The sequence below is a fragment of the Glycine soja genome, chromosome 2 (genome assembly GCF_004193775.1).
Source record: "Glycine soja cultivar W05 chromosome 2, ASM419377v2, whole genome shotgun sequence".
NCBI lineage: Eukaryota > Viridiplantae > Streptophyta > Magnoliopsida > Fabales > Fabaceae > Glycine > Glycine soja.
Genome location: NC_041003.1, coordinates 39,663,709 through 39,735,797, shown reverse-complemented (window position 1 = coordinate 39,735,797; position 72,089 = coordinate 39,663,709). Strand labels below are relative to the sequence as shown.

At 33.8% G+C, this 72,089-nt stretch overlaps 2 protein-coding genes and 1 long non-coding RNA gene across 3 annotated transcripts; 2 read left to right on the top strand and 1 right to left on the bottom strand.

Moving 5' to 3' along the window:
- Window positions 1-34,490: 34,490 nt before the first annotated feature.
- Window positions 34,491-39,299, top strand: LOC114393850 (ubiquitin carboxyl-terminal hydrolase 18-like). Its single transcript, XM_028355315.1, has 10 exons — window positions 34,491-34,982; window positions 35,094-35,279; window positions 35,592-35,771; window positions 35,947-36,063; window positions 36,156-36,227; window positions 36,985-37,047; window positions 37,302-37,447; window positions 37,524-37,733; window positions 38,725-38,778; window positions 39,071-39,299. The coding sequence occupies exons 7-10, from the start codon at window positions 37,394-37,396 to the stop codon at window positions 39,218-39,220; spliced, it is 468 nt and encodes a 155-aa protein (XP_028211116.1). The 5' UTR covers window positions 34,491-34,982; window positions 35,094-35,279; window positions 35,592-35,771; window positions 35,947-36,063; window positions 36,156-36,227; window positions 36,985-37,047; window positions 37,302-37,393; the 3' UTR covers window positions 39,221-39,299.
- Window positions 39,300-40,092: 793 nt separating this feature from the next.
- LOC114393843 lies at window positions 40,093-45,735 on the top strand. Its single transcript, XR_003662614.1, has 3 exons — window positions 40,093-42,919; window positions 43,111-43,260; window positions 45,389-45,735. It is a non-coding gene; the product is annotated as an uncharacterized LOC114393843 (long non-coding RNA).
- A 13,855-nt stretch (window positions 45,736-59,590) lies between these two features.
- Window positions 59,591-61,123, bottom strand: LOC114393834. The gene is made up of 2 exons (XM_028355296.1): window positions 60,188-61,123; window positions 59,591-59,800 (listed from the first exon to the last, which is right to left on the bottom strand). The coding sequence occupies exon 1, from the start codon at window positions 61,010-61,012 to the stop codon at window positions 60,320-60,322; it is 693 nt and encodes a 230-aa protein (XP_028211097.1). The 5' UTR covers window positions 61,013-61,123; the 3' UTR covers window positions 59,591-59,800; window positions 60,188-60,319.
- Window positions 61,124-72,089: the final 10,966 nt, after the last annotated feature.

The window sequence follows — 72,089 nt, the reverse complement described above, 5'->3', positions numbered from 1 at the left end:
TAACAGCATTGGTGAAATCAACATACAGTAGGTGTCGAAAGTACTTTGTTGAGCGTGGCCGCCAAGCCCAAAGACAGTTAAATGAAGGCCAAGTATATTGTTCAAAGCTTGTTAAAGAACTGAAGAAAAATCAAGAACAAGCTTGTACGCACATCGTTCGCGTGTATGATATCCACTCCACAAGGTTTGAAGTAGAGGAGAGCTTCAACCCTATAACGCAACGTGGCGAACAAAAGTGGGCAGTAAACTTGAATGATCGTCATTGTCAATGAGGAAGGTATTCTGCACTTCACTATCCATGTTCACACATTATTGCAGCTTGTGCTTACGTGAGCATGAACTACTACCAATATATAGATGTTGTTTATACAAACGAGCACATCTTAAAAGCTTACTCCGCACAATGGTGGCCTCTTGGGAATGAAGCAGCTATTCCTCCTTCTGATGACGCATGGACACTTATCCCTAACCCAACTACAATTCGTGCGAAAGGTCGGCCAAAATCAACAAGGATAAGAAATGAGATGGATTGGGTCAAACCATCTGAGCACCGAACAAAATGTAGTAGATGTGGAGCCGAAGGGCATAACAGGCGTCGCTGTCCAATGCAATCTGAGCGTGGGAGTTGTTCAAATCGTTGATTTATGTATGTTAGTTGAGTGACTTGTATTTGTTTACGTTTTGTTCAATGTATTGAATTTCTGGGGTTCAATGAATTCGGTAGTTAAAAACATTTTGCCTTTTGTACATGACTTATTTGTGGGGTTCAATCAATTCGTTAGTTACAACCATAAACATAAACCGTAAACCTAAACCACTAACCCTCAACCACTAATCCTAAACCATAACCACTAACCCTAAACCCTAACCAAAAAGCCTTCACCTCAACCACTAAACCTAAACCCTAACCCCTCCCATATACCCTAACCACTAGCCCTTAACCCTCAACCACTACCCCTTAACCCTAACCCATCCCACTAAACCCTAATCTCTAACCCTAAACCCAAACCCAAACCCCTACCCATAACCCCTAACCTCTAACCCTAAACCCTAATTTTTGATTACCGCCATTACTTATTTTGATTTATCTACTTCAATTTTTCTTTATGACTTTATTTATTATTCTAGTTTGATGCGCGACATAAAAATAGTCATTATGATTACTAACCCATAACCCCTAACCCAAACTCATAACCCTAACCATAACTCATAAAACTAACCCATAACCCCTAAACCTAACTAGTAAACCCTAAGTAGTAAACCTAACTCATAAACCCTAAACATAACACATAAACCCTAACCCAAACTCATAACCCTAACCATAACTCATAAAACTAACCCATAACCCCTAAACCTAACTAGTAAACCCTAAGTAGTAAACCTAACTCATAAACCCTAAACATAACACATAAACCCTAACCCAAACTCATAACCCTAACCATAACTCATAAAACTAACCCATAACCCCTAAACCTAACTAGTAAACCCTAACCTCACTCATAACCCTAAACCTGACTAATAAACCCAACGTCCTAAATAGAGACCCTAATAAATTAAGTATGAAATTCAAATTACAAAGATAAAACACAAATTTAAATAGAGACCCTAAACCTTAACCACTAACCCTTAAAATAAACCACTAACCCTAAAACTAAACAACTAACCCTAAACCCTAACCACTAACCCTAAAAATAAACAACTAACCCTAAACCCTAACCACTAACCCTTAAAATAAACCACTAACCCTAAAACTAAACAACTAACCCTAAACCCTAACCACTAACCCTAAAAATAAACAACTAACCCTAAACCCTAACCACTAACCCTAAAAATAAACAACTAACCCTAAACCCTAACCACTAACCCTAAAAATAAACCACTAACCCTAAACCCTAACCACTAACCACTAACCCTAAAAATAAACAACTAACCCTAAACCCTAACCACTAACCCTAAAAAACAACTAACCATAAACCCTAACCACTAACCCTAAAAATAAACAACTAACCCTAAACCCTAACCACTAACCCTAAAAATAAACAACTAACCCTAAACCCTAACCACTAACCCTAAAAATAAACCACTAACCCTAAAAATAAACAACTAACCCTAAACCCTAACCACTAACCCTAAAAATAAACCACTAACCCTAAATCCTAACCACTAACCCTTAAAATAAACCACTAACCCTAAACCCTAACCACTAACCCTAAACCCTATCCATTAACCCTAAACCTAAACCATATACTTAGTTTGATGCGCGACATAAAAATAGTCATTATGATTACTACCGTTACTTATTTGATTTGTGTACTTTACTTTTTCTTTATGACTTTATTTATTATTCTAGTTTGATGCGCGACATAAAAATAGTCATTATGATTACTAACCCATAACGCTAACCGTAACACATAAACCTAACCCTAACTCATAACCTGAACCCTAACTAATAACACTACCCCATAACCCCTAATCCTAACTCATAAACCCTACGTCCTAAAATTAACTCATAAACTCTAACCCTAACTAATAAACCCTAAAATTAACTCATAAACCTAATCGTAACTCATAAACCTAAGTAATAAACCCTAGACTTAACTCATAAATCTAACCCTAACCCATAACCATAACCCTAACTCATAAGACAACCCCATAACCCTAAAACCTAACTCATAAACACTAAGTCATAAACATAACTCATCCTATAACTAACTTATAAACCCTAGCCCAAACTGATAACCCTAACCCTAACTCAAAACCTTAAACCTAACCCTAAACCATAGCCCCAACTAATAACCCTGGCCCTACCTCATAACCCTAACACTACCTCATAAACCCTAAGTCCTAAAACTAACTCATAAACCCTAACCCTAACTCTATATTTGTCAACTTTAATTTTGCTATATGACTCATATTTATTATTGTAGTTTGATGCGCGACATAAAAATAGTCATTATGGTGTCCGCGATGGTGATTCAATAACAAATGGTGATAAAAAACGCAATTCCATAACAAATTCCATAACAAGTACAATGACATACCATAAATTAAGTATGAAATTCAAATTACAAAGATACAAAACAAATTTGAAATAGAGACATCAAAATCAGTCATCATGGTGTCCGTGATGGTGCGAGGATGTGCCACATGGTCGATCCCACCTTCGGGCTTGACGATCCGGATTTCTTCTTGCGCGCTATCTCCGCCCTTGTTCCTCAGCCTCTGCAGAAAACTCGTGACGCAAATCAACACCTAATAAGTCACCCATAGCAGGGATTGCTCCGGGTACATCCCATTGCTGACCTAATGGGGCATTAGGTGTTGCCATTGGGGCATCATGTTGCTGCGAAGGGGTCATGGTCGGCCATGAAAAATGAGGTTGTGTTTCCGCAACACCACCAAACGAATGTTCGCTTGCAGACATATCAGTGTCATGGCCTTCGAAAGGATACCGATACATCTGCGAAGGATACTAAGCAAATGTTGGTGGCGTGTAATATATTCCATGGCCACGCTGCTCCATATGTTGGGAAAAATCTTCCGCTTGAACAATCTCCCTTCGTCTGTCAAAACCTCGAGTTTCAACACTTGACTGAAGCATGTGAAACTGTTGTGGGGGAAATCGACGCTCTGATGCTGGACCATGTGCCACAGGCTCAGTGATCCTCTCTTGCTCTTGGGATAAAATCGCTAACTTTTCCACGTATGGCACAAGATCATCAACTGTCCATGTGTTTCGCCCTTGTGGTGACACCATATACTGCAATGTCTCGGTAACTTCACCCTGCAATTATTAGGGTAAGGAAATTAATGTCGATGCTTTAAAAAGTAAATTGAAGTTAAATAGTTAAAGAGAAATAAATAACAATGTAGCCGTGTTTGCATTGTTTGGGTCGATAAACATTTTTGTTTTGCGCCTATACCACACCATGTAATCCGAGTTAAAACTCAATAGGCCCTCTTGTCGAGCATAAACGTCGACCTTAAACTCAGCTCGATTATTCCACTGACTGATAAATGGGGCCAATAGCTGGAACCAATTTTCATCCATTTTGCCTTTCAGTGTTAGCCCATGGACATTCCATGGTTGCGAAGGAGACTCCGGAATAGGTTGTTGCATTCCAAATTGTCGCAACACTCTATCCGGTTGGTGCCACTCTACAACATGGAAACAAATGAGTGGCACCACTGCGCACCACGACATACTGCCAACCAAACAAATGGGAGGCAACATCGACATAACAGTTGCTGTGTAAGGCTCCCACAGAAACTGCATACAATAACACAATTGTTAATTTATCTTAAACCATGACATTTTATTTATTATTTAACGAATACATGATGATCTTGTTACCTCATGTCGTTTCATGATATCCAATTTGCGATGGAAAACTATTAGATCATCATTGCCAATATGTTGGTTTCCACGTCGCAGCCACCTACAAAAAAAATATGAAATAATTAGTGCCGACGCGTTACATTATTGATTATTTTCAAATGAATTTTTTTTCAAAACAACTAACCTGTGTCCGAGTGGTTTGTTTTCTATTATAGGAGGAGTTCTCTTTGGAGCCAAAGTCGTGCAGCGTTCCCATGCCCACAATTGGATTAAGATGCACATACCTCCGATTGATTTTATTTTGTAATCGGTGGCGCTGCACATCTCTGTGTGTAAATAAGCAAGCACGGCAGGTCCCCATGCATACTTGCTGCACTATTCAAAGTCCCGTAAAAATTGGAGGTACCTTAGGAAAACTTTACTGCTGCTTTTGTCAACAAATAGAACTCCTCCTATAAATTTGAGGATCCATGCACGGGTAAACCTTTGTAATTGTTCTACGTTAGCGTCATGGATATTTATTTCTAAAAAATGGTGAGCCAACCAACTTAATTTGACCACACTACCTTGAAGTTCACCTTCCTGTGGTCTGACTCCCAATAATTCTTCACACAATTCAGCCCAATCAAGATTAGTCTGACCAATTAATGGTGCCCCCTCAGTATGAAGACCTCACAAGACTGACACATCTTGAAGAGTAATCGTAGCCTCTCCGCATCTCAAGTGAAACGTGTATGTCTCGGGCCTCCATCTTTCAATCAAGGCTGTAATTAATGAAGAATTAATTTTCAGGTACCCCATTTTCATTATCCAATAGAATCCTGATTGGCGAAGCAGAGGAATAATTTCCTCTGGTATTTCTTCTTGTCCTTGATAGATGGGTACGGCTCGTCTGATATGTAGTTTTCTGTCTGCTTCTCCATTCCAAACATGTTCGGAAACATGTTTAGGTTGCAGCCATAAGACGTCTCCTTCTATTGGACCCGACTTAATGTGTATACTAGATGAAGATGATGACGAAGATGCCATTGATGTTGTAAAGTTAAATATAATTCAAAAAATTGACAACAAAAATTTTACATTAAAAAAATTAACAAATTTAATAGCTACACAAATTTAAATAAATGTTCTAAAATACTCTACATATAACAAAATTACAAATTTAATAGCTACACAAATTAAAATAAATGACCAAATTAAAATACATAGATTTGTTACACGTACAAAAATTTAACACAAAAAAACATATAATACTATCTAAAATAGTCTACAAATAAAAAAATTAAAAATTACATACCTACACAAATTTAAATAAATTACCAAATTCAAATACATAGCAAAATTAAAAATTTAAACACGTACATAAATTGTACACAAATAAACTTAAAATACTACCTAAAATAGTCTACAAATAACAAAATTAAAAATTAAATAGCTACAAAAATTTAAATAAATGACCAAATTAAAATACATAATAAAATTAAAAATTGTTACACGTATATAAATTTTACACAAAAAAACTTAATTTACTAAGTAAAATACTCTATACATAACAAAATTAAATATTAAAATACGTACATAAATTTAATTAAATGACCATATTTTTTTTCTAATCATTAAAATTTAAATTAAATAATAAATATTATACACAAAAAAATGATATTAAATAAAAAAAATTTCATGGAATAAATAATTTAAAGAACGTGTGTGTGTATATATATGTGTATATATATATATATATATATATATATATATATATATATATGTATGTATGTATATATAAAATTAATAAAATATCATATATTTCAATAAAAATTATAAGTAAGTCAATTAAATAATATTCACATTCTAACTAAACCTTAAATATCATATATAAAATACAAATAATATCATACAAACCTAATAAATCTAAACCAAATAACAATAACATAACAACTAAAATTAACCTAAAAATTATTTTATCACAAATAATAACATACAAATTTTAAAAATGTTAACAAAATCATATTAATAAATCCAATACAACTAATCTACAAATCATAATATACCAACTCAAATTTGTAACATAACTAACCTAACATATATCTATATATATAACGTGCAAATCATAAGAACCTAACTTAAATCATAATATACCACTACAATTAAAGAAAATAATATATATCAATTTAACTATAACTAACTTAACATATATCTATATCTATATATATATATATATATATATATATATATATATATATATATATAACACAACTAATAATATATTATTTTTAAAACCTAACTTAAATAATATTGACCTATCAACTAGAGTTATCAAGTTAAGAATCACTTACCAAGTACAGAGAAGTCACGTAATATGAAGACGAGAAGACGAGACAAACCACGTATAAGGAGTGAAACAAATCCCAGCCCTACAATCATTAACAAAAAATTTACTATTCATATATATATATATATATATATATCCATAATAAATATTTATCATTCAAAAATACTTACCAAAAACAAAAGACAACAACAAAATAACAAGAACGCACTGAGAAACTTATGAAGAACAATAGCAAAGCAATGGAAGCAAAGGAACGAAGGAAGCGTAGCTGTGCACTCTCGGAGCTCAGCTTTTATAATGGAAGAACTAATATTTTGAAGCAACCCGCCAGCCATGTTGGCGATCCGTGGGCAAGGCAAATCGCCAATGGTAATGACGATTTGGCCTTGACTGACGCGCTCCTGCATGCTGCACTGCACTGCCATGGCAGACTAGACCTGCTGCACCCTCGTCTATTGGAACTCGCCAGTTTGACTGGCGGTTCCCTATGGCTTCTACATATCGCCATTAGAACTGGCGATTTAGGGTCTGCATGGACATATCGCCACTGGTTGTGGCGAGTTGCTCACTGATACCAAACTCGCCATTGACAATGGCGGTTTGGGTCTTGCATGCAATCATTCCCACGTAAAAAAGTACCCCATGTTGCAAATATTTTAGAAACGACCCCATCTGGGAAAATAGTTTCTAAAACTATCCCAGATGGAAAAATTTGCCTTAGGACTTGACCTATTTTACTACCTATTGCGAAGAGTGAACGGGAAGCAAAGAAAGATTAAGTGGGAGATGGAGTAGAGTGAAGGAAAATTTAAAAAGGAACAAAACAACCTCTAAAAACTTAAAATTATAATTAGAATTTTTTTTTTCGGTTTCCAAATTAAAGATATTAAATGGTTTTCAAAATCATTTAAAAAACATTTGAATCCCATTTATCAAAACAAGGTATATTTTCTTTTTCAAATTTATGAAAATTACTTTGGCAGTAACTTTGCATAACAAAACTTTTCGTGAATTTTTTTTTCTTCATATTTGACTATACTTAATCTCGAAAGTAAATGTCAAAGATCTTTCATGTAGAAAGCTCAACTAGTCTTACTGCTAATTTTTTGTTTAGTTATGTTTTTAATTCTTAAAATTCTGAGTGAATCCGATTTTGGTCTCCAATTGTTTTTCTAGAAAAAAGTAGTCCATCAAATTTGAAAAAAAAAAATACAATTTTAGTCTCTTAAATTTACAGTTTAGGGACTAAAAATGATTTTGAAAAATCATTTTAATATCTCAAATTTTGTGCTTAGGTACTAAAATCCTTTTTTTTAAAAAAAATTGAGGAACTAAAATATTTTTTTTTCTTCCAATTTCATTGGATTAAAACAGAATTCACCCCAAATTTTATGGACTAGTTAAAAACATAATTAAGCCTTCTTTCAATGAAAACAATCTTCTAATTCAATCATTTTAATAACAATATGAGTTTTCTAAAGTTGACATCAAGTGCTTGACAATATTTTCTTGAACATATGGGGTTATAATTAGTTTAGATACAAGTATTAATTATTTTTCTAAAATTTAATGTTAGTGTTTCAATGGAAAAAAAAATATTTATATTGGTCTTACCTATGTGAAACTCTAGTGTCTTGGTCAGGTATACCATGATCATTTAGAAAAGGACCTTGGTGACTTGTCAACAGGAAATCAGGAAATCATGCTTAGTGGAAGAAGCTTGATTTTCAGCTATGTACCAATTGCTATGGCAATATGTGAAGATAAACATATTATATCAACTACGTTGTTTTTTTCCAGGAAATATCAATCAATAATCAAGAAAAATAGTTTAGCATCAAAATCACTGGCCAAACATGGTGATACCAAATCATTTATTGACATAACTGCATTGTGAGGTACTTTCTTCAAAGATTTATAAGAATCATGGGATAGTTGGAAATGGTTGATGCTGAACACTTCCATTTCCCTCAGGTGATACAGTTGTTAAACTTTCATTTCCTTCTTAAGCTTTAATTGAGTCCTTCCATCACGGGAGATTTAGCATTTTTCTTCTCATTTTGAGTGCTGATGATATGGATTAAGTCTATATATCCCTGTTTGTGCCTGCAAAACCAACTGCATGATACTGACAAATTCAAGGAAACCCCAAAACCCTTGTCATTTAGCATCTCATAACATTCTAGAGAAATTGAGAGAAAAAGAAATCATGACAGCTCATCATCAACCATTTCCAAACAAGTCCAAAGTTCACTTCAAAATCTATTAAAATAAAAATCCCCTCATTGCAGTTACAAAGATAATTAATGGCTTGAAGAGATTGTAAGCCTTTGAAAGTCACTTATGATTTATGAATGTAATGATGTCGTATCTCCACTATTAACTGGCAATGATTTTGATGCTAAACTCATGGTTGTGTTTCTTATTCAATATTCCACAAAAAAAAAAAAAAAACAGTTATAAAACATTTGCTAAGATGTGACTATCCAAGAGCACATGTTGGTACTTGAGCCTAAGTCTAATCAATGTTTGATTTTGGACCGTGGTGCAAATGACCCGTGCTCGGTATGAAGGGAGTGTTACATATTTATCGACAAATAGAGTTAGCTTTTTGAGATTGAGCTGCATTTAATCCATTTCCAATAGTCTAATAGTCTAGATGCCTGTGAGAAGGGAGAAACTATTAGAGACAATTGCAACAACATATATATGCATATTGGGCATAAATTATAAAAAAAAATAGAAATCTAAAATAAAAAACTGTTCTAAACTTCAAGTCCTACTTGAAGCATTCAAAAGCTTAGGAAGGTAAAGGAGAAAAAAGAACCAAAAGGTGAGCATCTTCAATTTGTGCATTTCCTAGTTGTATTTAGAAGAGAAATTGTTAGCTACACATGTAGAAGAAAAATAAAGTTGCACCTTGTCATCACCAACAACTTTCACCATAGAAGTGATTGATCCAACGGCATTACACGGTCATATGATAAAAATCCTCCAAACTAATGTTCATATAAATTAGTAAAAATTAACAAGGGAGGGTTATATGATTACGCTTCATTGTTCACCCCTTGTTTTAGACCACTCCATTACAAGGATGATGAGGTTAAATTAAACCTTCCTCTCCCAAATGCTTTCCCTGCATTCTCTTCCATCCAAGCATATTTTAGGCTACATTTGGAGAAGAATGAATTGTATTGACATTAGTTGTACTTTTAAAATTGGGTGTAATGGATGAGGATGTTTAGAATCTATTCCATTTCATACTGCTACTTTTCTATTCCATCAATTTTGGACGTATTTAACCGAATGGAACCAACTTATTTTTCTAATAAAATTATCAAATTAGATATTTACCAACTTGGAATATAATAGCTTATGATTTTAATTTCAATTTTCCAAGTCTTAAATTGAAAAGTCATATAGGCTTAAATTGATAAATGAAAAGGAATTGCAAAAGCAATTATGAACCTTTTTTATTTTATTATTTCACTATTTTATCTTCACTCACTCATTCAATACATGCACTATATTTGGCTATTTCATTGCTTCATTTTCCATTCTTTTAAAATAGAGGCTTCACAAACTCTAATATAATTAATAATTATGTTTTACGAGGCTAATGGTAAAGTTTTTTTTTTTTTCATTTATTCTAGTTTAAAATTATCACACTGAACATTATATACAATCTCTCTCTATATACAATTGAATACTTTTTATTGTTTTTTATTCTTACAATTTGACAAAAATTAGGATTCAAAAAAATTAGTTTGACAATTCATAATTTGAATATAAATTTGGTAACCTAAGGAAAGGCATCTTAATTACCTCCACTGATACTTAATTTTTGAAGTGTTAAGAATATTCTTTAATAAATATAATCATCATAAAATAAATGAAAATAATGATTTTTTAACTGATAATAATAAAGTATAATGTGTCTAAGGCAATATGGGAAAAATTAATTTTTATCATTCCATTCCCTTCCACTAGAATTCCCAAACAAGGGATAGGAAACTTCATTCTATCATTAAATATTCACGCAATGGTATGAAATTTTTTTTCCATTCCATATCATTCTATTTTACTCCACCATTACATTCCATTCCAGCCAACATTAAATATCCAAACAAAGAATAATTTTTATTTATTAATCCCACATTTGGTCAAAACCAATGTAATGTTTCGCCAGGTGACGAATCTATGTAAAACCTAACAAAGCAAAAAATTATGCTCATCCATTGAATGGAGAATGTTGTGTTCATGCATCATTTCCTTTTCTTTATTCTTTTGTAAATAAAAATTCATTCTTTTCATAAATTGTGTGTGATGCGCATCTTAAAGTGTTTTCAAATTATATGGTATCTACATTAATAGCCAAAAGAAAAGGGGGAAAGGAAAAAAGAACCTTAAGCATGTTACTTGAAATTGTTTTAAAAAAAATTCCAACAAATCCAACAGTTTAATAGTAGCATTATTTTAAGCAACTGCTCATCATCTCAAAAGACATGCTTTTTTGGCATGTATATTGAGCAACAAAAACATTTAAAACAGGCTGAAAAGAGAAGATGAACATATTAAATGCATAAAGCTCTAATGTTAAATTGTTAATTAATTCACTAAACTACATACTCCTAATCCTATCTTACTATTCTAACCTTCATACTTACTCAAGGACCACAAAACTAATCAATATGCAAACTTCCCAAGATTGGCCAGTCTTCATCACACCTGACTCATGATATTGCATCTCATTTTTTCATTTTTCTAAGCACATATGTTGGGAAGAAACCACTCACACTCACATAGTAAGGAAGAAAATAGATGAGAGAAGAAGAAATAGTAATTTTGTATTGATTACTCCAGTGCACATACATTTACTCTCTGTCTCATATAACACACGTACACAAGCACGCTTTTATACATCACACATATAAACACACATATCTAACTAACTAAATAACTGATTGTACACTAAACACTAATTGACTAGACGACACTCACTGTATAGGTCCAAGCCTTCAACTAGATGACCCAAGTCTTAGATTGGACAACACTCTTCTTGCGCCCATCAAATTAACTAACAACACTCCTCCTTAATTTGAATGACTCAAAGAGATAACTTCTAGCATATCTCTTAGCTCCATGAACTTTTCTTCCTTCAAGGCCTTTGTAAAAAATGTATGCAACTTGTAGTTCTATCTTGTAGTACTCCAAGATCAGTTTCCCTTTATTCACTTGATCTCTCAAAAAGTGAAACCCTGTTTCAATGTGTTTGCTCTTTCCATGTGTAGCAGGATCTTTAGATAAGTCTATTTTTGATTTGTTATCCACAAACAACTGGACTTCTCTTGAGTTCTTTACCTTAATTTCTTGCATGAATGTATCAAGTCATACAACTTAACAAACATTCATTAAAGCTACAATATACTTCACTTCACATGAGGATAGAGTCACTACATATTCCTTCTTTGAACACTAAGAGATTGGTGCTCTTCCATGCATAAAACATAACCTGCAGTACTTTTTCAATCAGATTTGTTACAACACCAATCTGAATCAAAGTACCCAAGCAGTTCAACTTTTGAGTTGTCACTCCCTTTAGTAAATACAATTCCATAGTCCATAGTCCTTTTCACATAGTGCATTATTATCTTGGCTGCTAGTAAGTGAAGAACTCTTGGTGTCTCCATAAATTTTCTTATTAATCCAACACTAAATCCTAAATCAGGTCTGGTGTTACTCAAATATCTGAGTGATCCAATGATTTGCCTGAAGTAGGTAGGATTACAAGTACCAATCTAGTTTCAACTGGTGTGACAATTGAATTACACTTGGACATGTTGAATTTCATTAACAAGTCAGCTACATGCTTGGTTTGGTGCATCATAGGATCAATCTCTGTTGTTTTGAATTCAATTCCAAGAAATTCGGGCAAGAACCCAAATCACCCATCTCAAACTCCTTCATCATTTTCTTCTTGAAATCTTTAATCTCCCGTTCATTGCTTCTAGTCGCTAGTAAGCCATCTACATAGAGATACATTATCAACAAATTTGTATCAATGACCATTTTCAAGACCTTTAGACACATTCCATGCTCAGATGTGCATTCAACAAAGCCTATTTGGCTTAGAAAGTTGTCAAATCTTTTGTTCCAAGCACGTGGAGCTTGCTTAAGGCCATACAAGGCCTTCTTCAATCTGAGAACCTTCTCTTCTTGATCAAAGATCTCAAAACCTGACACTTGGATTGCATAGACTTCCTCGTCCAATGGTCCATTCAAGGAAGCAGACTTCACATTTAATTGATGCATAGACCAACATCATATATTTGTTATAGCTACGACCAATCTTACTATTTTTGTCTTTGCCGCATGTGCATAAACCTCACCATAGTCAACTCCAAGTTTTTGTAGAAATCCCTTCACCACTAGTCTGGCCTTGTGTTTGATCACTTCACCATTTGGATTCACCTTCACTTTACAAATCCCCTTTAACACTATGAGTTTCTTATCATGAGGCAGGCTGACAAGTTCCCATGTTTGGTTCTTCTCAATAATATTCAGCCCTTCTTTCATTGCATTCACCTATTTGGGGTCGTCTATTGCTTCATTAAAGCTGATTGAGTCAAATTCAACAAATATTGCATAATGCACTAATTCTCTTTCTGAGTCAATTGTAGAATTTGACACTACATCAAAGTCATGTAGGGTTTATGGAATTTTTTTGGTTTTGGTTGATCTCCTTAAACCAGTAGCTGCACTTGTGCTAGTTTCAACTTTATTAGCATTGTTAAGATCTATCAACATTTTGATTGAACACTTATCAATTTTTGTGTTCTAGTCCCATCTCTTTGATTCATCAAGCATAACATCTCTATTGATTACAATTTTCTTATGTTTTGGATCCTACAACTTGTAGCCACCAGTAAAGTGATACCCTACAAGAACCATTTGCTCATCCTTGTCATTTAGCTTTCTCTTTAATTGATTATGCACATGTCTGAAGCATATAGAGCCAAACACTCTAAAGTGAGTCGCATTTGGTTTGGTGCCTACCCATGCTTCTTCTGGTGTCTTTCCACTTAACCACTTAGTTGGGCTTCTATTTAGAATATAAGCAACAATGGATGATGCTTTTCCCCATAAGTAATGGTTTTATTCTTTCTCTTAGTAGTCCCATTTTTGTGTGGATTATAACGTGGTGTTATTTCTTCACTATGCCTTCCGCCTCATAGAAGTTTTGAAACACATCTAATACATACTCACCAATTTCGTTTGTTCTTAACACTTTTATCTGTTTTCCACTTTGTTCTCAACCATCCTTTTGAACTTTTTGGACACATCAAATACATTACTTTTCCTTGTAATAAAATAGATCCACACTTTTCTAGTTAAATCATCAATGAAGGAAACAAAATACCTATTTCCACTATAATACTCAATTTGAATGGGCCCACACACATCTGAATAGATCACCTCGAGCTTATCCCTTGATCTAGTTGAAACATTTTGCTTGAAGATATTTCTGGTATGGTTTCACTCTAAACATTTCTCACATACTTCACTTGACACTTGAATGTGTGGCAATTTGTGCATCATATTATCCCTATGTAAGAGGTTTAGATCCCTGAAATTGAGACAACCAAACCTATAATGCCAAAGCCACTCACTTTTTCTCACTACTGTGGCTAGACATTCATGTTCCATAACATCAATTCGCACCTTAAAGGTTCTGTTCTTTGACAAATGAGCCTTTAGAACTAGTCTCTTCTTGCTAGCGTACACCTTTAGCACATTATCCTCTATTTTCATCACAAATCCTTTCTCTAGCAATTGACCAAGGCTTAGGAGGTTACTCTTCATTCCTGACATAAATAGCACATAAAAAATGAAAGATTGTTTACCATCTTTCCTTTTGATCAACACTTTGCCAACTTTTTCTACCTTTATGTGCTATCATAAAAAATATGACTTTGTTCTTTGTTGATTCATCAAGCCTTACAAACCAGTCTCTTTTGCCTGTCACGTGAGTGGAACAACTAGTGTCCAAGTATTAAGGTAAGGAGTTATCAATCTCATTACTTGTGGTGACCATCAACAACAGTGGATTAGAATCTAACCTATCATCATGAGTAGGATTTGCTTCATCATTCAATTTTCCCTTTCCTCCTTTGCCACTTCTACATTCATCTACAACGTGCCCCGATTGTTATAGTTGTAGCACTGAATCTTCCTCTCATTAAACTTCTTTTTCCAACTCTTATTTCAAGATTGGCCACTATTTCTTTTATTTAAGGATTCTCCTTGATCATTATCATACTGATCTTGACCATTTGTTGATTCATTGCTCTTTCCCTCTTTCCATTTTCCTTTTCCTTTCTTCTTGCATCCACTTAAACCTTTATTCTTGAAATTGTTGTGAACTTATAGAGCCTATTCTTGAGCCTTTTCACCATTTCTCCTCTCATTGATTCTCTACTCGTGTGCTTCAAGAATTTTTTGCAGCTCTTCCACCTTCATTGAATCAAGATCCTTTGATTCTTCAATTGCCACTGCAACATGATTAAACTAAGGTGTCAAGGTTCTTAGCACCTTGTCAACAACTTGTTGATCAATCATCTCTTCTTTGCAAGCCTTCATGGAATTAACAAGCATTTGAACTTGACTGAAATAATCAACAATGGACTCTTGATCAGACATAGACAATAATTCATATTGCCTTCAAAGAGTTTGTAGCTTCACCTTCTTTGTCCCGTTAACCCCTCTATATGCTTTATTCAAAATATTCCAGGTTTGTTTTGTTGTTGTAGCTTTGGAAATTTTTCCAAAGATTGCAACATCAACACACTAATGAATTAGGAAGCATGCTTTAGAATCAAGCTTCTTGAACTATTTGTACTTTGCATTTTGTTCCTCTGTTTCATTTCTTCCTAATTCTTGAAACTTAATCTTGATGACTTCTTCCACCTCTTAGAAGCCAAAGATTGCATTCATCTTCACACACCACTCGTCAAAGTTCTTTCCATCAAACACTAGCAAATTTCCTGAGAAAAACATGATTCACTGATTGGATTTTGCAGAATTCCACACCAAGGAAATGGGAAAGACACAAATAAACCCACACTAGATAGGATTTATCACACAACAAAAAGCCTTACACTTTAGTGGGTAATACACACACAAAGGTCCATGATCAAATTTGCTCTAGATGCCTATTTGTTGGGGAAGAAACCACTCATACACACATAGTAAGGAAAAAGATTGATGAGAGAAGAAATAGTAGTTTTGTATTGATAACTCTAGTGCATATATATTTACTCTTTATCTCATATAACACTCGTACACAAACGTGTTTTTATACATTACACATATCTAACTAACTAACTGATTATACAACAAACACTAATTGATTGGACGACACTCACTGTACAGGTCCAGGCCTCACACTGGACGACCCAAGTCTTAGACGGGACGACATTCCTCTTTTGTCCATCAAATTAACTAACAACAACAGATAGATTGTAACAACTTCAATACTTATCCAAGCTATCAGTAAAAGAAAAATTGTTGTCTACAATAGAATCAAATTGTTTTGAATCTATATCCATAGATAATCCAATTAGTTGAATCAAGTAGGCATGCATAAATATATAATATTTTTGAGAGAGGATCCAATTATAAAAGATTTCAATTTATCCATGATTTTCATTTAGGCAAAGGATCCAAGCATTCTAACACCTTCAGTTTTATGTATTGAACATCTAAATATTTTAATATGGCTAAACACTATAATTAGAGGAAGTAAACATTTGTGAGAAAGATTGAGAGTGAACATAAACACTGATCTAGAACACAATAGATTCTAACAAAAAATGAAAAATTCATCAGATAAAAAAAAGTAGCCCTATCCCTGTACAAGTTACACATTAAATTAAAAGCAACCTTCAATAAACCCTAAGAAGAAGAATCCAAAAGGAAGATTAAAATAAGCTTGGTCTGTAGGCTATAAATGAAGTGAAGGAATAATCAATGGCCAAGAGAACAAAACTCTAGAAAAATAAGCACAACCCCAGTAATTGAGGCTCCCAAGTCCCACTTAATGGATTTTGGGGGAGGATATATCATACAACCTTATCCCTAAAAGCAGAAAAGTTGTTTTCTAGGAATTGAACCCATGATATTCAAGTAACAAGGCAACAATATCATTGTCATCAAACTCTCAAGTTAACTTGTCAAGACTCTAACAAGTTTACGATTCTACTAGGTAGAAAAAATTTGTTAACTTGCTATCAAAATCTTTTCTAGATTAAACTCTAGTGAAGTTGTTAAACTCATGTAAACTCACAAGTCAAGAAGCGAATAAAAGAGTTTGAAATCTAATGTAATTGTTGCACCCCTTTGACGCCACAATAACAATGTTTTACTAGGATTCAAATGATTTGAAGAAATTAATGCCTTTTTGAAATTTTTGCACTTTAGGTTCTTGTGTTTTTACAAATAATTTGGTCATTTGTATAGTTTAATCTTATTTAGTACTCTTGTACACCATAACACTTTATTATTGTGGTTTGCTACTTTAGTTCATTATGGAGTCAAAACGTTGAATTGTTGTGTTATGAGTATTAAGTATATATGCCAATGATTTTTTTTATATTAGGTAAACTCTTACAATTTCTAGTCAAGTTTACAAAAGATTCACAAATTTATGTAAAACTCTTGAGTTTTACAACCTAGCTCGCTGTTTTGCCAATGCTTACCCTCTAAAAGCACAACACCAAAGTACTTTTATTATCATCTTTACTCCCAAAAACTTGACAAAATAAGGATAAACATTAAACTGTAATAGAAAATAAATACTATTCTTAAATAGTTATGAATTTGAAATGAAACACGATTGTCCTTTGATTTTCACCAATTTCTTTTCTCCAAATTTTAGAGACAAAGAACAACATTGTCAAAAATATTGGAAATAATAACGGAAAGGGAATTAAAACACATAAAAAACAATTTGAAAATTAAGATAGAAATTGGAATCTATTTGTTAAGCAAAAAGAATTGCTTGGTAAGTGATAAGTAGCCAAGCACTTGGAGAACCCTCCCTTAAAAGCTTCATCAAAGGGGAAACACCAATGGTGGGTACAGGGGAGCTAAACTTAGAATTCGAGGACTAAGTGGCCTCCAGAACAAGGTAAGAAAGGATTGGCTTAATTATTGCTTGCTTTATTGCACAAAAAAGGGCTACATATATAGAGTGCTCATACAGGAAATAGCAAAAGCAATGATAACAAAATGCTAACAGAATGTTCCACAACCCTCCTGTAACAAAAAGGTTAACTACCACTACAACAAACACTACCAAGGCTAACAACAAGCACTACCAAGCTAACAAAATACAAATAAAGCACACACAATGCCCTACTTGCCAAGATACCACTTGGACATAATCCTTCAGGTGAATTGGGGGAATGGTTCTTCTTTTGGGCCTTCCTCTCGTGTCCTCCAAATCCATGGCCTTAGGCCTACGACCCCCCAGCCCATCTAGCAACACCTTGTCCTTAAGGTGATATGTATATTTCAAACTGACCCAATCTTCCCACAACGTGTCGTTGGATGCAGCCTTTCCCATTGCACAAGCTCCATCAATCGTGGTTCACCCTTAGTATGGTCCCAGCGAGTGATAAGGAATGCAAGTGGTGAAATGATGGGGTTATTATCATTGTCCTGTGAAGGTAGAGCTATTGGACTGTCTGTGCTCGAAGAAGGTTGGTGAAAAGGTTTGAGTATGGAGCAATGGAAAACTGGATGGATGCGTGAGCCCTCCGTAATTTGTAACTTGTAAGCCATCTTGCCAATGCAAGATAGAATCTTAAATGGGCCATAAAAATGCTTGGCCAATTTCAAATAAGAAGATTCAGTTGCCGAAATTTGACAATGGGGATTGGGGACGGAGCTTAACCATGACCCACTCGCCTGGCTCAAAATTTACATCTCTTTTGTGGGGATCCGCTAAAGCCTTCATGTGTTCTTGGAACTTTAAGAGCTTTTTCTTCAAGCTTGCAAAAACAACTTCCCTGTCAGATAGAATATCATCCACAGCTACCACATTGGAAGTACCTGTTAGATACTGTGGGATACTTGGTGATTTATGCCCAAAGGTCACTTCAAATGGGGAAACACCTGTAGCTGAATGATTGAAGTGTTGTAGGACCATTTGGCCCACATCAGGAACTTGCCCCAGGAAGTTGGTTTGGTGTGCACGGAGGCTCGCAAGTACTGTTCAATGACTCTTTTCAGGACTTCAATCTGTCCATCTGATTGGGGTGGTAAGTCGAACTTATCCGCAACTTTATTCCACTTAAATGAAACATCGTTTGCCAGAGCCTGCTAACAAATAAAAGGTCTCTATCTTATACAAGACTCTGAGGCATTCCATGATACTTCCAAACAATTTCCATGAAGAGTAATGTAGTAGTAAAAGCTGTGTAATTGGATGACAACATGCCTAGATGAACTCCTTTTGAAAATCAGTCAATGATCACCAGAATGGTGGTATTTACCTGATAAGGTGGAAGGCCGACATTGAAGTCTAGGGAAAGATCTTCCCATGGTCGTGAAGGAATTGGTAAGGGGCAAAGTAACCCCGCAGGTTTCTTGGCTTCATATTTAGTGTGTTGACAGTCGAGGCAGGAGACGATGAACAGACGAACATCATTTCGCATACTGGACCATGTAAAATTTTCCCCTAATTGCACCAGAGTCTTCTTGATTCCCATGTGGCCTCCTATGGGGGTAGTGTGGAATTCATTAAGAAAGGTCTTGATGAAACTGATTCCATTGGGCAACCATATTTGTTTTTTACACAAAATCAAACCTTGAGAAAAAGTGTAATTGGGTTTGCTCACTGGATTACTCAAAATGTCTTGTCGGAGGGCCGTGAACTCAGGATGAGTTAATAATTCTATCTTAATCTACTCCAAAAAAGCAAAGTGTGGCACCGAGAGGATGAAGAAGGATCCTTGTGAATCTTGAGAAACATGAGACAGGGCATTTGCTACTTTATTCATCTTAATTGATTGACATTGGATCATGTAATGGTTGCCAATGAGTCTAGAAAGATACATATGCTATTCTAGCATCTAAATTATTTGGCACATGAGTTCCTTCAAGCTACGATGGTCAGTCAATATGACGAATTGATGTCCTAACAGGTATTGTCGTCATTTTTTAACAGCGGCAGTGATGTCAACTAACTTGCAGACATATGCTGACGCATGATGGAGCTTCTGACAAAATTGCTTACTAAAGAATGCAATGGGTTGTCCCAAATGAGATAGAACAACCCCCATGCCAACTCTTAATGCATTTGTCTCCACCACGAACGAAAGTGAGAAGTTGGGTAGGTGCAACACCGGAGCAGAGCTGATTGCATCCTTTGACTTTTGAAAAATGGTCTGAGCTTCCAAGGACTAGTCAAATTGGGGTTTCATCAGCAGTTGAGTCAAAGGAGTCTCAATTGATGCATACCCTTTGATAAAGTAGTGATAAAAACCTATGAGACCTAAAAAATCGTGAAGGGCTTTGAATGATCGTGGAGCTGGCCATTATTGAATGGCTACAACCTTTTCCTGAACTAGTTCAACTCCTCTTGTCGACACCAGGTGGCCCAGGTATTCAATTTGTGGTTGTGCAAAAGAACACTTAGAAATTTTAAGAAAGAATTTTCCCTTTTCCAATACGCGAAGTGTTTGCTCTAGATGAAGTGATCTTTGAGGCTCTTGCTATAAATGAGTATATCATAAATAAAAAATGAAAATAAATTTGCAAAGATATGGCTGGAAGGTCTCGTTCATAGTGACCTCGAAGGATGAGGGGACATTGCATAGCCTAAAAGGCATTACGTGAAACTCTTAATGATCATGGTGGGTGCGGAAAGCTATTTTTCCAATGTCATCTTCCTTCATCATAATTTGATGGTACCCCTACAACAAATCCAGCTTCGAGAACCAATGTGCATCGCCCAATTCATCCAATAATTCATCCACCGTTGGGATTGGAAATCAGTCTTTGATAGTAATGGCATTGAGAGCCCAATAATCTACATAGAAACGCCAAGATCCAATGCATTTCTTCACCAGCAAGACAAGGGAAGACAAGAGACTCGTGCTGGGCCTAATGATGACATTCCTCAACATAGATTCTACTTGTGATTTGATTTCCTGTTTCTAAAAGTAGGGGTAGCAGTACGGACGAACATTCACCGGTTTTGAGTTAGAACGGAGGTTAATAGCATGATTTGTGGTCTGGAAAGAGGGTAAGGATGTCGGAGCTTGAAATAGGTGTTCAAATTTGCGAATCAGGGCCCTTATTTTAGGTGTGTGTGGCATCGATTGAAGAATTTGGGTTGAAGGGGGCTTAATGCGAAGGTGAAAAAAAATCACTGGCCTCATCTGTCTTCACTAAACAACGAAGTTGGTCTGCCGTGATGGAACCAGTGCCATTGTCACGATCTCCCTTCAGCTAAACCACCAGGCCGCCATGAATGAACTTCATGTTCAAATCATTATAGTCTGTGAGGACCAGGCCTAATGATTTCAGCCACTCGACGTAGAGGACAAGATTAGTGCCACATAAAGAAAGGACATGGAAGTTGACCCATAATTCTTGCCCCTGAACCCGAAGAAGGACTTCCCTAAACCATTGGTAACACTCCAACTCGTGTCCATTTCCCACCATGACGCGTAGTGGTTGTGTGGGTTGAGTGGACAAGCCCAAATTCAAAACCAAGCGTTCATGGATAAAATTGTGGGTACTACCCCCATCAATTAATATCTACACCTTATGGTTATCGATATGGCCCATAAGGCGTAAAGTTTATGGGGCTATATGGCCCGAAAGCACATGCAAACTAATTTGGGTTGGAAATAGCCCAACTGCCTCCCCGTCATCGCCAACCTCATCAAGTGGAACCAGGTTGTCCGAGGGGTTGTCATCCTCTTCGGAAATTAGAAGAAGCAATTTTGAGGAACACTTGTGGCCATGACTGAATTTTTTGTCACAATTAAAGCGCAAGCCCTTCTTACGGCAAATTACGAGCTCATCTAGGGACAAACATTTTGATGTGATCCTTACTAGGAGAAGATCACTGATACAAGTTATAGAGTTTTGGATGATACCACTTCCAGAGAGGGAAGATAAGTCAGGGTAGACACCATAAGGATTACCTTGATAAGTTCGAGATTGGTTCAGTGAGGAACCCAGAGAGAAGTTCTCACAAAATTTTATCAAATGCCAAAAGTGCTTCTATTGAAAATGAAATCCATACATATAGTGTATCTGAACGAAAAAATAGAAATAGGCATAGGCCTTCAAAACAATTTGGGCCAAAATTACAACGAAAAAAATTTATAAATAAAAAAAGAACATATTTGGCATGGGCCTTCAAATTAGTCTGGGCCTTCAGCAACAATTAATATTCTTAGTAGTGTTAGATAAGTGGCCTCAATAACTTAAGAGGGGGGTGAATTAAGTTTCAAAATTTTTCTACTAACAATCTTTAACCCCCTTTTAAATGATAGACTCATAATGTAGAAGAAGAAGCAACAATCAATTTAATAATGTTATTTAAATAAGATAAGGGAAGAGAGAAATACAAACTTGATTTATACTGGTTCGGCAACTTCCCGTGCCTACATCCAGTCTTCAAGCAACCCACTTGAGATTTTCCACTATCTCTATAAATCATTTAAAGACTTTGAACACACCTTAGGATCCTCACCCTTGTGTTCAAGATTCTCCAAGAGATAACCCGTCTCTTGATCACAATTCTCACAATCCAAGAGACAATCGGTCTCTTGATTACAACTGACTTTTTGAGATGAACATAAAGATTTCTCTCCTTTAGAGTGGATGATAAAAATTGAAGATCCTAGAGGAATTTCTCTCTTTTATAGATGATATTACAATTTGAAGTTCCTAGATAAATTCTCAATAGATTTGCAAGTGCTTGCCCAAGAGTTGTTCAGAGAGCATTTGACAATTAAGTTCTCTTAGAATATCTCTTTCTTGCTTTTCGAAGTCAGACACACATATATATAGGCCCTTTGTGCCTTTTCAAAATGGTTTGAAGAGATGTGTCTTTTCAAAAAGCTTTTTCTGAAATTCTTCACTGGTAATCGATTACATGTTTCTGGTAATTGATTACACAATTATATTTTGAAGGGTCATGAATTTTCAAAGTGTTTTTTGAAGTGGCGTTACTGGTAATCGATTACAAACATCTGGTAATCGATTACATGATTCAAAATTCAAATTCAAAATTGTTTTTAAAAGCTGATTTTCAAAATTATCTTCTGGTAATCGATTACACTGCCTGATAATCAATTACCAAAGCCTTGGATGTTGGAAACAATGTGTTTTGAGGCAAAAGCTTGATCAACCAATAAGATTGTTTGAGGTCTTATATTTTTCTTGATCTTGTTTGCTTGACCTTGAATTAATCTTGAAGCAATGCTTAACCTTTGAATGTTTGTTGAAACAACCTTATTTGATTCTACTTTGGCATCATCAAAACCCTGTATTCATACATTCACAAGTAGTACCTCTGCCTCTGGACCTTTATCCTTCTCCACTCGGGCCTTGTTAAGTATGTCTGCTACCATTTGTTGGAGGATATCCATTGATTGTTTGGTCCTACTCCTTGTCATAGGTCCCTGTATTTAGGAAGTTTTAAGATTCTCATCACGTTTGAAGGGAATGGATGAGGATTTTGGGGGTGTAGGAACAAGCATGGTGGGTCGTCGGTGAAATAGCTAGCGGGAGTCCACCAGCTTCTTTTCTTAAAGACAAGCCAAAGCTGCTGCTTGAACCAGAGTTAGGGGTTGTAACGCTTGGACCTCACGGCGAATCTTAGGGGCTAGTCCAGAAATGAAGCAACTGAGTAAGAAGGGTGGAGGGAGTCTAACAATACAATTTGCAAGGGACTTAAAATCGAACAGATACTCACTGACATTCCCACGTTGACTGTGTTTGAACAGGGTGCTGGTAGGGTCGTCATATTGAGAGGGGGCGAATCGAGCTTCTAATGCTCGCAGAAGACCAGGCCAAGAAGAGAGTTGACCTTTCGGGGCATCCATTGGAACTAGGCCAAGGTTGGACCCTCCATATAAAACAAAGTAATCGTTAGGCATTCCAGTTTCAGCGTGTCATGGTACTCGAAGAATTGGGTGATCTTAAAGATCCATCCAAAAGGATTTGAGCCGTCAAAGCGTGGAACCTCTAACTTCATGCGGTGTGAGGAAGATAATGGTGGAATTGTGGGCTGGTTGGTCATGGACGACGTTGGAGATGGCGGTGTGGTTTCCATATGCGCAACTTTCTAACAAAGGTCCTCCAACCTGGTTGATAGGTGAAATTAGGCGGAGGTGAGTTTGGCGATGGCATCCTCAAGGCGGTCCATGGTGGACTTAGAACGCGTTGATTCTGCCATGCTCAATGAAAGCACCAAGATGGTGGGTACAGGGGAGCTGAACTTAGAATTTGAGGACTAAGTAGCCTCCAGAACAAGGTAAGAAAAGATTGGCTTAATTCTTGCCTGCTTTATTGCACAAAAAGGGGCTACATTTATAGAGTGCTCATACAGGAAATAGCAAAAGCAAAGATATCAGAATGCTAACAGAATGTTCCACTACCCTCTTATAATAGAAAAGCTTAACTACCACTACAGCAAGCACTACCAAGCTAACAGAATACAGATAAAGCACGCATAATGCCCTGCTCGCCAAGATACCACTTAGACATAATCCTTTAAGTGAATTGGGGGAATAGTTCTTCTTTTAGGCCTTCCTCTCGTGTCCTCCAAATCCATGGCCTTAGGCCTGTCAACTAAGCTAGGTATTTTGCCTCCCTATTTCATCACTAACCCAATTTTTGCCTTCTCACATCATTTGTGCTGCCCAACAGCAATGAACCTAGACTTTCTCCTTTGACATTTCCACTATTGCAAAGCATTTTCTGACAACCTCATCGCTGTTCTGGCGAATCCATGACCTGTATGGCAATGGCTTCATCCTCTCAGCCACAACCAACAACACGAAGTACGGGTTCTGTCCATCTCTTATTTGATTCCTTGATATTTGTTGTTATTGATTTGTTTTAGTTCTCACGTTCGGACTTTAGATCATTAATTCTGAATATAATTTTATTTTCATTTTTAGTTTTCAGCATATATGTGTGTGTCTGTGTGAAGTATAAATTAATATAATATATGTGTGCAAAGTATAAATATAATTTATGTCATGTGTATCTTGAAACTTCAAAATGACAGTCATCTTGCTACCTGCTATCACACTGTAACATTTTTAGAGTTGATCACTGTCACTTTTGAATTGTTGAGTATAAATGCATCATAGGAAAAAACTTACTACAAAGAATTGTGAAAGAGAAATTTTTTAATATCTACTCGTGTAGGGTAGTGATTAAGTAATTAATCAAAATGGGAAAATACTTCTGTTCTAATATAATTGAGGGAAAATGTCCATCAAAAGTCTTTACTATGAAGGTTCAAAATCTACTTTTCCATTAACTAAGAATATGTTTTCTGCTAAAACCTGCACCCAACATCTTGTACAATTAACTGATTTGCATAGACAAGAAAATGTGAAAGATGCTTCTTACTGATAGAACTGGTATCATAAGTCATAACAGTGAGAAAGAACTGGTTTTTGTTGAATGAAACTAGGGATAAGCCCCCTAAGAACCAATACACTGCTTTAGATATTTCGAGAGGTATGAATCCACTCCTTACACTGGCTTCTCGATCACCAAAGTCCTGGTGAACAACTAGTGGCAGCTGAAATAAAAGTTTCACTGGTGTTCCAGTTGATTAAAGTATGGTAACCAAGCGCACCAGACAACTGCTGCCCAAAACTAACTTTCAATCCTCCAATATCAAACACAAATGTGCGAGTGCCTTCATTTTTCTATAATGTTTTGTTCTTCTAAGGCATTTTTTCCCCATGAAACAGTGTGTTTCCCGTTGTAAATGAAGATCATCAAGGTCATCCACCTTATTCTGCAGCTTCCTGTTTTCCTTCCTTTTTCCCATTTTGTTGTATAGGACTGGACTCATTATTTCTGAAAAGGAACCATTTTCTTCTCCAGGATTCCAATGCTCCACTTCACACCTTTTTGGACTTGGACTGAATATGATTCTAGTGGTTCTTGCAATGGTGATGTGTTCTCAAACAATTTCCTCACTTCTCTAGCTTCTCTTTCTCTTTCGAATTCTGCTTATCTTGGTCCATCTACCAAGTTTTACTCTTCTCTGCTACAATGATTCTTCTCTTGCCTCTTGAAACTTCGTCTGCACTTCTGTTTTCTTCCTCCAACATGAAATATTGCTCGCACTTGGCTCTCCACTGTTGACACACATTCCCATCATACACTGGAAACGAAATCTTGGTTTGTTCTGCCATCACCCTATTGACCAAAATTAATTGCCTCTTCTCTTTCCCTCGGTTCACTGGATCTTGTTACAAGTTCACGATTACCTGCACTTCTTTTTTCCAGAATTTCATTCATCATCTCCTTCAAAGATTCCATTTCTTGCCTTACCATTGCAAACTGCACCTTGTTCAGGTGCTGAATCTCCATTTTTAGCTTCAAGCTCTCAGTTGGATATCATGATGAACCCTCCACGAGTTTCGACCAAGAAAGCTCCAAGAATCTGCTGCAAATGCACCCTCAACTCCCACATCAACTGCACTGATACCAGCTGATAGAACTGGTATCATAACAGTGAGAAGGAACCAGGTTTTATCAAATGAAACTAGGGAAAAGTCTCCTAATCTTTTTAAAGTTCATTCCTATTTATAGGCTGCTACTAGTCTGCTAACATAAACCATTATATTTCTTTGACTAATTAATCTAAGTAACTTAGGGTATCTATCATACTTCAATTAGGCTTCTCTGTATATATAAATGTGTAATGGGCAGACTAAATAAGCACTGAACAGATTTCAAGCAACCTGTGATAAGGATTTTGAGAGGCTCAAACAAAATGATGAATGACCACATTTTGTTAATTAATTTCCAATAGTTTCATAATGAAGCAAAATTAATTATATAGTATTTTTTACGTAGCATATATTGACTTATCAAATCAAGACACATGGGCGTGTTTTAGATAGCTTTTAAGAGTTTCTCAACTGAAAATACAAATTTTTTTTTTCATTAGAGACTAGCAAATATTCTTCTAATAGTATATGAAGAGTTTAACACATCCTCTAGTAACTAATACAACACACAACACAACAAAAAAATCTTTGTCTCTTATTATTATTATAAATAGGGTGAAGAACAACAATGTACAAAGCACACCCAGGTGCATGTTGCATATGATAATTACTCACATATTAAACTACATAACAATCACAAGGAGCAACCAATCTTCCGGTACCGTTATTGCTGGGAGATAACACAACCTTCAACGGGTAACACTCAAGCTTCAAAGGGTGAACCCTGGTGCGAAAGGTGCCACACGCGAACCTAACCCTACCAATCAACGTGACTTAAAAACAGACCGAATCGCCGTGATGCTGCTCGGTGATTCCCTTGACCACACCTCTAAGGAACAGCCTGTGGGCGACCACGAACCGGGCACGGACCAGGGTGTGGGTCTTGGCTCCGGTCGAGAACCAGTGGCTCGACCGAGGCCGAGGAGATGGCGCGATCGTCGTCGCCATCGAACGAGAGCACGATGTCAAGGCTCTCGTACCGGACGAAGAGCGCGATGTTGGGGTTCCCAATTAAGGATGCCCTGGACGTGGAATTTTGCCGTTAACTCCGCGCCGGTGTTGGTTTCGAGGGACTTGACGTTAAGGGATGTTACATGGAAGCACGGGAAGTGGGGTGTGAGGGCCATCCATAAGAAGACGCAACGAGAGAGATCATGGCGCAGTAGCTTACGCGGGAGAGGTGGTCTAGGGTGAAGTTGAAGGAGTGTTTCGCCCTTGGCATGGTTGGTGCTGAAGGATGAGAATTTTGGATTTGGGTTTGGTACGTAGAAGAACGTGCCATGGGATTTTGCATATTTGAAAGGGAAAGAGAAGAAGGTTATGCAACGTAGAGTTTGAAGAACATGGGGAGTGTTTATCAAATGTGGCTCTTCACGTGGGAATGAGTGTTCCCGCGACGGGTTTGTTTGTATAGGCTGGCAGGTAATGAAAAGAAAAATGTTTGAGGGAACACCTATAACAGCCATTGAACACCTGGACAAAGAAAAAATATATAAATTTGATGTCGTCTATGATATAATAAAACGAATGAGATAAAAATAAACAAAAATGTATTTATGATGCGTTTAAAATAATAAAATGGATTTGTATCATTACTCTAATGAAAAGCACGATTTCTCCAAAAACGTTCATGAAATTAAGGAGATCTTTGCATACGCTGATGACAAGTAATGAAACAATGCAGATTCTCATGAACTTCAATGAAATTGGTACGGATTATTGTTGGTTTGGGACCCAAACGATGTCAGGTAGCCTAAATCAAAAGAAAATTATTTTATAAACGTTTAAAATACTATCAAACACCTAGAGAGTGAAAGAAAACAAAAAGATAAAAATATAAATATGATAAAATTTATGATGTGATAAAAAAAAGAGAAAGTGATAAGAGAAGTGTTAGTAAAGTATTTAATATTAAAAGCATTTCATGTATCATTATTTAAATAAAAAAATGTAGTAGTATTATGTAATTCGAGTAGTGGTAGTTCAGTTGTTGGATAAATCTTTGATAAAAATGTATTTAATAAATAAATTGAATATTTTTTATTATATATTTATGAAAAAAATTTATTTAACATTATTATATAAATATTAACCAGCAAAATGTTCATGTATAACGTTATTAAACATAAAGATAAAATTTTATTTTTAAAAAATATATTCACTAATTAGATTTAAATTGAAGTTAAGTATTAAAATTTTAACTTCATAATATAAATATTACTCAAAAATTTATTTATTTATGAAATCATTTAAAATGATTTTATATTATTTATAATTATTATTTTATAAGACTTTAAAGGAAAAAAAGATGTTTAGTTTTAAGTATGAAATTTTTTAAATACTCAGAAATGGGTTTAGGAATGAAATAATTTTTGAAAGAGAAAATTTCTAAGTAATCGTTGAGAATATAAGAAATCCTAAGTAATATATACAAATAAAAATATATTCAATATCGTTAAATTAAGGGATTGAGTCCTTAATTAATTTTTTGGGCATTGTACCCTTGGTTCATGATTTGGGACTTCAAGTTTTTGATGCAACACTATTAATTTAAAGAGCATTATATTGTAGGATTATGCCTTTGATTTTAGAGTATATTACAGTCACCTTTCCTATATTTTGGACTTATTACGTACATTCCCATACCCTTTATTTAAATGTATTTTTTTCTCTCTCTTGAACCTTGACCGTGACTAAAATTTAATGAAATGTGTCTAAAAAACCCTTATCACTGGAACTCCTATACTATGTCACTATGTGTGCCTAGGAAACAAAGTTGCGCAACCTATGTTCAAAGAACTGTTCAATTCACTAATATCCACGAACCCATGGAAAATTTTCACACATCCATCCTCCAAAAAATTTTCTTAGTGGAAACAATAAATAATTTTTAATATTTTTACAAAAAAAAAATAAGACAAGATATTATAAAATATATAATATTATGATAAAAGAAATCTAAAATTTCAAAATACAGATAATTTAAATTCTGAAAACTAATATTTTGATCTCTAATCACTACTAAAAAAAATATTTTTTAAGACGGTCCTGGAAGATTTTTTAAGACAGTTTTCAATCGTTGTTGAAGTTGTCATTATGAAAACTAAAAACTTTTCATGACAGTTTTTAAACCGTCTTATAAGAGTATCATTTCTAAGACGGTTTTGCTTAAGAATTGTCTTAGAATATATTTTCAAGAAAATAAATTAAAAAAATTGAGAATTCTAAGATGATTTTTTAAAAAAACTGTCTTGGAAAATAGACTTTTTAATACGATTTTTGAAAAAACCGTTTTATAATATTTTTTTTAAAAAAATTACTGTAAATTATTAAATAACTTACATATTTTCTACTCTTCAAAATATTCTATGAACAATTGAGATAATAAACATTTGAGGTCCAACAAATCTTATATATAACAAGGGACCTTTTATGTACGAATATTCTCAACCAATCTAATATATAAAGAATCCAAGTATGAAGATTTATGCAATTCAATCATCTAAATATGATAATATTTATCTCTTTCTTTTAAGAAGATTCAATAAGAATAGCAAACTACCTCTGTTGGTCCTTCACAAAATTTAGAGCAAGCCCCTCAATAGGTCCAATGCTTTTGTTTTTTTTACAACAAATATGGTCTGATCAAACTCCTCAGGAGCTTCCTCAAAGGGAGACATCTGACCCACACAAGGGGTGTGAGTAATTATTAGGCAACATGAAAACAAAAATACATATGAACCTTAACTTTGTAATTTTTTTTTATTGTTTCATGTGTAGTAGATAAATATAAATAGCATATACTTGTAATCTCACAATTCACCTCCAAAAACATAAAAAAAATGCTTTATAAACATCATCCAACCATTTCAGAGGCTAATCTTATAAGCGTTATCCAAATTCTATCTGCATTTACCTCCATAATAGTGTCAGTACCAAACTCCTTCCTCCATTGTAGCATATCATTCCACATATGCTTTGCTCTTTCAATATCAAACTTCCTCACTTTCAGGAACCTATAAAATGTAAACAAAAAATGTAAAAAAAGAAGTAAAAATTCCATTTCAGGAAATGAAGAAAATTATCAAAGGCAAGGCACACTTTTACATGACGTGGTAATCATCGTGTTTCTCAAGAAGCAATTCTTCCATGATCAAGGCTTGGTGAAATGCATCAACGGCCTACTGCTCCTTGAAATTCCGAACATCTTCGATCGAAACAGAGCTAACACAACCATCGCTTTTCCTTCTGCTGCTTTTTTTCTCCAGTGAATGCTTGAACTTGGAGGATGTGTTGAGCGCTTTCTTCTTCAAAGATCCAATTCTTGTTCTTCTTTCATCTTCAAAGTTCTCAAAATCAGATCTATTTTCCTTCTTCTCATCATTCCTGAAGAATCCTTCCAAACCTACCACAATAACCAAAATGAAACGCATAAGCGAAGAGAGAAAAACTAAACTCTATGAGAGAGAAAAGGAAGTTATAGGGTCTAGAGAAAGGCATGACTCGAACATGCATGATCCACAAGAGACCTTCTTCAATCCCTTACAGATCTTCATGAATGCTTCCATTATAGCGTTGGTAAGCTCGCGACACACGCCGAGCTTGAGGATCTAGTCTTGGAGGCATTGACAGAGAGGTGGCCTTGGTCCCTCTCACAACGGCTTGGGAACCCTAGAGGGAGAGTCAGAGAGTGAGAGGGAGAGTCAGAATACAGAGCTTGAAAGAGTAGAGGGAGCTAGACATAAATATTAAAAAAGTGGAAAATCTTCTAAGACGGTTTTTACAAAACCATCTTAGAATGACAGTCTTCTAAGATGGTTTTTGAGAAATTGTCTTAGAATGACAACCCTTTTAAGACGGTTTTCATGAAACTGTCATGGAATGATATTTTTCAAGACGGTTTTTGTTCGTTGAAAAACCCAATATTTACAAAATTGTCACCGCTTTATATACTTAGACGGTTCTTGAGGAACCGTCGTCGTTTCGCAGTTGTAGAAAATGTTTTTTCTAGTAGTGAATGTCAGGTCTCACAAGAGAACAATACAAACAAAATGTAGCATCTTTTGATACACTATATTCCAACCAATTGCTAAACTTTGAAAACTAATCAGGACTAAACTTTCAAAATAGTATCCTAAATTGTCGTTTTGGAAAATCATGCTTTCTTGGTTGACAAGGACCTTTTTGCAAATAAGCTCTTCGAATGTTATTCCGATTATTAGGATGATAACATGATATTTGTTTCCTCTCTCCTAGATCAGAAATAAGGTATTCCAAATCAGCTTTTAAGAATCTTTTTTTTTTTTTTTGCAGATGACTCTAATGGTGTTGTTGAATCCCTTTTTAAAAATTTCTTCATTTTTAGAAAACTACAAAAAAATAAAGTTTAAGGTAAAAAAAGAACAAAATAAAGATAATCTCCCTATTGCTTACAAATAAAACCCCCTATACTATGTTAAGCCTCATCAATAATTTATATTAAAAAATTGAAAAGAGTAAAAAACTATTGTTTTGATAAAAGTCTTACCGTGATTTCCCAAAAATTGCAACTCCGCAATGACTGCAATGCTACCAATGCACACAACACACATGCCTGTGAGTGAGACCATCGTGATTCCGTGTACGTGAATAAATGAATAAGATTAGAAATTAAATCTAATTAGATTTAGGGAAAATGAATAAAAAAAGTGTAAGTGAGTGACAAAGTGATTTAACGTGAGAGACAGTGGTGTTTGGCCATTTTGAGAATTAGGAGGGTCAGAAGGAGTGAGAGACGATTCACATTGTAATCAAATGTGTGTGATAAGTTACTAATTTAGTGTGTGAAACGGTGTGATGTTTTTTCTGTGTTATTGGAACAATAATAAGAATTGGGCTAAATGATTTAGGCTTAAACATGTAATTTTTGTATTGAATGTCTTATGTTTGTTTGGACTTTGGGTTAAAAATATCCAATGAAAACAATATATAATTTTTTATGGGGTAATTTTTTTTTTATATACATTAACAAATTTTATTTGCATCGGCTAGTGCATCTATCCCCTCCTCTCACTCAATAAAGTGAATCTTTTTTTTTTAAATAAACGCAAGTTCACCACAGATCCATGCAACTTCGTGGGCATTTACTGCAACTTTGACAAGGTCATAGCGCTCACCGATCGGCTCGACCCCATCGTTGGTAGGCTCTCCGCCCTTACCGAGTTCACCATCATTCCCGACTGAGCTTGAATTGCTCTCCAATTTGAAGAAGCTCAGGTTCCTTGACGTTAACCACAAATTCATCTCTAGCGAAATTCTAACCAAGATACGTAACCTCATAGTTAGAACCATCGATCTTAGTTGCAGCCAACTCACCAGACGCATACCCTTTTCACTTTTGCTTTTCTGCTTTTGTGATGTTGATCTGTGAGAGTAAGAAAGAGAGAAAAAGAGAGAGCGAGAGAGGGAGATAGAGAAGTGTGACCGTGAGTTGGAAAGTTGGGTGGTGCCACCGCCGAGAATGAGGGGCAGTGATGCTCGTCACATGTGCAAGAGCGTACGGTGCTTCATGTAATATTGCAATACTTTTTTAGCCTGTCTTTTTTTAAAAAAAAAATTGAAATAACTTACAATATAATTAAATTTCGTTTAATTGAGAAATTTAATTAAAACAATTTGTATGATTTTATGTGAGAATTTATGGTGACTCTTTAAATTAAATTAAAATATTTTTTTTTCTCTAATCTACCTTAACACATGAGACAATCTCTTTGTTCACCTAAACCCACTAACCAATTTCAATAGGAAATTCAAAAGCCAAAATTGGTCATACTCCACCATATGCATAAAATCCATTTTTCCCAATGTTTAGTTCAAATACATGCCTATGGTTATAGTAGAAATCATAGCCTTTATTCACCTATAAGACTAAAGACTATTGGATGGGCTCTTTCTTGTACCATACGACAATGACAAGCAACAAAATTGTGAGTCTTGATCAGAACAAAACTTTCCAAATTTTACTTTACTTCAATGACTACTCTTTACACCTTCTATTAACTAACATTTAAATCTATTTTACCTTTAAACCCATTAAGAAATAGAATCCATTTTACCCATCTGACTCAAAACTCATCACTGGCTTTATTATCTTGTAACATGCATCTGAAACTGTGAGGTAGAGAGTGAGAAAAATATCTTCTTGTTGTTCTCTTTACTAGCAAGCAAAACTATGAGCTAAGGGAACAAAGCCTCACCATCTTGATTCATATCTCTTCTTCCTAGGGTTTTATCAACACAAGGCAACAACAAGTAAGGTAGCTTATACCTTTTCTCTTTTGATAAGCTAGCATGAGTAGTTAGGGTAAACTCTGTGATTCTCTGTAGATTGATTTTTTTTTTTTACCTGTTTTGGAGATGCTTGTGATGGTTAAAAGTTCTGTGAGGGATTATTCATTTTTTATAAAGACCTTGTTTCTTGTTTTTGGAGTTTTATAGTTGCCTATGTGGTGTGATAAACATATGAAGAGTTATGTAACTTTTGTAAAGATTGGTTGTTGATAGCTAGGTCCATAATAGTTGTTGTATTGTATCCAAAAAGTGTGGTTTTTATCATGGTACATAACTACTTGAGTTAGTGGAAGGGTATACACACTTGTAGCAATTTTGTTTGATCTTTTTTTACGCCTGTGTGATGTTTAAACCGTGAGCTGCTGAACATATAAATATAATTATGTCTTACCTTCTTGTTAGTTTATTGGTCCACTATACTTAAAAGGTTGGAGGCATAGTATGAACTCTTAGTTTCTTACAATATGATTGATAAAAATCACTACTACAAAAAGACTCTTTTAAGATGCAAGTTTTACAACGGTTATATAAAAACCGATGTTGTATGTAAGTGGTGGTAATTTTGTAAATAATTGCAATTTTTTAAAGATGGTTTTCTTAACAGCGTCTTTGAAAACACTCTACGACGTTGGCTTCTTAAACAACTGACTTTAAATACTAGATTTTAAAGTCGATTTTGAAAACCTGTCTTCATCGAAAGGGTTTTCCTATCCTTTTAATTTCATTCACACTGTCTCTCTCTCACTCGCACCCTCCTACTCCTTCCAAAACCAAGCTTTCTTCAAATGCACCATCTTTGCCAACCCCCTCCTTGCCTTTCTCTCCCTCAGCCCCTAACGCCCCCGCGACCGCTTCAATGTCGCCGCCCTCTGTCGTGCCGCAATAGTCTAGTTCGACAATGGCCTGTGTCTCCTCGACAATGAGCGTCTATAGAGGTACATAACAAAGAGTGTCTCAGAACCGAAAAGGAGTATTGTTGTTCCATTCTTGTTAATGGAGATTTTGCGAACATCAAAATTGAGAACTGCGTACGCTTGCAACACCTGTTTCAAATTCAAAGAATGATTTACATGAAAGAGATGAAGGAGAGCTTGAGCGGACAGGACAACCACTATGCATTTATGAACCTTATTTTGGGGAAGGATCCTGGTCTTTTCTACATCAAAAATCTCTTTATCGAGGAATTGGCCTGGTAAGTTGTGTGTGCTTGTATTTTCTATAATAGTTGTGTTTTTTATTCAGAACTTATAATGAGTGGCTTCTGATTTCAATATGATGCAATGGATGTACTGGATGTTTGCAGCCCAGTAAAGGTAAAAGACTAGGGAGAGATAATGTTGATGCTCTTTCTTGTCTTCCACTGCTTAATAATGGCTACTATCGAGATTTACTTGGTGAAGATGGAGCCTTTTTGCAATTGCAAATAGGATTGACCGTTTACACAAAAATGCTTGGATTGGATTTGTCTTGGAGAGCAACAACAAAGAAGGTATATGATTGTTTTTCAATCTCATTTCTTTGGAGATTTGCATCTTTATATTCTTTTTCATCTGCGAGCATATTGGATTTGGCTTTAATAAATATTAATTTTATCCTTGTCAATCATTTTCGGTTTGAAGGATGTGGACTCGTGATGCTAATTTTATATTACCTTTTCCTTGTAACTTATTTATATAGTTATTAATTGTGGTTATAATAAGGCATTTAAAGCTGGAGATTCTTTGTCTAATTAGAGGTTTTGAAATTGTGGATATCATGATTGCCTTACAACTCATGCTTAGAAAATCGCTGGCTTATGAAGGTCTTGCACGTGGCCTTCATGAAGGTGCAAAAGGGATTGAGAAGCATGATGTGCAACTGCGTTCTAGCAGAAGATTGTGACCAACCTGACTAAGTTATACTGGCTAAGGCCCTTTGTGCAAAGCACAATGTTAGCCTACTGATAGTTCCGGGTGCAAAGACCCTTGGAGAATGGGCTAGTGTAAGTGTCATTGATAGTAAGCCTTGTTGATTTCATTCCTTTGGGGAATTTCATTTACTTTTTGTTGGATAATATTTAATATTGATTATGACTATTCTATATTTATGCCTTCCAATGGATTAATTTATGCCATTGTTTCTGTGCTTTAATTTTGGCGGACTTTCTCCCTGTGCAGTTGTGCAAGATTGATTCGGAAGGAAAAGCTAGGAAGGTTATTGGTTGCTCCTGCAGTTGTGCAACATTGACAACAAGCTTGCATAAGTTGAGGCTCGGGTTCTTCTTGCTCCAATTGGTAATTGTCTTTAGTTAAATTGGTCAATCAATGATAGGTTTTTAACATTCTCCTAGTCCTGATAGTACATTTTGGCTCTTCTCTTTTCATAGTTGAAATATCATGAGGCTGGAAGGAAGAAAGAATACTTGCCACAAGTTGGTCAATGGAACGTGATGAACAAGGTTATCTTATACTTTAAAAGATTATAGTTACAGTATAATTTTTTTAAGTGAAAAAAAAATTAAAACTACTTGTTCCCAACCGAATGTAATTCTAGTTATTTCAATGCAAAAAGTTATAAACGGAAGCACTGTAAGATATTGGGCATGTAATTCTAGTGTTGGATTTTAAATAATAGGCATGAACTTATTTGTTATAATCTTATAGACCTTGATTATTGGTAAATTAGTATTTTCACTATTTTCTACTTTTTATTGTCAAAGTTCACACTATTTTACTAGAAATTCCATAATGTGCACCTACCCTTGGGTGTACACATTTTTTATCAGTTTTCTTAGTATGTTCACGTCTAGGAATATCTCTTATCCCTTACAATATATGGCTGCAATTTAAATGTGAAAGCTGGATAAGAAGGATCCATGTAATTGAAAGTTAAGATGGCCTATGTAAATTGTTATGTAAAACTCTATTTTGTGCAATGAAAACATTTAGTGAGTTATAATGGTCTAATCAAAATTGCAAGATACAGTTAGCCTTAGACCTGCATATGTCCCTGGCTTTTATGCTTCACTATGTTAAAGGCCTTTCTTGATCTAATTTGTATACAATTAGTTAAGAAGGCATTTTACTAAGCAATCAAGCATTTTGTCGGTTATGTTCTCTACATGTCTGACTGTCTTGCTATTCATTTTGAGTCTTGAATCTTAAGGAATTTATAGTCTTGTTAGAACATTCTAATTTTTGTGTTTGCCTTTGCAGTATCCTCCTTTTTATAAGGACATGAGTTTCTGGATCAGTGAATCATTCATCGAAAACAATCTTGTGAGAACATGTTTGTTTTCCCTTGACCAAATGTCACTTAAATGAATAACAACATTATATGAATTACAATTCTTCAAACTTGTCATAGGACATAAAATACTGCATAAGTTTTCTTGTTCCATTTCCAAATATTTGCCTTGTAATAACCTTGTTCCATCATGTAATATGTGGTTCACAAGTACCATTGTGTCAGGTTGCTTGATCTTGGAGAAGCCTCACGAAAACTTTCAATATTATCTTACCATTTTTTTCAGTGTGGCCATCTTTGACACATAGTTTGGACTACTAGTTTCCTTACATTTCTGTGTTGAGCAAGTGTAAATCTTACGAGAAGGCCAAGAAGAAAATGACAGTTTTAGAGGCACCTAATGTTCTTACTATTGCATTAAAGAGATTTCAGGTATTTGTTACATTTAAGGATAAGATTTTATCACCCATGTTGTATGAAGATTTTAATATTTGTTGTGTTATTCCAGTCTGGAAAATTTGGGAAGCTCAATAAACCTATACGGTTTCCTGAAATACTGGACTTGGCATCTTTCATGAGTGGGACTAGTGATTTGCCTATATACAGGCTACATGGGGTAGTTGTTCACCTGGATATCATGAGTGCTTCTTTTTTGGGTCATTATGTGTGCTATGTGAAGAATTTCCAAAGCAGTTGGTTCAAGGTTGATGACAGTGTGGTATGTCTTAGTTTTCATTATTTGTATATCTTGAGAGATAACTTCTTTGGTTCTTAATTGTACTATGGATTTATGCTATAAGATCATAAGCTAAAATGATCCTCAGTAGGTTGTTATAAGCAATATTTGAGTAAAATTTGAAGTACATAATCTTAGTGGATTTATATTGTTTATTCTATAAAAACAACTTAAGAATTCATTAACAATAATTCTATTTATAATTCAAATAAAACTTTTACCATAGCACATGACACTGGAACTTTGAATAATAATATTATGCAAGGTACCAACCTGAACAGGGCTCCATCAATGAATGATTAAAGCCAGGGTAACAACCTGATTTGAGTCCATAATGAATGCTCCACAAACAAATGTGTTTCATAAAACCCTTTCGTCATAGCTGAGCTGCTTTTGGGTTCAGTGTGTGAACATACAAATCAGATTTTTGCCTTTGATTGTTAGGGAAAAGAGTTTTTTACCCACTTTCATAAAGCTGCAAATAAAAAAGTGACCATGTCCTTAAAATAAATTAATCCAAACATGCATGGTAGACACAAGGTAAAAACTGGCAAGAGGTTCGTAAATGAAAGTTCCCGTAGCCAATTTGCTTCCTTTTTCACCTCCTAGTGTAAACCTTCCAAACCTTGGGTCCATGTAACAATTGTTGGACCAGTCAACCAGATGATCCTTTGGGCTTTATAAATTGGTTTAGGCTTTAAGAGCCAGTGACTGCATCAATTGGGTAAGGCTTAGGAAATTGCGCCAGTGACTTAGGAGTGTATCAAATTTGCGCTCAGGTTTTTTTGAGTTTCTTTTAAGAAAAGAAAAAAGTTGAGTTAAAAAGAAGGGAATATATATATATATATATATAGGGATGATTTGAAGTGGTGGGAAATGAGTATTGCTCATGTTACTTGGACTTGCTTTAATCTGTTCCTTATGAATTGATGCTTGAATATGATCTAACATTTTTCTATTTTCATTAAAACAGGCGATATCATTCCCAGATTTTTTCTTGGTTGATATCTTAACTTCCATGGCTAAGGTCTGCTTCCTTTTATATAATATCTTTCTGTTAGAAAAGTCTGTGTCCTCCTATTCCATGTTAATCTTTATTATTAAATATTATAAGTTTTGAGCCTAGATATATGTTTACTTGGAGATCCGAAGCTATATACTTTTGCCTGCATTTACTAATGCTTGTTATCATAGATACCGAGGTCCAACACTGACACAATCTGAGAGTTTAGAAATGACATAACCTGTTGATCTAAATTTTATTTTCTAGTAATGCATTACTGTTTTATTTGGGCATGCATTTTTCAAATTTTTTGTAGGTTGCCACAATTGCTTTGTTGGAAGCTGACTATATTTGTGGCAGCCACTCTGTTGCAATCCCTTTGGTTCTTGTTTTGCCTAATCTTTACGGCTTCAACCAATGTGTCTCCGGTAGTACAAAGACATTGGAGAGAAAACTACTCTTCTGAACGGTAAGAACTTTGCCAGTCTTGATCTAAGTAATGCACTTTTTTGTTTGTTTTAGAATTTATATTAGTCATTGATTCATGTGGTGAATATTTGTACCAATATCATCACAAAAAAATTTAACAATTTAGTGAAAAATGTTATTTTTTATAAGTATTGTGTGTTTTATTATATGAATTTGTTATATTATTTTAACAACTATTTTGGTTTGAAGTTTGAACCTGATTGTCTTTTGTGGAGAATAATCATTTTTTACTAAAAAATATTGAGAGAGAGAGAGAGTTGATAGACTTTTTTAAATAAATAAAGAATTTCTACTTCTTTATTTCAATCCTGAATTCCCTTTGAATTTAATTGAATTAAAATCATAGCTAATATTTTTAACAACATTAAGGAATTTAATTATTAGGAAAAGAAACTATGTAGTTATTATAAGGAAGATTGGTGCAACATGGATGGCCTCAAAGGCCAGCCGGATTCACGTAATAACCAAAATAGCAGTCCAATAAGATTAAAGTATATTTTCAATTCCACAACATATTTCAATGTTTAGTTTTAATCTCTACAAATTGATATTACATTTACTAAAAGTGATCTAGTTTTAGTCCTTCGTTAGGACTAAAAACACTGCTTTTTGGTAAATATAAATTAGAAATCTATTTCTTCAAGGAAAAAATAATCTATTTGATGGACAAATAAATATTTTACCCATTAAAGCCTAATATGCTACTGCTTTTAGTTTCTTTAATTGGTGTAATTGTTGTGGCTCGTGAATTTGAAATTTTAGAACTATAACATAAATCCAAATTTAATTGTTAGATTTTATCACATTTATTTTTTGTAATGTAGTGGCCAATTAATACAAAATTATTCTTAAGATGATTATAAAGATAATTATTACAATAACTAATAAACTTAGTACGTACCATAAATCTATTGATTATTATACATATCAAAAGGCTTGGTTGTTGTTGTTGCCTTTTTGTTGATTTGAGTTAGAAGGAATTACCCGTGAAATATTTTAATTCAAGGTAGTAAATGCTTAGGACACAAGTGAAGAAAGTAAAAAAAAAAAAAAAGGAAGGAATTTTTAACCTCCACACTTACAACTAAGTTTTTTTAAGTCATAATATATTTGTATTCAGATAAGTAACATGTACAAGAGGTATAATAAGCAGAACCAATAAAGTTTTGCGATAGGCAAAAGTGTACCCCTGTTACTTTCAATCACCTAAAGCAATCCTATAACAAGATTCAAAACAAAAGAAAACCGCATTTGTGTATGTTGCATGATGCTATTTGTTCAAAACACAATCTCAAGGGTTAATACACCAATATGAGAAAGCAACTCCCCCAAAACTCTCCCATCTATACATCCACCAATTCCATGACACTAACTTAATCTGATAAAAAAATCAAAATAATCTATATGCTTCTAATTAAACACTATTATTTCTATTGATCCACACTGTCCAACAAGTAGCATGCCAAAATCAATCTTTTACCTTTTTTCCTTCTAGCACCCAACAGATTCTCTCTAATCATCCCAAACAGCTTATATGATTTGGAATTTGTAAATCGATTCCCACCTATGCCATAAGTCTTTCCCACAATCTGTTAATTACCGAACTTAGTATGAACAAATTGTTGCTAGTTTCCACCTCCAGGCCACACATTTTGCATGAAGAATTGTAGTCTTGAATAATTTATTATTATTACGTACAACAATTTATATGTTCACATCTATTAGACTTATGATCTGGTCGTTAATAGCCATTTGATTATTTATGAAGGCAAATGATCTGATAATTTATATGTTCACATCAATTAGTGTTGTGAAGTGTGCACTTTAATTCCTAATTATCATAAAGATAATCTAATTTTCACTTTCATCCTATTTTCTTATATGTTTTAGTAATTGCAAGAATGCACCAATGCAAGATACTTCAAGTAGTTCATTTACAATTTCTTCACCACAGGTAGCACAAATTTATCATTACCTGAATGAAACACAGTCCTTCACTTGATGTGCTTCACATCATTAACATAATCAACAATTTGTCATTTTAAGGTTTCCCCAAGTCATGCTCGAATTAACTATAAGAATGGTGCCTTCTTTGATGGGATTGAAACCTTATCATTGAATTCTGTCAAAGAAGTCTTCTTCGGATACCATGTTTTGTTGAGTCAGCATCTTTGATAGTAGTGAAACCACCTATACTCTTTGTTCCCTTCTCTGTCTCTCCATTTAAAATCTATCACATTACTAAATAATTTATCTCTTTTGAATAATAACATTCTCTAGGTTGTTAGTTTTTTCTACTAAGTTGTTATTTTTTGTTGGAGGGACTGTGAAGGGGACATAAAAAGGAGACAGGTATTTGATTCCCTTTGCGTGAGGGGATTTTCCTTGGTATTTTGTATTTTCTTTGGAGGCTCATGTTTGCTATTTGATGATGATTGCTTTGTTGGCTGCCTAGTTAAATTTTGAGCTTCTGCCAAACTTTTTGAGCCCTTAGGACTTGGATATCTTATTTTCTTGATTCACTCCTTAAATTAAGATTTGTTTTATGCTCACCACTCCATTGTTTTGGGCCATTTTACACTAATTGCTATAAGTCATTGTAGATTTGATATTTTTTTATTTATTTTGGTCATGGTCATGGTCATGGAATTTATTAAAAAAGTTACAGGGGTATTTTTAAGCCATGATTCTTGATTTTCAATTTTATGAGCATATCTATCCTTAGAATTTGTTTTCAGTTCATATTCAATTAAATCCCAAGTATATATTATTTGTTTAATGCCATCTTGCATATGTGAAGAGTAAGGTATCAACTAGTTTGACTAGTTAAATTTGTTGGAGATTGAGATACACACTAGAAGAAAAGTAAGAGTGAGCAAACTCTGAGAGAGGTTTTGATAAAAAGCGTGAGTTAATTAGAGTCGTTATGTAAGGCTATTTATTTAGACCCTTTGTTCCTAACAAGGCCGAAAATAAGGTGGGTAGGTAGAGCAAGTTGATGCACCTGTGAGTTTTATCAATTGCTAACTTCTTTTAATTTGTTAAGGTTGGCTACTACCTAAACCTTTTATCCGAACATCGCATCATAGTTCATAGTAAGACCAGGAATATGAATCTCTTAAGTGTTTAATCTTACAGTGGCATGTCAGAAGCAAATGAATATTATTTTATTTTCCTGAATATATATATTCCATTTGCTTTAGAGGGCTTCCAATTAATGAAATAACGTACTAAATTTTTTATGGTGTAAACTTAGATTTATCCAAGAAATAAAAATTATAAAATGACCTAAGTTGAAATGGTTGAGTTGAAGAATGTTGACACATGTTATTTTCCAATCAATTTCAATGCCTTTGACTACATGAGAAGTGCTTAGGCCATTTTATGTTGCTTCTTGCGTTTTGATGTATTTGCAGTCCCTTCTAGCATAATCAGGTAGCCTTGTAACATTCAATATTATAGTTCTTCTTTTGTGTGCGGTTTTCTCTAATTTTCTATATATCTGATAGTATTTTTTTAACACTAGGAGATAACTCTCATCTTGTGTTGTCCATTTTGGTCAACCACTTGGATCATAAGAATGTTGTTAAGAAGTCTATCCTTCATATTGATATTATCAACACCACCATGTAGCTTGCACAAAATGTGAAGCAACTGGCTTCAATTGCAATAATTGGTGCAATATCTGACCTCATTAAACATTTAAGGAAATGCCTGCAAAATTTATATGACCTCATTGTAATTTAATTTTAATTATTCTTGTTGAGTTCAGTTAGTATGAATATTTCTTTTTCCCTATTTCCAATGATAGAGACCTTGGATCTTTCCTTGATCTAGTTCTAAATCAAATGTGTCTGAAATTTTCAGGATCAAAGTTCTCTTAGGTTGAGCAGTCACCAAGTGAGTCTTTTGCTTTCTTCAATTTGGGTTCAGGCCACATTTGTGGAAAATGGCCCTGCAAATTATGAGGCAATGGCACACACCTATAGCATTGCTTTATTATTTTCTCGTTCTAAGGTGAGTTTGGTGCTTACCAAGTGTTGTTGTTGCTTATAGATTATGATCAGTAAAGACTACCAAACTTACTTTGTTCATTATTTTTAGTGTTACTTATTTATAATTATAATTGTTTAAAGACAAATGCTAACTAGTGTCTTTTATAAAAATAAAAAGTAAAAAAAATTATTAGGAAAGGAAGCATTTATTATATTAGAAATACAAAATGTTATTAAAACTTTTTAGGTAACTAGAAACATTTAATAGGGTATTCAATGCTACCTAACTAGTTCCATTAGGGCACTTATTAACAAGACCCTTGTTTAAATTGGTAATCAATTTAGTGGCAGCAGTTAAAATTTTGATTGGAGTTTTCATCTTTTCAGAAATGAAGAAAAAATAATGCATATTACATTCCAAAAACAACAAAGCCTTACATGTATTTTTAAAATTAATGTTGATCACTTTTAATTCAAGTAATAATGCATGATTGATTTTCCTTAAGTTTGTTAGATGCACAGACAATTTTTTGCTTTATGAAATCCTCTTATGCATTCTATTATTTGTGTATGCATGTGGTTCAATTGTAGTTAAATTTTTTTTAAAAAAAAAATATTCCAAGACGATTCTCTGAAAAACCGTCTTAAAATGTCTACATTCTAAGATGGTTTTCACAACCTCAATATATTTTTTTTTTTAAGAAAACACATTCTAAGATGGTTTTTCAGACACCTGTCTTAGATAGTTTACCATTCTAAGACAATTTTTAACTAAGAACCACCTTAGAAAAGCATTATTTTAAGACGATTTTCAGGTAAGAACCGTCTTAGAAGTGTATATTTTTCTAAGACGGTTTTTTATGAAACCGTCGTAGAAAATGAAGACTCTCTACAACGTTGGTTACAACAACGGTTAATAATCGACACCGAATGTGTCTTTTAATCAACGTAGAAAGTGCTTTGTCTAGTAGTGAATGTGAATAAAACTCCAGGAATAAGAAATATAAGACGCTCGCATACCACTTTTTTTTCATTGTTAAATAAAATTAGAATTTAGTATATTGGGATAAAAGTTAAAGATCCATCCATGAGTGTTTAAGTCTTAACAAGACTTGGAAGATAATTGCAATTTTCATGCAGTGAGTAGAAATCAAAACTAGAATCTTCATAAGTACATATGGATTTAAGAAAGTTTCAGAAAGAAAAACCATGTATTATAGGGTTTCCCTTTTTAAAGGTTGTTAGGCTAGCTTTTAATTAAATAGAATTGAAAGGTTAAGCTAACAACTTACAGTGAAAGTAGCAATGTAGAAATTTTATAATTAAAAATCCTAATAAAAATTTACGATAAATTTGAGGACAGTAGCCTTTATAAATCTTTTAGAAAATTCCCTAGTTTGTGAAATATTAAGATTTATTTACTAGAAGTAAGAATTTAAAATTTTAAAGGGTTTAGTAACATTGAAAGTATGAGTAAGATAGTTATTAGAAAATCCTTAAGGATTTTATAATTTATGACTTCAAGAGTAAGGTGGTGATTAAGCTTAGTACCTAGTGGAAAGGCCCAACCTTTCGAGGTGACAAACATATTAATATGTCTAATCCGCAAAAGGGTGAATCTAAGCAAGGACATCGTTGAATTCTACTTTGGATGGGATGTTAAATTGCATGAGTCATTGAGGAATGCTTGATAAGTGTTAGGATGGCTAGTGGAGGTACCTTAGGTATCCTTGAGGATATACAGATGCACATACGTATATCTTGACAAAGCTGCAGTCGATTCGAGATTAGTACATGTTATCCCCGAATGGTTTTTTTTTATGGCATGTGCCACTTTCCTAGATTTGTAGAGTCATATGCTTTTGGTGTACCATGTTAAGGGATATGTATGGCTGGTCACTCAAGGTCGTCGAAGATCTCTATGGAGTTGTGTATGTCTACATTGAGATATTCATATTATGTCGATTTGGGATAATGTACCCATTTTTCATATTGTTTATCTATATTATTGTGCAAATTTATTATTCATTCTTGCGGATATGTGTAGAATGTTATTGTATATTATCTTTATTTCTTATAAGCTTACCCTTGCATTGTTTGTGTGTATGTGTTTGGCTGTGATGATCACAATGATGTGTTCACGAGAGAAGATGATAAAGATGTGTTGATTCCTGGTGAGGTTCTACGTTGGGATTATGGATATCAATGTAGGACACAACAAAAGCAGTGAGGACTTTGTTTCTGTATCTATACAATAGTTAGTTTTCGATGAGAAAAGAATATGACGTCTTCAGTTGGATCTATTGATCTTCATTTTGTTGTTCTTAGGAATAGATGTGTGTTGGCCAGCTGGGGAGTGAGTTGATGTATTAGGCTTTCCTTCCCCTTTTGATAGGTACTTTGAAAGCCATGTATGTTTTATTTAGAGATACTTGGATTTCTTACTAATGATTGTAGTTCCATAAGGCACAATACTATATTTTCATTGTTTCTGTTATTAGTACGTATTATCCAACATGTACCACGTTTAATTATTAGAACTTTACATGATCTTAGATTGTGAACTGGGAATGAAATCACAAAAAAATTACAACAATGAGTTGGTTGAAATCACAAAAAATTACAACAGTAAGTTGGTTTAATAAGAGATTTTCAAATTAAAATTGAATCTTTTCCATAATGTTGGTTGAATCGACGTCATGTAGCAACAGTGAGTTGTTTCACTTCACGGTTTTGGCCTTTGGGGGTAATGCAAGGGTTTTGTTTAAGATTTTGGTCTTTTTTCTTCTTCTTTTGCTTATGTTCTCTGATAAAATTTGTGATGTTTGGATTTTTTTTAGTTTATTATTAGTAAATTTTGAATCTTTGCTATTTTAGTTGGATTGTTTTATGATTGTTACATGGATATGAATTTTGATTTGAACATGGGATTGTGATCTACGTTGGTTTTTGGCAATGATATTAGTCTAAAGTTTGTGGAATCTAAAGGGAAAAAGACAATGACATTTGTGTCCAAAATTTTTATTAAACAAGCATGTGACATGTAATTTGGATTAACAGAACTAACACCATTATTGTGGAGGGAGTGTGGTGTAACGGATTGTAAAGCTTAGGGGGTGCGAGTGCAAGGATCATGAAAAATGTGGGTGCGAGTGTAATAAGTCCAATGTACAGGAGATACGAGTATAATTTGCTCTTGATTTTTCCTCATGTCTTATGTATCTTTTGATTTTATTAAAGTCAATCTATATATTATTGTAGAAATATGTCTTTGATGCAACACATATAAATTTAAAGAGCATTTAGTTTTTTATTTTATTTAAATAAGTAGCATTTAGATCATGACTTTGACTTAGATTATTTGAATGTGATTCTTTATTGAGAAACCATTAAAATGTCATATTTTGTATGTGGGTATGAATTTTCTTCTCCAATATTTGAGTGTGATTATGTATTATATTATTATTATTAATCATTTAAATTAATTTTTCATGAAGTTTACTTCATTAATAAGACATCCTTTTCTAGCACTTAGGTTGTTTTTGTGGAAAACAAATTCAAATGGCAATAAGAGAAAACAACAAACTCATTTAGCTAATTGAATACTATTATTATTTATTCTCTTTTAGAGAAAAAAATATGTAAATTTGTTGATAATTGCAATTACATTATACTATTTAGATTGAAAGTTGGATGATACAACAAAAAAATGTAGATTTGTTAAAAATTGCAACTACATTATATTATTTAGATTAGAAGTTGGATGATATAACAATTTTCTTTTCAAGTTTAGCTTCTCAACAATGATTTTCAGGCTCTCATCATACACCATTTTTCTTTATTAAATATAAATTAATTATATATACAATTTTATGTTTATATATGCTTTTTTAGGTTGAAAGATGCATAAGAAGAAAAATATCCCCTTATTTTTTAAGAGAAAATGAAGAAACACATAACCTTTGTCTTGTGCACTAACTTCAAATTTAGATACTAATGTTGAAAGTATTAGTAAAGTTGGACATTCAAAAATATCAACCATACAAATTTTTTTCCAATCACCGCATTTCAATGATTTGAAGATTGAACAAGAAAGAAGTACTATTGATCTTTGATTTGTGATCCTGGAAAACGTCCACAAATATAGAATTATCTATTAACCACCAAGATGAAATTCATGGGAGCATAAACAAATTTTGGATCATAACAAATTTTTAATATGGATGTGTATCCTCTTTCTAGTCAAGAAGATCATCGTCTTTGATTTCAAAGCTCATTGGTTTAAAACTTTTCCTTGGTTAGAGTACTTACCAAAAAACAGTTTTTTTTTCTTTTCATGCTATTAATTCTCTAAAAAAATCAAGTTCATTCACTTTGAATGAGATTTAGAAATTGGAGAAAGAAAATAGTGGAAAAAAGATTGATCATTTCTTTTTCTCATGCGAGAAAAGATCCTTATTCACCTCATAATGTTTCTCATAAGATTTTTAAGAATCAATTTTGTCATATGGATAAAGTTTGATCCAGGAAAAATTGACGGCAAATTTTGAGTAATTTGTTGCAACTTAAAACTTTTGTGAACATTGTTGAATGGTTGGCATTTCAAACTTGTTCTTTTAGAGGACATGATGAAAGTTTGGGATCTAAAAATTGAGGTAATTTTCTTGAAATGATAAAGCTTTTAACTTAATGAAGTTGTATTGAAAAATGATGCTCAAAATGCAAGATACACTTTTCCAACTATTCAAAAAGAAATTTTACATCTATTTGCTAAGGTGGGAAATGAAATTTAAGATGACATTAGTAGTGCAAAATTTTGTTTAATTGTTAATGAAGCTCATGATGAATCTAAAGTGAACAAATGATTCTTGTTATTAGATTTGTTGATAAGAATGAATGTGTTAAGGAGCATTTTTTATGCATATGCAATATACTACATCATCCACTATTAAGCATACAATTTGTTCAATATAGTCTTGTCATAATAAATTATTTACAATTTTTGATTCTTCAACAATGTCCTTATGCATATTAAATATATTTTTTTTTTGTTGATGGATTGGCAAGTGCACCAATTCGTCCCAAGTAGTAAAGTTAAAACGGAAGTTCAAGTGTCAAATCTATATGAACTTTGTTTGTACTTAGGTAGATGAATATTTTATTAATGATAGAAAATTAAATCAAACAAGAGAAAAATTTAAACAAGAATTTAAATTTATTAATTAAAAACATAAAAGATGAGAAAATCCAATATTATTGTAGAAGGAAATTCACAAGATGAGAATGTTGGAAACTTAGCCTGCCAGAGCTACTCTTTGATGTAATGTTAATGATTTTTCTCTATTTGTAATTATTCCAATTTACACATGCATCTACTAGTATACTCTAACTTTGGTCCCCCGCATGAAAGATCTTATTTTATTTATTTTCTCTCTCAAATTCCTTTGCAGAGCTAAAATAGTAAATTGCATTAAGAATAGAGAATATAACATGCTAAACAAATATCAAATATCCCTGGTGATGACTTTATTTAAATACTCTTTCCCATTTCTATTAGAAAATAATGTTTCCCAGCACTACCCTTAAAACTTACCATGCAAATGGGTGATCAAGCCATAGACAATAATATTAAGCACAAGAAAGGATAATGCAAATGTAATAGTATTAAATAGATAGGAAGAGAAATTACATCAAGAGTAGTTGGCTGTCAAGTTCCCAACAAAGGGGGTTTAGCCTCTCATTGTCATGGAGGCTTTGCAATTGCAAGAGAGAAATATTTAGTAAAGGGAAAGAAGATAAGAAAGGGAATGAAAGGAAGGAATGGTTCACAATGCTTGCTTCTCCTTCTTCTAGCATTTTCCTTCTATAAGGAATTGTATTCTCTTGGAATTTCTGTGTGTTTTTTTCTTCTTCTCTCTACTTTTTTTATAGGTGCAAATTAGCTTAGCTAAGTGGGCTTTTGAACTAGCCCGCCTTCCTTAATTAGTCATGCTTTCCTTAATTAGCTTTGTTTTTCTTAATTAGTCTGCTTTCCTTAATTAGTCTACTTTTCTTAATTATCCCTGCTTTTTGGGTTTTATTTTACTCATTAAGCATCATAAATTCATCACTTTTAATATTCTACACAAAAACTTAAATGATGTTAATTTAACAATTATTTGCTCAAAAATAAAGAATTAGGAGAGAAAAATTACAAATTTCTATATAATTTAACCCCAAAATATATTCATAATTAGCAGTTATCAGTTTTGCTCACCAATTATTTGTTGCATCAGCTAAAAAAAGTAGTTGGTGTACATGTTTTTTTCCTACAACTTGAACATGATTGTCAATGTTGTGTGTTCTTCTTGTAAACACAATGATGAGTTACAAGTTGCTTATACAATTGAAATTGCTCATTTGGTTGTAAATAATGAGATTGGGACATGAAGATGAGCTAATCAAATTGGCACATTAGAAGAACCTGGGGTACTAGATGGAGCTCATATTTCAATTCAATTTGTAGCCTTTGATACATGTATAATATAACTATTTTAGTTCTTGAAAATTTAGTTGTTAAAGGATCTACTTATGCTCAACAAGGTAAGGTTACTTATGCCCTTAAAGCAATTACCTTATTTGATTTTGTTTTTACTTTACATGTGATAAAAGAAATTATGGGAAGAAATCATGCAAGATGTCTTATTTCTTTTGTACCCCAATGTGCCTTATTAAGCCCTCTTCATGTGTATCTCTAATAAGCAAGTCCCTAACTGAACCCTTAGGCACACAAAGTCTCTTGTCCCTTAACAAATACCCATCATGCCTAAAACACCCATCAAATGCAGTATGAGAACATGTTTGATATTTATCAGAAAAATCAGCATCATGGTCATACAATTCCTGAATGCACTCAAAACCAAGAAACTTAGTTTCAAAGGTAGACAATAATGCATACCTGCAGGAGAATGCATCAACGACCACATTATTCTTACCTTTCTTATGCATGATCATATAGAGGAATTGTTCAAGAAATTCCACCCACTTGGCATGCCTTTTGTTCAACTTTCCTTGTCTTTTCAAGTATTTCAAAGACTTATAATCACTATGAATAACAAATTCCTTGGGCAAGAGATAATGTTGCCAAGTCTACAAAGCTTTAATTAAGGCATACAATTCCTTATCATATGTAGAATAGCTAAGAACAGCCTCATTCAGTTTCTCACTAAAATATGCAATAGGATGCCCCTCTTGCATCAACACAGAACTTATGCCTACCCCAGATGTATCACATTCAAGCCCAAAGGATTTAGCAAAATTAGGAAAAGCAAGAACATGGGCATTAGTTAAATTTTCTTTCAAAGTAGTAAAAGCCTTCTCATGCTGATCACCCCATTCAAAAACAACATTTTTCTTAACAATTTCATTTAGAGGTGCAGCCAAGTGCTAAAATCTCTAACAAACCTCTTATAGAAACTTGCTAATCCATGAAAGCTCTTTACCTCACTTTTATTTTTGGGGGTTGGCCAATCTTGAATGGCTTTCACCTTCTCTTGATCAACCTAAACTCCTTGTGAGATAACAATAAATCCAAGAAAAATGACATGGTCCATACAAAACACACATTTTTCCACATTAACATACAATTTCTCACACCTAAGTGCTTCCAAAACACCCCTTAAATGCATAGCATGGTCATCATAAGATTTGCTATAAATAAGAATATCATCAAAATAGACCACAACAAACTTTCCTTAACACATGATTCATTAATCTCATGAAGGTATTAGGAGCATTGGTTAACCCGAAGGGTATAACCAACCATTCATACAACTCATATTTAGTTTTAAAGGTTGTTTTCCACTCATCTCCTTCTCTAATTCTAATTTGATGATATCCACTTTTCAAGTCAATTGTAGAGAAGACACAAGCACCATGCAATTCATCAAACAAGTCATCTAACCAAGGAAGGAAATGTATATACTTTACCGTGATGTTATTGAAGGCTCTACAATCTGTGCACATCCTCCAAGTTTCATCTTTCTTAGGGACTAGAATGACTAGAAATGCACGTGGACTCAAGCTTTCTTTAACCCACCCCTTTTGCATCAAGTCTTCAACTTGCTTTTGAATCTCCTTGGTTTCTTGGGGATTGCTCTGATAGGCTGGCCTATTTGGTAATGAAGCTCCTGGAATAAGATCAATTTGATGCTTAATACCCCTAAGAGAGGGTAGACCTTGAGGCACTTCTTTAGAAAAGACGTCTTCAAAATCCTGAAACAAAGAAGAAACCTCCTTTGGAAGAGAGTTAGTAGGACATGTGCCCTTTGAATTACACTATTTACTCAAAAGTAAGCGTATTGGCTTTCTTAGTTGCATAACTCTTTTTACATCTTTTTCTTTTATAAACAGATTTGATTATTTTCTCTCTCTCTTTTTTCCACCTTTTTTTCCTTTTTCTTTTCCTCTTTTTTTCTTTTCTCTTTTCTCTTTTTTTTTTCTTTCTCATTTTTAATTGATTCTCACTAACTTCTCTTAGAGTTAATGGTGTGACAATTACAAAATTTAGGTTTAATTGATAGTCAACTTTGACTAAGAATGATTAGAATTCCTTTACTTTACTGTTGTATTTAATGAAATAATGAGAAATTTAATATCATGTAATTTTTTACCAACAGGATTCAAAAGAAGTAAATTACAAGTGCTTTGGAGGAAAATTGATGCAAAAACTTGAAGAAAAATTTGAAAAAGGATAGCTCGCTTAGTGCACAAGCCAGGCTCAGTACACCTCCTCGCTCAGAAGTCAAGCTCAAGCTTAGCATGAAGAATGCCCACTACCCAAAGGCGCGCTTAGCGCAAAATCCCACACTCAGTGCGTGAACGCCTCGCTAAGCCCGGACAGTGTCGTGCTCAGCACGTGATTGCCCTGGTAAGCCCAGAGGGGCGTGCTTAGCACAAGGTCGCGTGAATTTTAAGCTACCTTGGGCCTATAAAAGGAGTAGGAAGCAAAGGAGAAAGACACACCGAGACTCAAAGCTCTCTATTGAATAGACCCAAAGCCTGAACATCTCTCATATGGGAACCCTCTCTCTCTAGCCATTTTCCCCTCTTCCTTTATCCATCCCTCTTCTTCTTCCATCCACATTAGCCCCTAAATTGTAAAGCCTCTCATGAAAATGATAGGCTAAACTCCCATTGTTGGGAGCCTAGCAGCCAAAGGTCCTTATAATGTAATCTTTCCTTACTATGTATTTAATGCAATGTCAATTTTTATTGTTTCTTTCCTGTGCTTTATTGTTATTATATGACCTGATCATCCATGCATCTGTTTAGGGATTAGACATTGCGAAGTGTTTAATTTCTAAAGAACTGGGAAATGGCATCTAAACAACTCATTACTAGGGATAGAGTGATCTTGTTTTGTCTATGCATACATATCTAAACTTCATGTAATTTACTATTTTATCTTTGCAAAGGGATTTAGGAGGGAGAATAGATAAATTAGACTCTTCATCATGAGGGATCAGGGTTGAATATCTTAGTAGATGTGGATGGAAATTGGAATAACATTAAATAGAGAAACATATTAATATTGCATCAAGGGTGGTTATGCATGCTAGGCCTCAACATATTTAAATGCTAAAGTTATCATTTGCATTTAATCTTGTTATTTTACTTGTCTTTTATTTTCTAGTTCTTTATTTCTTCTTTCACTTACAATTCCTTCTCTTCTACTCCTTCTATTGCTTGAAAATTGGGTTTGCACCAATCTAAGTACAAACAAAGTCTCTGTGGACTCGACACTTAGACTTCCATTTTACTTTACTACTTGTGACAATTTGGTACAGTTGCCAATGAGTTAACATGGTGCAAGAGTATTTTTGTGATCTTTATGCACCAAAGTGAACTTATTGGTGAAACCATCATGCATGAATCTCCTATCATACTGCCAAGGCCTCCTAAGAAGCAAATGATAAGCCTCCATAGGCACCACATCTTACAAAACAAAATCTCCGTATTTCCCTTTGGAAAATCCCACTTCAACTTGCCTATTCATAGTCATCTCACCATTTTCACTAAGCCATTGAAGTTTGTACTATTGCGGGTGTGGCTTAGTCTCCAAATTCATTTTTGAAACCAATCTTGCACTAGCCACATTAGTGCAACTCCCACCATCAATGATCGTGCAACTCTCACCATTTCCTTGATTTTTCTAGTTGTTTAATTCTCCCATACAACTCCTCGGTATGTTCTGTCGACATTCTTTGCATTTGAGCTTTAACAGTACCAATAAGCAATCTATTGTCTCCCCCTAGAGGAGAGGTGCCATCACCACCTATACCTGTCATATTTCAAGTAAAGGACCAAAAGTAATAGGACCTCACCACTCCTCTCACATGTTTATACTCAAAGATGTACCACTCGTGTATAATGCTCTATTTTATGACTTTTTCTTTAATATTTCAATTTTTTCCTTTTACCACTCTTTCCCTCCACATAAAGTTCTTACTTGAACCAACAATCTATAATCAAGAAGCAATTTTAAAGGTAGCAATCACAGAGCATAAACAAAATTCTAACACCAACAAATGCAAAGAAGTGGTAAAGAACAATTTCACTACCAACTAATAAGCAAGACAAACATTAATTTTATGGAAAAACAATGATTAGAGAAGACACTTGACACTTAGGAATTTAATCAAATAAGTGGGGTGCACTAAATTTAATGAACACGGCTGATGTACTTTTATTTTTAAACTTCTTTTGCTGCAGAAATTTTTTTTTACTCAAAATGCTTCTATTAACAAAATATATATTTTTGGAATGAAGCTTTGAAGTTGTAGCAACTGAGAATGAAACTGAACTGAAATACCCAACAAAACAAGAAAATATTTAACACTCAACAATAACTTATAGCCCAAATCACATGGATTGAAAGGATTAAAGTTTATGAACAATGATGAACATAGGATGAACTCTAAGAACACAAATGCAGAAATGTATCAACTAAACAAGAACTGAAGAAAAAGACACACTGGGAAATTGAAAGAATAAATTATGACCAAACACAAGGCTGTAACAAAATTGCATAATTCAAATTGAGAAACAGATTTTAGGGGTTTAGGGTTACCCAAAAATGTAGAACATGACGGATGAACTCAACCTTATTTCCAACCCTAGAACCTTGCTCTGAATACCAAATGATGTGAATCTCTCTTGCCTTGCTTCAATTTAGATCAATTCTAGGATGGAATTCGCACACCAATTGAGCCAAAAATGTATTATTAACTTTTATTTGTTTCTCAACCTACATAACTCGGATTGGAACGATTCCAAAACAAGGTGAGAGAGAACATTATGAAACACAATTTAGGCACAAAAAACACTGAAAAAAGGTTAATTAAAATAAGAGATATGCAATTAAGAAATTCAGACAGAATTACAGAATTAGCATTACAGAAATTAAACAAGAAAACAAAAAATATGAAAGGAAGAACAAGATAGGTGCCACAAACAATGATGTTTGATAAGCCTTGAGGATCACCACAAGAATTGAGAAATTTTTGGTAAGATCAAATGGTTCAAGGAAGAACCCTAACAGAGACAATTTTCACGCTTCAATGAGAAAACCCAACAAAAGTCTCATGTCTATTCGCTTCAAAAAATAATTTATACAAATCAATTCTTATGCACTTGGTAGAAAATAAAAGAAAAATAAAATCTCAACATTGTAAGCATAACTAAAATTCCTTAGGGGTTAGCTGAGGCATAATTAAGCTTGAGGTCTAGATCTCAAAACTACATGGCTCTAGCAATTCTCCAAGGAGTTCCACAAAACTCATCAAAATCATATGATTGCTCATTGTCATCATCATAGTCTAGAGTAATGGGTATCAAGGTGTAAGGGTTAGTTACTCTATCAACCCTAGATTCACCTTGAAGAATTAAAGTTACCATGTTTAAAGCTAAATTAATTTGTTGCAATGTTGCCAAAACTTTTCATACAAATTTTAATGAGTTATGCATTTTGCACACACATTCATGTATTTATAGTATAAACATTGGAAACCATATGGTAGGAAACCAACTAGATTGTACCCTAAGGACATAACCATCAAGTTAAGAGAGGTTGTGTTCATGGTAAATTTTGGTAAACAAGAAGTATAGTATTTTTGTACATTTGAAAAATTGTCTTGTGCAACTATAGGTGCATCAGTTGTGTTGTAATTTGACAGGTTTGAGTAAAAATTGTATCTATTATTTCTTTTATAACTAAAATAATGTTGGATCAAGTGGTCTCAGAATAATTAAGAAGCGGGGTTGAATTAATTATTCCTAAACCTTTACTACTTAAAAATTTACTCTTCTAAGGCTTTTACTATGTTGTTAAGTAAATGAAGGATACAAAAGAAACTTAACCAAAAGTAAAAGCAGGAATAAAAGTGCACAACGGAAATTAAAAGAGTAGGGAAGAAGGAGACAAACACACAAGAGTTTTTATACTGGTTCGGCAACAACTCGTGCCTACATCCAGTCCCCAAGTGACCTGCGGTCCTTGAGATTTCTGTTCAACCTTGTAAAAATCCTTTTACAAGCAAAGATCTACAAGGGATGTACCCTCCCTTGTTCTCTTTGAACAACCTAGTGGATGTACCCTCCACTAGAACTGATCCACAAGAGATGCACCCTCTCTTGTTCTCAGTCAACAACCCAAGTAAATGTACCATCTACTTGTACCACAAAGGATGTACCCTCCAATGTGTTAAGACAAAGTTCTCAGGCGGTTAAACCTTTGAAACTTTTTGAATGGGGATACAAAAGAATTCTCAGACGGTTAGTCCTTTGAAATATTTTGTATATGGGAAAGGGAAGAATCAAAAGAATTCCCAGACTGTGTCGTTTTGAATTCTTTGACAAGGGAAAAGGGAGATACAAAAGAATTCAGGCGGTTAGTCCTTTGTTCTTTTGGAAAAGGGAGAAGAGAGACACAAAAAGAATTCAGGCGATTAGTCCTTGGCGAATTCTTTTTGGCAAAGGGAGAAGGGAATGAAAAAGATGAATAGCACAAGTTTTGTTTTCAAGGTTTGGAAAACCAGAAAACTTTAGAAAGCTTTTGGCAAAGGAAGAAGAAGAAGGAGTTCAAAGAGATCCATAAATCAATTGGCAAAAGTTTGTTGTCTAAAGAATGAATGAATACAATACAAATCAAAGCCTTGCTTTTATAGACTCTTCAAGTTTAGTCAAGAGACCATTAGAAGAGTTATAACCTTTAGCAAAAACTTAAAAACCATTTGGAAAAGTTATAACTTTTAGAAAAACTTAAAAACTATTGGAAGAGTTACATCTTTTGATTTTGTTCAGAAACTATCACTGGTAATCGATTACCAAATCAGTGTAATTGATTACACAAAGCTTTTTTGTGAAAGGATGTGACTCTTCACAATTAAATTTGAATTTCAATGTTCAAACACACTGGTAATCGATTACCAAATACTTGTAATCGATTATAGCATTTTGAAATTAATTGGAACGTTGTAAATTCAGTTTGAAAGTTTTTTGAAAATCATTTTGCTATTGATAATCAATTACAATAATCTGGTAATCGATTACCAGAGAGTAAAAACTCTTTGGTAAAAGGTTTTGAGAAAAATTCATGTGCTACTCAGTTTTTGAAAAACTTTTTAATACTTATCTTGATTAAGTCTTCTCTTGATTCTTGAATCTTGAGTCTTGAATCTTGATCTTGATTCTTGGAACTTGAATCTTGAAACTTGATTCTTGAATTCAGCTTTCCTCTTGATCCTTGAAGTGTACTTGATTCAATCTTGAACTCATTCTTTGATTCTTGAGATCATCATCTTTGTTATCATGAAGTGTTCTTGACTTTTGAGCTTTTTGTCATCATCTTTGTTATCATCAAAACTCTTTAAATCAATCTTGATTCATCATGAAGCTTGCTTCTACAAATAAGATAGGAGAGATTTAATTATCTATATGCAAATCCGACATTTAATTATAATTAATTCATATAAATATAAACAAGGTGTTTATAACTCCTTACAAATGTACAAAGTGACTTTGTATATGAGTATATGTGTAATTTTAGATTTATGTTTCACAAAGTTTAAGAAATATATATTTTTTAAAAGGGAACTATTACAACACATTATTTTAAGCACACTATCATTGGATAAGAGTGAGAATATGTTAGGTCGAACAAGACTTTGTTTGACATGTTTAAAAACTCAAGGTCAAAGTCTGACTTATTACCTGCCATAGGCTTTTTAGGCTTCATTTGACCTATTTGAAAGTCGGACTTCGACTGGTAGCCTACTTAAACTTAAATGTCTATTTCATTTTAGAGTTTTTATATAAGTCTTACTTCTTTTTACATGAGACAATAAGCTCGTTGCCCATTGAAAAAAAACCTCTATGTGAACCAAACTATAATTTATAAAGAAAAAAAATTATTGTTACTCAAAACATAAGACAGGTGGAAATAAGCAAACTAAGTTTTATAAGAGAGTCAAGTTTAATACATAATACTTATGCATTGACAATGTAAAATAATTTTCCAGTGTCATCTAATCATAAATCAATGTTTGAATTACATTAAGATCAATAATTATTTTAAAAGTTAACAAACTTACATACATGATAGAGTGTGATTGAATAAATGTGTAAAAATCTTATATTATCAATTAATATCCCTTTTTCTCATACATTAATATGATATAAGTTTATTACCTTTAAAATAACTTAGTTAAAAGTCTATTTTATAATAAATTATCTAAATAAACCATAAATTTATCCTCAATAAGTTTATAGTTTGACTCTTTATATAGATCAGCATTCATAATATTTTTAAAAGGTAAACAAATATATATTTTGATATATTATAAAATAATAATTTATAAAAAAATATAGTTTCCAAAAAAATTAGTAATACGTTGATTTAATTATTATTTTTGTCTATACTACAAATTAGTAATTACTCATTAGAGGAAAAAGAATATTTATAAGTTGACAAATTAAAAGGATAAACTTGCTAATAATTAAAAACTTTTGGAAATTAACTTATATATAAATAAAATTTTATTGAAACTAGAATAGCACATAATAACATTTTTAAAAATCAGATTTTAGATTCTCTTGAATTTCTAACCAAACATTAATCTCTTCAACACACAAAGATATCAAAATAAGATTTACCTCTCCTAACAAAACTATTTTTTTCATTTATTTATTTCAAAAACGTTTTTTTTCATATGCATAATTGAAAATTAAATCCTAATTAACATACTTTGAGAAACTCAATTATTTTAATTCATACTTTTCAGTATCCGTGTTTTCTTTCTTCTGTTTCACTTTTCATCAAACTCTAATAGAAGTTACTGTGCCAAAATTACGTTTGGAAGTTTCAATAGAAATTATGAAGCTTAAATTAAGCTTTTAAGTTCTAAGACTAAATTGCATTTAACCTCCACGTTTGATGATGTAAATTATACATTTCCCTTTACAAGACATTGTACAAATGGCCAGCTGATTATACATTTCGTCTTTTTCTTTTATGCATCCCGTTACACTTTATTCATTCATTTATTTTTTAACAAAAGATATTATGTAGTTAAATGAAGTGCGTGAATCAACTATATTAAATACTTGAATAAACAACTTTGTCACCTATAATTCTATCTAATTCAAGATTGTATCTAATTACTTATTCAAATAAGTTTTAGTCATGTTACACATTTTTCTTAAGTTTTATAACTAAGTACACATGATTCTAATTTTGATTTTTGTATATGTAACTTTTTCCAAAGAAAATACAGTTTCATGGTCCTAAATGTAGACATTTTTCAACAAAAATTTAAACTTAAGAAATACTGAGCCAAATTGATGAACAACCTTAATTTAAGAGTGTAAATTAAACCCATAATATGTATTTAATAATTAAAATGTTGCTACAATCTAAATATTTGGTTATTTTTATTTTGGGTATATTTGAAATGAAAAATTTAAAATTTGATATAAATTTCGCACCTCTGCTTTGTATTCTAATTTAAATCTTTCATTTCATTTTATCTTCTTTTACTTTCAAATATAACTGAATTTTCAATGAAAATAAAGCGAACCCATCATTAAGGTCATTATTACTCGATTTGAACAATCGTAATTGAATTGAAAGTACAAAAGGGAATGACAAATACCAGTTACCAGGATTTTTATAATGTATGGCTCACATGCTCTCTTTCAACCTGCAAGTTGAATCGCTGGTGAATGGTGATTCAAATGCCACTTTTATTTTTCTTCAGTTTACTTGTTGCAAACAGTAATTAAGTTAACAATTAACAACAAATCAGGCTAATTCATCATTGACAGTAATTAAAATTTTCAATTTAATTTATAATGAAATCAACGTCTAAAGTTGAGACTTGAAAAGTTAAAATGATCAATCTCCCCCATAAAGTGCGGAAAGAGAGGGCGACCCTTCAAAAACATCACTTGAACATTACTGCTTCACACGCTTCCAATAGATAAAATTTCATTCACCGCTTCACGCCCCAAAGTGTGAAAATAAGCTTGTTGCAAAAAAAAAAAAAAAAAACACGTCTTAATAATACGAAGCTTCTAGCATAACATAGTAAATGATCTATTTCCACTCTTTAATGAGGTACAAGATGAACATGCATTATGCAATGCCAAATGAAGAGGAAGCATTTATTTGATGAGCAAACATGTCAACCTCTCATAGTAAGGCCCTACACCCTACTACAATGCACCCCAATTTTCACGTTGCAACAAAGCAACCCAACCCATAAGTGAAATTCCCAAACAACCCTCTCAATAATTAAAAGCCCCTAGCTTCTTCCCTTTAGGGCAAGATCGTCTATATACTATTATGCGTATAGTCACCTAAGAACTACTACTAATTAATCAAATGTCAAACACATAACTTTAAGGTATACCTCTCTTTCGCTTATCGTATACCCCTCCGCACGTGATCACTAACCCTTCCTCCTTGTTTTTTTTTTTCTTATGCACAATTCTTTCTCTTTCTTGAAGAGAGAAACGAAACAAAACACAACTGCCTCCAGAATTCAAGGGCCGGCTTCGCCGGCGGTCTTCGCCGGCCGTGTAATCGGTCCCGCCGGTGACCGGAACCCTACCGTTACTGCGTCGTGCACGCAGAGGTGAAAGCCGCCGTTAATTCCGGTGATTTTTGCCTTTGAACATCCGTCGCACGCGGCGGTGACGGCGGCGGTGGAGGTGTTTGAAAATTCTCTTTCAGCGGCGCCGCCGTTGACTCCGACTTTCATGTTCATCAGATAAGACTGTCTCTCGATCTGCAAAGTCATCAGCCTTCTCTCGTACTGCGCGGGATTCAGAATCGGCGGCACAAGCGGCGGATCTCTGACAGCGGAGGCGGCGGCGCGGCGGAGGAGAATGACATTCTCCGGCCGAGGATGATGATGATTCTTCTTTGCGGCGTCCTTTCCGTTTCCGTTCGCCTTCTTGTTGCGCTTGGAGCGCTTCACGAAGAAGTAGTGAGTGGCGCCGTCGCGGCGCACAGTGGCGAGATTGAGCTTCGCCGTGACCGGAATCTTGCGGTCGGTACCGACGGCGGCGAGGTAGACGGAGAACTGGTGCGGCGAGATCCCGATCCGCTGGCTGAGGAGCGTGAGGAGGCTCTTGAAATTGAGCGTGGGGTCCACCGCAACGGTGCCGACGTTGATCTCGCGGCTGCCGTCGGAGTACACGACGGCGACCGACGTGCTTCCTCCGTCGATCATTATTTTATTTTTCTTCGGCGAGTTCTTGGACTTTGCGTGGTGAACCGGTTCAAAGGGGTTTACGCCACTTTATGTACAAATGGGAGAAAGGTGGTGTGTGTGGTGTTTCACAATGTGGGGTTTTACGTGTAGTTTTGAAAATATAGAGAGGCGGTTAGGGGTGTTCTTGGAATTTCACTTTAGTACTACTAGAATATATATGTTTTGTTAATCCAATCTGTTATCTTTATCTAAAGTTAAATAGAATTTAATCTAAATAAAATATTTTATACGGTTTAAAAATTGTTTACATTATCTTTTAATCTTAATTTAGTATACTATAATATAAGCTTTCAATTTTTTTTATTATGCTATAAAGAATTTGCTGACTTTTTTAATAATATTTATCTTTAAAATGGTATAAAAAATATTTTTAATTAATTAATAACGTAAATAAATTACACTAATCATATATGTTTATTGAATTCTTAATTATTACGATTTGATTAATTTCTATCATTGACTAATCACTATCAGTCTATTAATGAGATCTTTTACGCATATGAAGATGATTTTTTAGGAGAAATAAAATATGCTTTAATGATCTTTAGGTATTAAGGATTAGTCTCATATACAAAGAAAATTAGTGAGTTCTCTCATCATATTTAATTATAAATTTATATAGTAATATGTAGTAAATTTATTGATTTTATAGTACTTGTTTTGATTTTTTTTTTTTGCTCCTAGTATAAAATTAATTAAATATTGGTGCGAAACTTGTTTGATGTGGTATTAAAATCGAGTATGTTGCAAATTAATAAGCGTGGATTTGTGTATTAATTAAACCGAATATTTGCGTATCTGGCAATTAGGGTAAGAGTGAGAGGGAAGTCTAGGGTATTCTGGGGGTTGACGCGCCGATCTTATTTGTGTTGTGTGTGACTTGGGGATCAAGTAAGGTTGAAACGATTCGTTTCATATGCATATTTAGGCTTTTGGGTGTTTGGTTCGCTTTTTATCTGGAAAGCGGAGACGCTCGTGTTGGTTCCGACTTCCCAATTTGTTATTGGTGTTACAATATGAGAGGATGCTTGATTCAGGGGTAATATTTTAAAAACATTCTAAAAATTTTATGAAAAGTTTTTTTTTTATAAAAATAAACTAATCGGAAATAGGAGTACTGTTTTAGTTTAAAAATTCGCTTTACGATTATTTTATATCGGGATTTAATTTTTAATGGTTAAAGCTTAAAAGGAATGAGAAGAAAAATTGTTTTATATAAAGCACTTATAAAACGATTATTTAGTCTTTTCTATATAAAAATTATTCATATTTTGTTACTTCTAGTTTTGGCTAAATAGTTTATATAGATGATATGTAAAACAATTATATGAATAATAACATTCACAAATAAATATAATAACATTTTCTTGTACGGAAAATAAAAAAAATTAAAAATTCATTTAATCAAATTATAGGTTTTGTTGTAAAAATATATTTTACATATGTCGGTGTTATTATTAATTTTTTTGGTAAGCAAATGTTTTTAGTCCCCAAAACTTTAAAAAAACCACTTTATTGAACTAATTTTTTGGTAAATTAAAACCGTCAAAAATCATAATCAAAATAAAATAATAATACAAATAATATCATTTAGCGATGAAAATAGACTGAAATGAAAAAAACATTGGATGAACAAAAAGTTCAAGAATGTTGATCATTTTTTGGTAAAGTATAAGGATCAAAATTTTATATAAATGTAAAAAATAAGGACTAAAAATATAATTTACTTGTATTTTTACTTAGTTTTTAACATCATAGAATTTTTCATTCTGATTACTTTGGATTTTTTTTATGATTTCTACTTAGATATTTATAGTTAAAAAAAATATAATATTTCAATTGGCTAGTTAATATTTATTATGATTATGTTCGGCTGATTTATGATTATTTATTTATTTTGTGTAATAACTTATGGAATCACCTTTTATAACCCATTTTTTTCATTTTTTTTTATTTTCTTAAAATTATGGTAAATCAACTCATAACCCACCTATAATTAGGTTCAATTGAGATTTTCAACTTATTCTCAAAATTAATTCAATCCAACCCATAATTATTTATTCTTATCTGAGTTGAATTGAAAACCATTCTATCCTTTCTACTCAATATATCCTTTTCTTTTTTTTTTGTTTGATTTTATGTTTGATAAAACTAGCTTATAAGTTAGTTGAGAGCTTATAAGTTAGCTGATTTAATAAAAGGTTCGATAAAACTAGATAATAAGTTAGTTATTAAATGTCAAATAACGTAATAGGATATATTTAATATTTTTAATATTTAAATTTTATATCTAAGAATTTATCAACTTAAAAAGTAGGACATATTTATACTTTTACGAATTGAATATATAAAATAAAAATCATGCATGGAACATTCATATAATTTAATAAAACAAAAATAATTCAACAAATAATTGTAAAGTTGATATGATTCAAAGAATTTCTAACCTTAAGGAAGGGTGTAATAATGACAATTGACAAGTTAATTGTAGTGTATGTCGTGTGCGTGTAAGAATGTAAAATTAGATATGAGATTTTCTCTAGATAGAAAAAAAAAAGATAAGATTATTTTTAAAATGAATAAAAGGATAAAACAAAATTTGAAATAAAATAGTAACGATAAAATTGGAAAAAACAAAAGCTAGTAGTTTATAAATTAGCTTATTTTTCATAAGCTAATTCAAGTAGCTTATGAAAACAAGCTACTAAACTAAGCTCGTGTAGTCAGCAAACTTAGTCAAAGTAGCTTATAATCTCCTCAATAGCCTTACTCTTTAAAAAGAAATGTTTCTTAGGGTTTTATTTGTTCTATCCATCGAGTGTACATGACTTTTAAAAAATGAGGAATCGGCAAAGAAACTCATGATATTTAAAAGGACTAAGTAGAAAAACTATGATATTTAAAGAAATTAGAAAGTAAAGAAAAAAACATAGTACATACTTGAAAGGCGCAACACTATAGCGGTTTGTTGGCAAGTCCCGCCTGGGAATACCATTAAGAGCATCTCCAATGGTAACCTTTGTAACACTCCGGATGAATTACATTGGAATAAAAGAGATCCAGAGGTTGTATAGGTATGAGATTATACAGTTGAGGGTGACTTAAAGGAATTAATTGGTACTACCTATACCAACAAGATGCATCTACTTTTCAATACCCTATAATTTAAGAAATCTACAATTAAGCATGTTCGACTTGAAGTAGTTATGGGATGGGTGACCTCTTAGGAAGTTTCCTAGAAAGTGTTTGAGTTAGGACAAAGCATGCTAAAATGTTTGGTGTTGGTTTGTGAGGATAGTCAATGATCTTAAGAGCAGTTGAGTGATGTCAAAGCTAGTTATCGAGGTCTTAGAAAAGGATACCTATGGAGATTTTTTATCAACAATGATGTTGAGTGAAATGTCGTAGTGTGAGAGCCACCGAGAAGTCGATAATTAGGGATGTTACAAATGGGATCATGTAGAAGCAAAGCTTCATGGTGAATCAAAGGTGATTCAAAGGTGTTTTGATTATAACAATGATGATAACAAAAGATGACGACAAAGGTGATGACAAAAAGCTCAAAGATCAATCAAGAACAATTCAAGAGTTCAAGATAAAAATCAAGAAGAATTCAAGACTCAAGAAGAAAGTCTAGAGACAAGAATCAAGATTCAAGGTTCAAGATCTCAAGAATCAAGATCAAGATTCAAGAATGAAGAGAAGACTCAATCAAGATAAGTATTAAAAAGTTTTTTAAAACTTTGAATAGCACATGAGTTTTTGAAAAAACCCTTTACCAAAGAGTTTTTACTCTCTGGTAATCGATTACCAGTAGCAAAATTGTTTTGAAAAAGTTTTCAAATTGAATTTACAACGTTCCAATTATTTTCAAAAAGCTGTAATCGATTACAATGTTTTGGTAATCTATTACCAGTGCCTTTGAACGTTGAAATTCAAATTCAAATGTGAAAAGTCACATCCTTTCACACAAAAGCTTTGTGTAATCGATTACACCAATTTGGTAATCGATTACCAGTGACTGTTTCTGAATAAATCAAAAGATGTAACTCTTCAAAAGGTTTTTGACTTTTTCAAATTGGTTTTAAGTTTTTCTAAAAGTTATAACTCTTCTAAATGGTTGTCTTGACCAAACATGAAGAGTCTATAAAAGCAAGACTTTGTTTTGCATTTAAATCAATTCATTCTTTCAGACTTTACTTTTCCACATTGATTTCTGAGTCTCTTTGAACTTCTTCTTCTTCTTCCTTTTGCCAAAAGCTTTCCAGAGTTTTTTGGTTTTTCTAAACCTTGAAAACTTGTGCTATTCATCTTTTTCATTCCCTTCTCCCTCTGCCAAAAAGAATTCGCCAAGGACTAACCGCCTGAATTCTTTTTGTGTCTCTCTTCTCCCTTTTCCAAAAGAACAAAGGACTAACCGCCTGAATTCTTTTGTGTCTCCCTTCTCCCTTGTCAAAGAATTCAAAACGGCACAGTCTGAGAATTCTTTTGATTCTTCCCATTCCCTAATACAAAAGTATTCAAAGGACTAACCGCCTGAGAATTCTTTTGTATCCCTATTCACAAAGTATCAAAGGTTTAATAGCCTGAGATCTTTGTCTTAACACATTGGAGGGTACATCCTTTGTGGCACAAGTAGAGGGTACATCTACTTGGGTTTGATTGAGAACAAGAGAGGGTACATCTCTTGTGGATCAGTTCTAGTGGAGGGTACATCCACTAGGTTCAAAGAGAACAAGGGAGGGTACATCCCTTGTGGATCTTTGCTTGTAAAAGGACTTTTACAAGGTTGAAAGAAATCTCAAGGACCGTAGGTCGCTTGGGGACTGGAGGTAGGCACGGGTTGTTGCCGAACCAGTATAAAAACTCTTGTGTGTTTGTTTCCTTCTTCCCTACTCTTTTACTTTCCGCTGTGCATTTAATTTTCGCTTTTACTTTCTGTTAAGTTTCTCTTCTACTCCATATTCTCTTAACAACAAAAGTAAAAGCCTTAAAAGAGTAATTTTTAATTGGTAAAGTTTTAGGAATAATTAATTCAACCCCCCCTTCTTAATTATTCTGAGGCCACTCGATCCAACAGATCAGAGCATACCTCTCTCCTAATATGATGTGGTTTGAGGATGAATCGGGTGGAAGTTGGTGAACATGTAACACCGCGAACGAATCACACCAAAATGAGAGAGATTCAGAGGTTGTACAGGTATGAGATTGTACAGTTGAGGATGACTTAAAGGAATTAATTGGTACTACCTATGCCAACAAGATGATTCTACTTTTTAGTTGTCTATCACTTAAGAAATCTACAGGTAATTGTGTTTGATTTTGAGTAGTTATGGGATAAGTGACCTTCTGGGAAGTTTCTAGGAAAGCGTATGAGTGAGGACAAAACACATTGAAAAGTCTCATGTTGGTTTGTGGGGACAGTAAATGATCTTGAGAGCAGTTAAGCAGTGCCAGAGATGGTTGTCAGGGTCTCGAAATGGGCTATCTACGAAGGGTTCTGACCGATGAAGGGTTCTAACCAATAAGGATGTTGAGTGAAGTGTCATTGTGTAATGTGTTGCAGTGTGAGAATAATTGAGAAGTCGACAATCAAGAGTGTTGCAAATGGTATCAGAGCATACCTCTCTCCCTATATGATGTGGTTCGAGGTCAAACCAGGAAGAAGCTAGTAGGCATGTAACACCTCAAACGAATCCTACAAGAATAAGAGAGATTCAGAGGCTATACAGGTATGAGATTGTACAGTTGAAGATGAATTAAAAGAATTAATTGGTACTACCTATACCAACAAGATGATTCTATTTTTTAGTAGTCTTTCACTTAAGAACTCAACAATTAAGAATGTTTGACTTAGAGTAGTTATGGGATAGATGACCTTCTAGGATGTTTCCAGGAAAGCGTGTGAGTGAGGGCAAAACACACTGAAAAGTCTCGTGTTGGTTTGTAGTGACAATAAATGATCTTGAGAGCAATTGATCAATGTCAGAGCTAGTTGTTAAGGTCTTAGAGAGGACTACCTATAGAGGGTTCTGACTGATGAAAGGTTCTGACCAACAAGAATGTTGAGTGAAGTGTCACTGTGTGAAGTGTCGTAGTGTGAAAGTCACCAAAAAGTCGACAATTAAGGGTGTTACAAATGGTATTAGAGCATAACTCTCTCCTAATACGGTGTGGTTCGAGGATGAACCAGGTGGAACCTAGTGGGCATGTAACAACCTAAACGAATCACACAAGAATAAGAGGGATTCAGAGGTTGTACAGGTATAAGATTGTACAAGATGATTTTACTTTTCAGTAGCCTATCACTTAAAAACTCCACAGTTAAGAATGTTTGACTTGTGATAGTTATGGGATGGATGACCTTCTAGGAAGTTTCCAGGAAAGCATGTGAGTGAGGATAAAACACACTAAAAAGTCTCATGTTGGTTTGCAGGGACAATAAATGATCTTGAGAGCAGTCGAGCAGTATTAAAGCTAGTTTTTGAGCTCTCGAGAAGGACTACCTACAAAGGGTTCTGGCAGGTGGAGGATTCTAACCAACGAGGATGGTGAGTGAAGTGTCATAGTATAAGAACATCCAAGAAGTCGATAATTAGAGGCGTTAAAAACTTGCTCCAAAAATTTTAAGTCAGCTTTTGTGGGTCCCATGTGCCATATCAGTTTTTAAGAACTCTAATACTTTTTTACTTCAATTGTGATCTCATTAAGAACTCCAATGGGGTTCACATGTTACCACACATGTTTCTAATTTTATATTTATATATTTTTTCTTAAAAATAATAATTCATTTGTTGTATTACATTTAATTAATAAATATACAAAAAAAATATATTCTTGAAGCATAATTAGTTTGTCCGAAAATAATGATGTTGTCGATGAATTTCCTTTTGATGCATGTGTGCTCTACTTTCCAAATATTTTTCAAAATCAAAATGATGACCATTAGTTACTAGAATGGTTGACATGCCATTGTCTAAACAATCAGATGAATGCTCAAAATTAACATCATATGTGTCGTATTCATCCTCAACAATCATATTATGCAATATGATGCATGCATACATTATATCTTTCATTGTATTCACTTGTCATCCACGTGTCATACCACGTATAATTGCAAATCGAGATTAGAGCACTCCAAAAGCCTGCTCAACATCCTTTCTAGTGGATTCTTGTTGTTGGGTGAATAATTGTCTTTTTTTTCCATCTGCTAGATGGTACCCCAAATTATATTTGGTTCCATTCACTGTATATTGCATCGTTGAAACTTCTCCTTGCAAAACGTCATTTAACAAATCAGATCGATTTAAGACGTTAATGCCATTATTTGCACCTACAACACCAAAATATGCATGTCAAATCTACAAGTCTTGTGCAACAACTACTTCAAGCATAATTGTAGGTTTACCATGACCACCTCAAATATATTGACCTTTCCAAGCTACATGACAATTTTTCCATTCTCAATGCATACAATCAACTAAACCCAACATATTTAGAAAGTCACGTGCCTCCCTCATTTGTAGTAGGTTTTGAATGTCATTGAATACAATTCAGAAAATAATATGTGTGTATATATCCAATCGCAATAAAAACAATAAAATTAAAAAGATTGAATTGTCTAATAAAATATCTGACATTAAAAAAAATGGAAAAATAGAAAAACTCAAAATGTTGAAAGTGAATTGATTCTCAACATACAAATGAACAAATAAAACAAAAAAAATTTAAAATGGTTTTAGGTCTTCTTAAGTAATCAATCCCAAATATTTCCTTCACGCCTCTTACAAATATCTCTAAGCATTCTACCATAGTAGTTTCACCAATTTGAACATAGTCAACTACACTATCAGCAGGCGATTTGTAGGCCCATACACGAAGAGCGACAATGCATTTTTGCAATGGTGAAAAACCCATTCTACCAGCTGCATTGAACCTTGTTTGGAAGTACTCATGATGATTGCCCAGTGCATCTACAATTCGAAGGAACAAATACCTTCGCATTTGAAACCTTCACCAAAATTGAACGTCCGTGCATACTACATTTTCAACGAAGTAGTCAGTGAACAATCATTGATGCCTTTTTTCACGACCTCGATTGATCACCTTTCTTCTACGTGTTTGTCTACTAGAGTTACCAACTTCATGTTGTTTTCGGCCTTTAAATTATTTTCCTCGTGTATTCTTATTCATTGTTGTTCATAATTTCTTCTTCCATGAGTTGCAATTCCAACATATCGTAGTACTTTGGATTGCTTGGATCCATTAGATGTTTAGCACAATTGGTAAGAAGAGAACATCAAAAATTGGATGAGATCAAAAGTTGCTTCTATGCTCAGAGCATATATAGCACACAACTTAACATTTAGTTTGAATAACGACTAGTTTGAATATAAATAACAACTAGTACAACATAACATTTCTGAATTTAATAACCAAATCGATGCAATGAATATAAAACTAACTCATGTTATATTTTTCTCTTATCATGCTACATAACATTTCATGATCTTTGAGTTGTCTCGTTGTCATCCTTGATGTGTCTCTTCCAACTTATTTTGTTCATTTCTAGCCTTGACCAAGTCATCCATCTTACTCATTATTTCCTTATATTGTTGTTGCAATGCAAGGAATTCAACATCCTCAGAAGAACTTTCAACAACTTTTCCTTTGCTCTTCCTTTTTGTTGCCTTTTTTTCCAATTGAGCGGACCAATAGTGTTGTTGAGTCATGTTCATAACTTGTTGGCATCTTAGGATTCAAAGACAATGAGTACACTTCTTGAAGAAATCTTTGATCTTTTTGAGGAACCTTCATAATTAAATGTGTCCCTTGTGTCTTACTGATAAATAGCATATGCTTCAGTCATGACATCCTCATTCGAGCTTCCGTTTTTCCTCCTCTACATGGCTGTGTGACACCCAACAAATTTGGCAGCAACATTATGAATTCTAGTCCACCGACCTTTTAATTGTGTGAGCTCTCTTTGCAATAATTATTGTTCCTCACGATTCTTGTTGTAATAGGTGACAACTCTTAACCAAAAACCTTGTTCTTTTGGTCCACACTTACAATTGGATCATTTGAGATGTTGAGTCATGCTTCAATTAGAAGAATATCCTATTTCACAGACCATTTGACTCATTTTTTTTCTTGTCGATACCCTTTCCTTTATTGAGTGTAATATTTTATTGCCCAATTTCGGTAGAAAATTATGGAAATTGAGTAAACATGGATTCAGTCGGTGATTCAAGCTCTTCATTACTGCGTTCTACACCACTAATACCCATTGTAGGCCTATAACATGGTGGTGGAAACATCAAAACAAATTAAGAATTTTGAGAATTTTCAGTGGAAGGAGATGATAATTTTGCATAAAATTGAATGTGGAATTGTTTGGTGGTGGTTGAAACATAGGAAAATAAGCCTAATTTTGAGAGTTTTGGCTCGCAAAAGATTGATAATTTTGAATAAATAATTCAAGAAATCATTATATTGACTTGGATCCATTTTGTTGTGTAACTTTGATCAAGCAATCGGAAATCATTATAATTCAAGCAATCGAATAGCAAATAGATTATGCAAGTTATGAACAAATGAAGCACAATTTATAGCATTTTGTTGTTCAATGAGTACAATGGTAAAATTCAACTTATGATATATTGTACATAGTAGGAAACGATACTATTCCAGCTATAAGCAATAGGAAACAATAAAAAAAATAGAACTTCTAAACAAAGGTCATTTCGTTGCCTTTCTATTCAAAATACTATTTTTTTTGTTTTTAAAGAAAAGAAAAATTCAATCTCTTCATTTTTATTTCTAGTCACGGTCACAACAAGGCTCCCTTCTTTAAAAAAAAAGAGTCAAAATTATATTTTTGGTCCCTTAATTTGTTTTCAATTTCAATTTTGACTCCTCTTTAAAATTATTGACGAATTTTTTCCTCCTATTTTATCCAATCACGCAATCTTAGACACCAATCCAAAATTGGACATTGACTGTTACAAAGGAATGTTGACTATCACGTGTCACATTCTTATTGAATGATGATTATCACATGTCATGTTCTGATTGGATGTCGAATCCATGGAAGATAAAATGCATTGTTGTCATTGGTCAATCAGAACACAACACGTGACAATCATCATCCAATAAGAATGTGACATGTGACAGTCAACATTCCTTTGTAATAGTCAACGTCCAATTCTGGATTGGGGACCATGATTGTGTGATTGATAAAATAGAAGGACAAAAGTCGTCAATAATTTTAAAGGGGACCAAAATTAAAATTGGAGACAAATCGGGGTTAAAAAAAATGTAATTTTGCCAACAAAAAAAAAACACCCCATTTTGGATTCCCAATTTTGTCCTGAGTGCTGCTAGGTGCACCCAACAAAATTTATAAATGGCAAAAATGCCCCTGGCCTTTTTTTCCTTATAAATGTTTTTTTTCCTGTGCTTCACACAACTGCCATTTTTGTTCGTTGTTTTTCTCTCTTTTTGTGGTTTTTGTGTGGCATTGTCTCGGGTTAGTTGGTTAGTTGTGAATGGTTAGGTGCGGTGAAGGTGAAGGTGCGTTGCGGTGATCGGCAGCGGCAAACAAGGTACGCAGAAGGTGGTGGCTGTGTCGCGGGCGTACGGATTACTTACGGATCATGTTGATCCGTAAGAGACTTACGAATCAAGTTGATCCGTAAGTTGGTGTGTTACAGTTATGGATCAACTTGATCCGTAACAATGACACGGCAACTTACGGATCAAGTTGATCCGTAACAGTGACAGAACAACTTGACTTACAGATCAACTTGATCCGTAAGAAGAGTAACTATTTTTAAAATGTGATGTTTTATGAATTCAGTTTCCATTTTTTTAAAAATTATTAATTTGTTTATATGGCCATTTTTTGTTTGAGTTGGTTAGATGGACGAAGATGAGTGGATGTATGAAATAATGTCTGAACAAGCGGATATGGATTATGAAAATGAAGAAGCATGTGGTGTGAATGAACCACATGTTGATTGTTCTGATG

Coding starts and splice junctions, on each gene's coding strand:
- LOC114393850 (XM_028355315.1), top strand. CDS start 37,394: ATGACAGTTTTAGAGGCACCTAATGTTCTTACTATTGCATTAAAGAGA. Junction 37,734..38,724: donor TCAAGGTTGATGACAGTGTG/GTATGTCTTAGT, acceptor TCATTAAAACAG/GCGATATCATTCCCAGATTT. Junction 38,779..39,070: donor TCTTAACTTCCATGGCTAAG/GTCTGCTTCCTT, acceptor AATTTTTTGTAG/GTTGCCACAATTGCTTTGTT.
- LOC114393834 (XM_028355296.1), bottom strand. CDS start 61,012: ATGATCGACGGAGGAAGCACGTCGGTCGCCGTCGTGTACTCCGACGGC.